Source organism: Saccopteryx bilineata, chromosome 1 (genome assembly GCF_036850765.1).
Source record: "Saccopteryx bilineata isolate mSacBil1 chromosome 1, mSacBil1_pri_phased_curated, whole genome shotgun sequence".
In the NCBI taxonomy this organism is placed as follows: Eukaryota; Metazoa; Chordata; class Mammalia; order Chiroptera; family Emballonuridae; genus Saccopteryx; species Saccopteryx bilineata.
The window spans coordinates 325083923-325149362 of record NC_089490.1 but is presented as its reverse complement, the minus strand read 5'-3'; the positions used below and the strand labels follow the sequence as shown (position 1 = coordinate 325149362).

The 65440-nt window shown below is 40.4% G+C and overlaps 1 long non-coding RNA gene across 2 annotated transcripts; it reads right to left on the bottom strand.

Annotated features, from left to right (window-relative positions):
* Positions 1–17441: 17441 nt before the first annotated feature.
* On the bottom strand, positions 17442–54346 carry LOC136320506 (uncharacterized). 2 transcript variants are annotated; one of them, XR_010728347.1, is made up of 4 exons: positions 54269–54346; positions 31612–31733; positions 18995–19182; positions 17442–18899 (listed from the first exon to the last, which is right to left on the bottom strand). It is a non-coding gene; the product is annotated as an uncharacterized lncRNA (long non-coding RNA). The 2 variants fall into 2 exon arrangements; XR_010728348.1 differs by lacking the exon at positions 31612–31733.
* Positions 54347–65440: the final 11094 nt, after the last annotated feature.

The following is a 65440-nucleotide window of genomic DNA, read 5'->3' as shown; positions in this document are numbered from 1 at the left end:
CAGTTTATGAGCTAATAATGAGACTGAGGTATAATCTCTGCGTTGGTAGAAGATTAATAGAAAATGGAGACTAGAAGGTAAAAAGGATTATTAGCAAAGAGCTCAGAAAGATCTTTTAAACATTTATGCCTTTAACCAGATGCCTCTTTGTAGCAATGATAGAACCGTGATACAAATGTTGCTGTTTCTCAATGCTATTTATAAGTCAACAGGAAGATAGGATTAACCCTTATATAAATATTAGAGAACAATACAGACAGTATATGATGAAGTCATCTCCTAATTCCATGTTCATTACTTAATTCATTCTTGCATTCATGCACTCATTCACTCAGCATGTCTTTCTGGAGTACCTACCAAGTGCCAAGCACGTAGCTAGTCACAGAGATAAAGGGATGGACTGAGAGTCAGGGTCTTACAGAATTTATAACCTAGCACAGAATGGACTTTAAAAAGCAATGCCAATATGTAATGAATATTATGGTAGGGCAAACACAAGAAGGGAATCTAACCTGATCTAGGCTTCTCTAGGGAAGTGAAATGTAAACCTGAGTGGGCTACCCCTAGTTTCTGACAGTGCCTTCCATGTATTCCATTGAGTCGGTCCTTTCCATTTGTGACCCTCAATGTTTCAATTCCCCCTTTAAATAGAGTTCATGACCTAGTTATAAAATTCCTAGGAATTCTGGTTTTTTACACTACACTAGATACACTTTTATGTTGGGAACAATCCCTCCTTTCTTTTTAAGAGGTACTATCCACTAACATTTAAAAAGAATATTAAAGAATATTTCCTGATTAAAAAATATCACATAACATCTTGATTTCATCCTTAACATTCTCACTTAGTTCACCATTCTGCTGAGTTCTACTTGTGCATATGCAGGTTACATGTATGTACCGTTTCTAATATGTACATTTATATTATCTTTTTTAAGACTGTAAAATATTTGAAGATAACCCTCATATCTGTAATTTATATTCTTGAATCCCCACAAAACACATGAGAATATTATAATCATAATAGCTATAGTAATAGAAGCAACTGCTACCATATACCAAGTGCTTGCTTGCTACGTGCCAGTCATTTGGCTATAATCTATGTACATTATCTTGCAGAGTGTTTACAAAACCCTATGAAGTGGTTGTTATCTCCATTTTACCAATGATTTATATGGATTAAAAGTTTGGTCAGAGTTACACAGTTATTACAAAACAGAACTGTGATTTGAACCAGAGTCACAGTTATTAAAAAACAGAACTGTGATTTGAACCAGATTTGCTTAGTGCCAGCTTCTATAGTGTTCTATAATCTTACCTTGGCATTTTATAGTCAGTCATTATTGTAAATATTTTTTGCACTCATTCTCTGTATTAAGTTATCAGACTGTGAGGTCCACTGACCTAGATCCCCTAAACATGTACCAAATATAGTTTGGCACCTCTCTTAATAGGATTCTTATTGAAATAAATGCTATGGGAGTAGGCAAAGAAGTATCCATTGTTTCCTATTCTAATACATTATTGCCCACTGACATGTTACTCTACAACACAACTGAGTAATCTTGGGATGCAAAAAATACTTTTGTTGGTACTCTAAGTTGAAATTCCAGATGTTTTGATATGAAAATCTAAAGCTTCCTAGGCCTTTGATTAGTCATAAAGTGATGGGTGTAATGGAGATAAACTTAGCCGAGTTGAGGAAGAGTGAAGAGGAAAGAAGCCGCTGTTGCTACTCTCCCCCGCTGTCCACGTCTCCTGGGCTTAGCTGAGATGAGCTCCTCTGAGAAAGAAGATGAATAAGCTGGTTTGCACATAATCTGCCAACAAACCAGAGATATTTATCCAATCTGTCCCGTCCATATTTCCATATTGTCCTCTAAGAAACTCTTATTTGTGGCCTCACTCGAAGTAGTCGGACTCGCTACTATTTGTTTGCCCCTTGTTTCAGATGAGTGGATGAAGGGGTGGGCCTCTGACTTCGAAGACAGTCATGCTGAAACCTGGCCAGCCATCTGTATGGACTAAGTTAAAATGATAATCTGGGCCAATCAATGCCTTTCTTGGAAACTTGGCAGCGGGAAAGTAAGACACGAAGCCAGTTGGCAGCACAGTCAGATTGTGAGAGGATGCCATGAACCATATGCAAGCTAAAGCTATGAAGGAACAGAGCCCAGTAAAGGTTGAGGAAGGTGTTGGGGAAAGGAGAAGGGGGCAATGCTCAGGAAAACAAGCAGACACTGCAACCCTGGTGTTTAAAGCTGCCTTCAGTCTTGGTGGGTTTCTGGTTCCTGTCTCTGCTGAGCATTCTGTGGGACCCTCCTCTCCCATCTAATCTTCTCTCACTGCTAATCCTGTGAGGTAACTTGAGTGTGCCTGTTTCTTTCAACCAGAAGAGACAGACTGAAACAATCTTCATTTCCATAGCAAGCACTTACAAATACATCATTCTTAGTTCTCATTAGTAAATGGATGTGAAAGACAGACATTCTAAAGGAAAAAAACTAGAATTCACTGGGCCAGAAACCCCCGTTTTGGTTTTTGCACATAAAAAAATTCTTACAGATGACATTTCATTAAGACACTCTGCTCTAGCCAAAAGCTCAAAGGTTTTAGAGCCTTTTTGTGTTTCTAGTTGGAGAAGGACATTGCTGATCTATTACCCAAACTGCTTTTTCTCTCCCAGGTTTAATGTCAAAGCAATTCTAACGTGTCTACACCAGTAATTGCCTCTGAAGAAAACTCTGAGCAACAAAACTTCCTCCCGTTCTACTTTTTGCCTTCATTCAAATTTAATGCCTGCTGGCCCAGTTTAATGATTTTCTAGAGCTTTTGAGCCAAAATATTTTCTAAAACGTAAAGCCAAACAAATCAAAATTAAATTTTCTTAAAAGTTTCTGAAAACTAAGTACTCAGGAAAAATATAGGGTGAATGAGGTGACTGTGTCAGTTTGTAGTTAAAGATCACTCTGGTGGTCTTTATGGGGCATAAAGGGGGGACCAGGCATATATTAAGAGGTCATTTTGTTTTAGAAATATAAAAGTGTATTAAAAAGTTTTAATTTGATAACTTACCAGATGTGGAATGTGCCTACACAAAGTATCTGTTTCTGTAGAGCCAGTCACTAGCCTTAAAGGAGTTCATCTCGGCGGACCCTAATAGACCTTGACTTTTCTTGATTCCAATTCATTTCTGTGCCTCTCACACCTGTTTCTGCAAGAATCACTGTTCTTTCTTCCCTTTCAAAGTCATGTGTGACTCTCTCTCTCTCTCTCTCTCTCTCTCTCTCTCTCTCTCTCTCTCTCATTTATATTGGGCTTATTCTAAGCTCAGCAATCCATGAACCTGTTCTCTATCTTATAGGTAAAATTGTTCCTAGAATTTGCTATGATCTTGGAACATAAAGGGGGTACTTCACTTCACCAGTAAGGGTCATCTTTGCTAGATCTTTGAAAACTTTGTGGTGGGGAAGAAAAGGAAATGGTGCTTCACTCTGGGCAGTGCTAGAAGGGTTGTGGTTATGTTGGACTTGCTAATGTTGAGATAACTTTACTGTTATTTCTGTATATACAAGACCTGTCACTTTGCATTTTCTTTTTCTCAGAGAAAATACGAATGTCTAGAGATTTGCATGTTTAGGAGGAACTAGAATGCCAGGGACCACAGCAAATGGAAACATTTTATACAAGTTGTTACTTTAACCTTGACCTGAAATTATTACTTAAGAGTTCTGGAAGGATGAACTTGAAAACTCTTTTTTTTATGGTGATACTGTATAATCTAGTCACCGTTTAAAAACTCTTTAAATTTCATTTTTTAATACTTACTCTATATAGGGTTTCTTTAAAGATTAAATGAAAAAGTAGTATGTAAAGTGTAGTAGAACAGTATCCCTCCTAATGAGAACTCAATAAATGTTAGCTATTGTTATTTTATAAGGTTTCACACAATAATAACATATTCTTTCAATAGCAATAGAAATTTACTTGGATTTTAATGTTTTAGGTTCCATTTAGCACTGTTTGTTTGACTTAAAAGGGCCTCACGTACTTGATGACAGGCAAGGTTTATCATCAAGCATCTTTATTGCACTTGTGTTCAAAAGTACATTTTTGTCTTCTATTAGTCCTAGTCAGTCACATTCCAAGATAGAGAACTCTATGTTAAAGATACTGTTGAGTTGAGCAACGAAGAACCTAAGTACTTGGAAAAATTAAATGGCAACAGTGTATCCTTCATTCTAACCTCTCTAGAGATGAAGAAAGATAGTCTTCTCTAGAACTTGAACTTAGACTTGTACAGCACACTCACAGACACACACAAATATGAATATGGACCTTTATGTGTCCGGCTTTCAACAAATTCTTTTTTCTATGCTAGAGATAGCATGTCTAATTATTTTTTAAGCTTTTAACTGAAGAATTGCAGTTTTCCAGGTAATGAAAAGTATATAATATTTCCACTAAAGAGCTAGAATTCTGAGATAGAGAGCCTTGGAATACTTCCAGACCTTTGCCTGCTAGCCAGTCACTGATGATTCCCAGTTTTACTCTGCTAAAGGCGACTACCTTCCATGACATAAACAAAATCGCAAAAGATAATATACCTGATGTGTTCTGTATGGCTCAAGCAAGAACCTAACCATATTATAAATAGGTCTGGTTTTTAAAATATAGGTCTGGGCCAAGAGGGTCCTCTGGGTGGTGTAATGGGCAGGATATATAAAGCACGGACCAAGCCACAGTTTCTGTCATCCTTTTACGATTGACTCTGTTTATAGAAGCCTATTTGTGAGTCTGCCTTGGTCATCAGGCAAAATGCCTTATTTATTTTCTGGTTGTTTACAAAACCAAAGAACCAGGCTACAGGGTATTTATACTGTTGTCTATCAATGCATGCACTGGGAGAGGAGATAAGCAGTTCATCTGCCAAAAGTATTGTGGCTTGCAAAGTATGAATGTGCATGGAAAAGGTCATTGCATTGCCAGGTCATAAGTAAATGATTTTACGATCTTGAGCAAATGACATAACTCATTTACATCGATTTCACCTTTCTCAGATGTCTTGAACATAATGATTTGCTGTTTCCCTATCATTCTTAGCCCACTGTACAGTGATGTCACAGGCAAAAAGGCGCTGAAGCAAAGTCTTGAGTTGGACCCTCTTGAGAACATCAGGAAGAGTTTCTCCTCCTTTTCAAAGAACTAAGGATTATATTTAGCCAAACAAGGATAAGGTTCTAGATGTGGAGGGTAACAAGAAGGGGTAAGATATTTCTAGGTAGAAAAAACAAAGAGGTACCCTCTTGGGTGTGTGAATGCTATAGTTTCTGCAACCATGCTGCTGCCCAAAATAACTTCTGAATGAAGCCCAGCAATCTGCTCCCACGTGTAGGAAAATAGCCTATGGGGAACAAAGGCGCCAGCCCTGTGCTGCTGGCTCCTGAGCCATTTCAGTACCACCTCAAGTCTGTTCTCTTTCCCCATAGCTTTCAAGGCTTCAGCAACATCATTCTAGCCTGACTCCAGCTGGAGATCAGGGAATTCCTCAGAGCTCATGGACTCCAATGACATGTTCGCTCCACTTACCGTGTGAAGTTGCATGTGCTTCTGGGGCTCCAGACTCAATGAGATTACATGGTTTCAAAGCCCTTTACTGTCTCTTGACTTTGGTCCTGTTGCTTATCTGATCTAATTCCAATTTTCCATTTTCCAGTCTTTCATCCTTTTGTTAATCTGCTTCTTTTCCACATCAGCAGCCAGCCCTACTTCCTGCTACCATCTAACTACAGCAAACTTCTGAAACCAAGTGCCTTTGCCCTTTTGTTCATATTTTCCTCAAAAGTCACCCAAAGTATCCTAGAAGCAAAGTAGAAGTGCATATATATATATATATTTTCAAACAGGGAAAACCTAAAGATGACTTGCCTATAATAGCCTATTTGCCACTTGATGTGGTTCTTGCTCCTGCCAGGGTGGGAGGTAGGAGTAGAATTTTGCCCAGACACAGGCTAGTTGTTCTGTGTTTAGTGCTGCTCATCCTGAGTCAGCTATTATTTAAGCAAATGAAAGCAAGTGTCCTTGAGGAATGGTTATGGAGGCATTGGTGGCATTCCTGTGGGGAAAACCTACAGTTTACCTCTGGCCATGCTCATGAACGAAATCTCAATCCCAGTCATATTCTTCCTAAAGGAAAGATCATTTTCATCACTAGACTGTGAGCTTCGTGAGGGCACACATCTCTGACGGGCTGCATCCATTCGCACCCCCCATGCACGGAATGGAGCCTGTCTCATTGTAGGTGCTCCATTAGTAAGTCTTTTCGCTTCAGTTCCTACCTGATGAAGTTATTATTCTAGTACTATACTTTGACAAGGCTCTTCTCCATTAAATAGCACAGTATCAAATGGGTACTGCAGAATAGATCTTGTTATGCTAATTAAAACACAGGAAAAAAAAGGTCATTGTGTCCATCTTGGGGCTTTGAATGAACATAAGCTTCTGAGGGCTGTAAATGTAACTTACTGAATAGGGTTAAGCAAAGTAGAAATATAGTTTTAAAAAATATTTCAAATATGTAGGGTATTGAAGAGAAAATTTATTTTTTAATTATAGAAATGGCAAATTGATACAATTTTCTGTTTACCTAAAATACAAACTGTTTTCTTAGGTCCTTAATATGTTATTCCTAATAAAGGGGGGGGGGTTAGACTAGGTAAAAATAAATCCCTGCCAAATCTAAAAAGTTATAAGACTATGATTCTAAATGATAAAAAGCTATAACAAAATAAATAAAACTAAGGATTTTATTCTCTCTTTGGGGAATGGGTCTAGCCCTAGACCAAAGGATATTAAGCTAAAGCCTATGGCGGTATAGTCTTGAATCTTTGAATTCCCTAAAACTATATGCAAAAATTTTGTATATATACATTTTTTTCTTCCTTGAGGAACAAGGACCCAGAGTTTTCATTAAGTTCTCAAGGTAGTTTGAGACCTCAAAAACTTGATAAGCCACTGGATGATAACATTTCAGATTGTCTTATAACGCTTGACAGAACACTTTCTAGTGTTAGGCATTGTGCTAAACATTTTATACATAGTACATCATTTAACCTCAGCTTCATACTATTGCTGAATTTCTCCAAGTCCTACAGCTGATAAGTAGTGGATACCAACCCAGCCTGAATCAAAATGCTAAGCTTTTGTTCGTTATATAGAACTACTTTCACTTTCAGTAGATAGAACGTGTGCCCAGAGCCAGAGCCTCTTCAGTCTTAGCCATCGTTTCCCCTTTAAATCATCTTTTTGTATTTATATAGTAACTGCTTCCTAAGCATCCTCGAGCCTTACCATACTCAGGCGGCATTCCTCTATGGAACCAGACTTCTAAACCAGACTTCTAAAGCACAGAAGCAACCCTCTTCGGACTATTCTCCTCAGTTTTTTTCCATTGTACTACTAGGCTGCAGTAAGCAGAATTTTGTCTTCACTGTCTATTCTAGACTCAAGTCTGGCCACATGGCACAAATGGACAAGCCATGCATTTGGAGAGACTCCAAGAAATACATCCTAAGCACTGAATGGTCCTGGCCCTGTTCCAAAATTTTACTAATCTTCCACAAATTGTGATTCCAGACACGTTTATACTTTGGCCCCCAGGATAATGGAAACCAAAAAAGAGACAGAAATTAAAATGTCAGTCCAGCTGGGCCCACAATGTGGGCCAGCAATTACAATGGCACTCATTGCCTCTTAGATCACCTGAATGTAGCACAGCTGTGCTTTCGGCAAAAGGGATAACAAAATAACCCAGGGCAGTTTCCTCCAAGCTCCTTAGCTCAGTGTAAATACAGTGTGCTACCTGACAATAGCTTTTAATAGGCAACAGGACATTTTTTTTTTCTTTTTTAATTCTGTTAAATAGCAGAGATCAGAATTCTGGTAAGCTTTGTAATTCAGTTATTACTGCCATCACTCAGGACCAAAATAACCTGGGTATGTGGTGGAGGCTGGGGAGCCAAGTGACATAAAGCATCATTGCTCTCTGCCAGAGCAAGTGCATCACCCCAACCTCCCACCCACTGTAGATTCTGAAGGACGAGCAGTATGCCATGTCCCTGTGGATGAAATAAAGAATGTCCCCAGCAAAGCTGACACCTGAGAACCCTTTGTGGGATCATAATAGGAGTTCAAAATATAAATCTGAGAAAAATAAGTGAAACCGAGGACCAACGTCAGAAGTATGGGTGACATAAGGGATTACTGGTAAATGGTGTGGAACTTGAGACACTGACGATCTCCTGGCTTTCTCCTTTCTCATCTTCCTCAGGCTCAGCCTCTGATAGAAGCCTCTTGGTTCACCCAACATCATTCACTGTTTTCTGTGCTCTGACTGTGCTGCTTTCACCGTCTATGATGTTCTATCTGGGGGGTGTTTGCTAGGCTTGAGACTGATGGATACCTGGTCAACAAGTGGATACCTGTTCTTTTTCTGGTAGGCCAGGGAAGCATGGCAACTACACCAGTGAAAAGATTCGTTCTGCCAGTCCGCATCATCAGGCAGCTGGCCCAGTGGATTAAAAACACCAATACTCATGAAGGAGCTTGATCGAACTTTTACTTTACCTTTTTCTATCCTGACACAACAATATGGAGATAGGTTATTTTCTTACAGAGCTTGTTACCTGCTTTGCCACTGCTGTTTTACGTGGCTACCTTCTCTAAGAGATTATAGACTTCGTGAGGACAGTTTCCCACATCCTTGTATCCTCAATGCAATAAAAACATTTGAAGACATGAAAAGAGAAAGTCAATGCAGAAAAGCCTTCTGGTCTGTGTTATAGGAATAGTGAATTCTTATCCGGTGAATAAAATGTGGGTTGAATTGCTCCAGAGTCTTTAATAACCAGTGGGTTCACCTGAATTTATATTACATGCAAAGGTAATATTGATGTAGTTATACGTTCTGGAATAAGAACAAGCATTCAGGCCTTGGTAGCTACCTGCTGTATTTGTCTTCCAGCTCTCATTTTCCCTTTGGGTATGTCTTAGCCAGTTTTAATCTGGAAGCTTGCCCACCCTCCCTTCAGTCTCAGCCCTGCTTGTCCTCCCCTCCCAGGTGCAGCAGGTGCAATGTTGGCATGTGATTCTCTGTGCCAGCAGAGAATTGCCTTCCTGGGGCCATGGGGCTTTGCTCAGCCACAGGTGCTGCCCATCCTGGAAGAGGAGAGCTGGACACAGAGGATGTCTTTGCTTTGGGATGAAGTGAGCTCAGGCTGTGGGGGTGGGGGGTCTCTATACTGAAGCCAACACAGGGGAAGGTGGGGAGTGGGGAGAAAAAGGGAAATAGAGAAGGTCTTGATGACAACATTAAAGGCAGTGAATCCCTAAAATGTTTTTTTTTTTTTCTGTCAATTGCCACAAAAATAACTAATTGGTCCAGAGACTGTGTTGTGTGACTTAATTTTTGTATTTATAAAAGAAAGATCATTTAGATGGCTCCTAGAGGAAGTGAAGTTTGGTACATCTTGGTTTTATTAATACAATCATTATTTATTTATTTATTTATTTATTTATTTATTTATTTATTTATTTTTTAAAGCTGGAAACAGGGAGAGACAGTCAGACAGACTCCCGCATGCGCCCGACGGGGATCCACCCGGCACGCCCACCAGGGGGCGATGCTCTGCCCCTTCGGGGCGTCGCTCTGCCGCGACCAGAGCCACTCTCTAGCGCCTGGGGCAGAGGCCAAGGAGCCATCCCCAGCGCGCCCAGGCCATCTTTGCTCCAATGGAGCCTTGGCTGCGGGAGGGGAAGAGAGAGACAGAGAGGAAGGGGGGGGGGGTGGAGAAGCAAATGGGTGCTTCTCCTATGTGCCCTGGCCAGGAATCGAACCCAGGTCCCCCACACGCCAGGCCGACGCTCTACCGCTGAGCCAACTGGCCAGGGCCAATACAATCATTATTTTATTGGACCAAGATTTCTGCCCTAGTTATAATGTTGGAGGCTCTGGAGCTATAGGTAATTCAGAATATATGTAATCATTTTTGTACCCAACAGCTTCATATGAAAGAGCTAGTAGAACTCATTTGTTCATTCATTCATTCAATAAATATTTATTGAGCACCTACTATGTACAGGAATATCTTTTCTCTAAGCTTCATTTTTAGACCATTTTTTGAACTGTTTCTCACATCATGGGGATTCCGGACCAACACTGGTGTTTCTTCCTTAGAAGGACTCCACTGTATCAAAGCAACCCTCTTAAATATGACATCTGTGTCAGAGCACAGTGATATCCATACATTAGTGCCGCAAATTCCTTAAGACCCAACCACATGCCAGGCTTGAAGGTTAACAAGGATGAATTGGACACAGTTTTGCATGCTGAGGATTCGCTACCTGGAAGATGAAGGCTTCCCTATAAATAAGTTAGTCTAGCACAGGAAGCTACAGTGGAACCCAAATGAGGGAGTGACCAGTTCTCTTGGGAAAGGGGAGTCCTAAAAATGCTTCCTACATAGGGAGGTGAATCAGGATAGTGGTATAGACTTCTGACAGACCAGTGGAGCTGGGAGAGAGGATTCCAGGGAGAGTCAGTTGCCTGAGCAAAGGTAGGGAGGAACAAAACAGCCAGGTAAGTTCAAGGTACTACCGCAAAGGCTTTGATTGGCAGAAGTGCAGGATGTGAGATGTGGGTTCAGAAGAGGTAGGACCAGAAAAGTAGGCTGAGTGGAGCCTTGAATGCCATACTGAGATGCTTGGATTTTCTTCCTACAAGGTGACAAGGAGTCTCTAAAGGCTTTAAAAAGGGGGGACAACATGGTTAGGTTTTCACTGTAGAAAGACACTTTGACGGTATATGGCCCAAGGACTGGACCTCTAGGAAAGTGAGGCCAGAAGACCAGCTGGAAGACCAGGTCATCTGGGTAAGAGATGTGTAAGATTCCATTAAGACAAGAACTGTGAGGATGGAAAGCAGGGGGTGGTGTTGAGACAGAGAGGACACACAGACATGCTGTGCTATAGGACCTGGCTACTCAAAGTGGGTCAGAGCACCAGTAGCATCAACAGCACTTAGAAGAAATTCAGAGTCTCAGGCCCCAGCCTAGACCACTGGCTCATCATCTGCAGGTTAACAAAACCCCCAGGTCATTCACAGGCACATCACGGAGTAACACCAGCCTGGGTTCTCAGGATTCAGTGGTGATGACACAGGAAAGTTGAGGCCCTTCACGGAGTTCAACTCCAGCAGGGGAGGCAGATTTGCAACAATAATTTCATGATTAACTGTAAATGACTATTGTGACAAGAACTAGAAAGGGGACACATTGGAACCAGGTATATCATGCAGTAGAGGGATTTTTAACTGGGTGGTGGGTTCAGGGGAGGGTTCCCTGGGTGAGTGAAAGCAGCACGCAGAGTGAACCTGGAGAAGCAGGTAGAAAATGTGTACATGAGAGGGTGGGAAGGACTCTTGCTGTGCAGAGAGACCAGGACTTGTTCCAACTGGAAGAACACTGGGGTCACTGGGGATTTTGCAGGAACTCAAAGGGCTGGAGCAAGAAGAGCCCTGTTGGGTGGGGCTAGAGGTCAGGTGGGTCAGAACTACCAAACCATGCAGATGAGTTTGATTTTTATCTTAAGAAGAAAACAAGAAGAGAAAGCCCAGAGCAGTATCAGGCAAGTTGTACATCAGAGGAGAGCCGACAGCCTTCCCGGGTGGATCCCACCACAGCCCTTTCATTAGTGGAGCCCATTGCTCTAGGCCTTTCTTCCTTTTTTAAAATTTCTTTTTAGCTTTGACGCCATTTAAGAAAGTTCTGTTGAGTTCGTACTCTGTTTTAGGACCTATCTAGGCAGAGGAGGGATATTAAAATATCTATGATGTGATCCCTGCCCTTAAGGACATTACAGTTTAATGATGACACTTTGTTTTGTTCAGCTTATAGAAAAACCAAGAACTTCCAGTTAAACCTTCCTTATGTCTTCCCACTTAGACTGCTTCTGAGCCAGTTTTCTCTCTTCCTGCTTTTATATGTTTGATTTTCTCATACAAATATACATTTTTCTTGGTTTCAGTCCATTCTTCCAGTCTGCTAGCTCTTTGCGAGTCTTGCTTCAGTCACCGATTTACTGACCTCTCTCTAGCAACTTTATGCCAATTGCAGATCTGATGAACAGGTCTTCTTTGTGTTAATTTAAGACCCTACTTTAAACTTCAGTGACAGGTCTCAAAGGGCTCTTAAGCCTCCTCTCATGGCAGTAGTAGAAATGCAGCTGTGGGTGATTATTGGTTGATTAATCAATACCTGTCAGGTACTATACAGTACTCTTTTCTGGGAAGTGTCACCCTATCTTGTTAGCTGAAGATAAGTGCACTGTTGATGGGAACCCACAGCACCTGTGAATACCCCTGTCGCAATACCTACAAGTTGTATTTTAATTTTGTTACATATCTACTATGGGTATGGGGCTGCCGTTTTACTCATCACTGTATTCCCAACACCGAGCACAGTGTATTGCATATGGTGGACACGGCATAGACATTTGTTCAATGACTTAGCCTGCATTACTTTTTTATGGACTTGTAGAACTTGTACAAAACAGCCAGGCTATCTGATACATTTCAAGGACAGAAGCATAAAATTTACCCCCTCAGGCATTTCCCAGGTCTGCAGCTAGTTTAGATCTACGTGAGTTGGTAAAGGGCTCTCATTCCTGTCCCAGAGTAGGCGCCACAGTGACATTTCCTGATACTTTGTGAAAGGTTTCAGTCTCCTTAGTTTATCCTAAGGATTCTGTAAGTGGTGCAGTGAAATCAGGAGAAAAGATACATGTAACCCCTATATATCACTGATATCCAAGTTCATCCACAGGGTATGTCTAAAGGGCCGGCTTTTGCTAACAGAGCTCTAGTTAATATATATACCAAATACAATAAATGCCATAGTTTAATCGGGCAAAGCTCATTAATAACAACCACCAGAAGCTTCTTCTTTTTGATGTTGATCAATTGTGTAATTTTCCATACTATCCCTGATGGTTTCACTTTTTTTTCCTTTAAACTATGGGTATCACTCATTTTTGAAATCTGCTTTCATTAATTCCTCACTATCTTGACTTTATTTCTTATTGCATCTGAATTTCTATCAGTTTGGCAAACATACTAGGTAACACTTACTGGAACTTTTCTACATCCCACATCCCAGTTCTGTAATATGGACTTCACAGGCATCATCTTAAATAATCCTCATGTATAAGAAGTACATATAGGACTATCCTTAATTTATTAAAAAATGAAAGAGCCTGACCAGGTGGTGGCACAGTGGATAGAGCGTCAGACTGGGATGCCGAGGACCCAGGTTCATGACTCCGAGGTCGCCAGCTTGAGCGCAGGCTCATCTGGTTTGAGCAAAAGCTCACCAGCTTGGTCCCAGGGTCGCTGGCTGGAGCAGGGGGTTACTCAGTCTGCTGAAGGCCCACAGTCAAGGCACATATGGGAGGGCAATCAGTGAACAACTAAGGTGTCGCAATGCACAACGAAAAACTAATGATTGATGCTTCTCATCTCTCCGTTCCTGTCTGTCTGTCCCTGTCTATCCCTCTCTCTGATTCTCTCTGTCTCTGTAAAAAAAAAAAAAAAAAAAGAAAGAAAAAGAAGAAAGAGATGGCAGAGGTGAAATTATCCACACATTTATATTGGTTTCTCTCCATCTTCCCTGTCTGCTGATGTATTTCAGAGCTGAGGGTTTGAATTTGGACCGATTCCAGAGCCCAATTTCTTAACCTGATACACACAATTTTGCAAAGGGCCCAAGGCCTAGAATGTCATGCTGGAAGTGCCCTCTGAACTTCTCTTGTTCAGAACACGATGCGTGCTTGTGGACCTGATTTGCTCTGTCGCTTTCTGGGCAAAATACATCTCCCAATGAAAAGCAAAAGGCAGGAAGGGAAGATGGAGTGGGAGGAGGGGGTAACTCCCACAGTCCCAGGACAGAGCTCTCACGTCTGGAGCTTTGGAATTGGCTGGATATTGCACATTTTTTAAAACCTACATTAATGTATTTCTTCATCAATAAAATATTTGTTTAATGATTGAGTAAGTTGGGATCTAATTTTAGTTTTAACTGTGACCAACTAGCTATGTGGCCATAGGATTTTTTTTTTTCTTGGACATTTATTGAGTGCTCACTCTGTGCCTTTTTTAGAAAAACATTTCAGGCAAAGGAAAAGCAGAAGCAAAGTTGTGGTGAGTTCACTGAACAGAGGTGGGGGGAGATGTGGGAACTGCCTTGGTTTATGCTGGAAAGTCCATGAGACTAAGATTCTGTTTTTCAATATGAAAAAGTATTTACCTTCAAATAACACAGAAAGACAAAAATCAGTAAGTTCTACTTCCACAGGCAGTAAAAATATGAACACCTGAGGGGTGCAAATTGAAGCCAGGTTCAGAGAGAACATTTTGCTGAAATTGACAGTGACCTGTGTGTGGGTACATAAGTCATACATGGGAAGCATAAGACACACAGCCCCACAATGTCACCAAAAGGAAAAAGAGGCAACTGTTGGGAAAATGACAGAAATGTTAAAAGCACATGAAATTAGCTACATTAATTGTGAAACATAAGTCACAGTGCTATGTGTTTTGGGGCTACAACCACAGATTAAGAAAGAAAAGTTCAGCCCTGGCCGGTTGGCTCAGCGGTAGAGCGTCGGCCTGGCGTGCGGGGGACCCGGGTTCGATTCCCGGCCAGGGCACATAGGAGAAGCGCCCGTTTGCTTCTCCACCCCTGTTCCCCTCCTTCCTCTCTGTCTCTCTCTTCCCCTCCCGCAGCCAAGGCTCCATTGGAGCAAAGATGGCCTGGGCGCGCTGGGGATGGCTCCTTGGCCTCTGCCCCAGGTGCTCAAGTGGCTCTGGTCGCGGCAAAGCGACGCCCCGGAGGGGCAGAGCGTTGCCCCCTGGTGGGCGTGCCAGGTGGATCCCGGTCGGGCGCATGCGGGAGTCTGTCTGACTGTCTCTCCCGGTTTCCAGCTTCGGAGGAATACAAAAAAAAAAAAAAAAAAGAAATAAAGAAAGAAAAGTTCTGGCCAAGTGGTTCAGTGGATAAAATGTCAATCAGGTACATTAGAGGTCGCAGTTTTGACCTCCAATCAGGGCACATTCAAGGGGCAATCAATGAATGCGCAACTAAATGGTACAACTAAGTGAAACAACTAGTTGATGTCCCTCTCTCTTTCTCTTTCTCTCTCTCCCTCTCTCCCTTGTTTCCTCCCCTTACCCCACTCAAATCAATGGAAAAAATTAAAAGAAAAAGTTGCATTTATATGTCTGAGTCATCTGTGCCCAGAGGTGGGATTCAGCTGGTTTGCACCAGTTCGGCAGAACCGATACCTGGTTTTTGGTTGAGTTTGGCAAACTGGTAGTGAATATAGCACTTGCAATCAGAGTTCTTTCTAAGGTGGGAACCTGGGCAGCCACCTAATGTGGAAATCACAAATTTACATTCCTTACTCTTCTTTAACATTCATCTGTGCAACAGTGTATTCTAAGTGCCTATAGTACTGTTCATTCTGTCCCCGAACAGTGAAACCAATAGGAAGCTAGGATAAAAGCAAAGTAAATTGCAGGTAAGGATGCCAATCAAAAGTAATATGGAGCCTGACCAGGCAGTGGTGAAGTGGATAGAGCGAACTGAGACACGGAGGATCCAGGTTTGAAACCCCGAGGTTGCCAGCTTGAGCACAGCTGAGCTCACTAGCTTGAGCAAGGTGTCACTGGCTTGAGCGTGGGATCATAGACATGACCCCATGGTCACTGGCTTGAGCCCAAAGGTTGCTGGCTTGAAGCCCAAGGTTGCTGGCTTGAGCACAAGGTTGCTGGCTTGAGCAAGGGGTCACTTGCTCTGCTGTAGCCCCCAGGTCAAGGGGGCTGCAACGAGAAAGCAATCAATGAACAACTAAGGTGCCGCAACAAAGAATTGATGCTTCTCATCTTTCTCCCTTCCTGTCTGTCTGTCCTCATCTGTCCCTCTCTCTATCTTTCTCTCTGTCTCTGTTACAAACAAACAAAAAAAGTAATATGGAAATATCTTAAATAGTGTTATTGTTTTTTGTCAGGTATTATTTAATATTTTTTCATTAATATCTTAAAATTTTTTCTAATCTAGTTTTGTGTACCTCTTTTATTGTTCTTACTTAAGTATTATATGCATGAAATAATAAACTACCCCTCGGGATGTCTTTTTTTTAATACTTAAAACAGGCATTAGGGCAGAGAACCCGTTGTTAAATTATTTGACTCCTACCACTGTCTGTACCCTTCACTCCCCCATGCCCTCCATCAACATTTCAGTCTCCTAAGCCTTTGTTGAAGGATTTTCTTTCTCATTTAAAAACAAGGATGGCTGAAGGAGTATTGTTTTCACCTGAGCAAACCAGATGTGGTGGGTCCCCTGGAGTAACTCTGGTGTAACTCTGGGGTAACTCTGTGTTTTGTTGTTGTTTTTTTTGCTCTGCTTATGTGAACATAACTTAGGGCAGCTGAAATATTTAAATATGTCTTAAAAGTTGAAGAGAGGAAGCGTTTGGAGCAATGAATAGCTGAAAGGAGAAGCTGTGCCAAGCGGAGGGCATTCATCATTCCAGTTCAGAGATCAACAAGAGAAACCAAGCATCTCCAGAGAGGTCAGAGGGAGCCGGCTTCCCACCACAGAAACATTTCTGACTCTAGGTTACTGAGCTGGGTGCTAAGCCTACAATTTCTGCTCTGTCAAAGTCATCCCATTAAAACTGAAAATAAGCCTGCAACTAGAGAATCTTACCCCTTATAGAAGCCTTATGTAATATATGCAAATATGCATCTGAATTATTAGGCTTCTCTTTTTTCCCCTCAAAGCTGCACTTAATGAGTAAAAGCTCATGAAAGCCTAGAAGTTTCTAAAATAAATGTGTGTCTAAGAACATCTCTAATGGGAACCTGAAGAGTGGTGTTTTGAGAGCCAGCTGGAGGTTTAGCAGAAAAGGCTCTTTATGGAGCCTGGGGATGGCTGGGTCCTAGCACTGGTTTAGCTACTTCCTTTGGACTGGCCCTTGCAAGCCATTTAACCTCTGGGGGCTGAGAGAGATGCTGTGTCCCAGTGGGAAGAGTTCAGAAACAAGGGTCAAAAAAATCTGGGTTTGAGTCCCACTCTTGTCACTTATGAGCTATGTGGCTGGCAAAGAGTTTAATATTTGGGGTCTTGTTTCCATATCTATAAAATGAGGAAAGGGATATACCTAGTTCATAGGGTTGTTGAGGAGGACAAATGAGAACACGTATGTAAAAAGTGCTCTGCAAACTGTCAAGGGCAATAGCCAAGTTGGTCTTTTGCCATTACATTTCCTCCATTTATTTATGCCTCTCAGAATACTGGGAGAATCAACAAGAGCTAGAAAGGAAGGTGTTTATTACAGAAAGGCACAATTCACTGTAGCAAGTAAGGACACACACATTGATTCTGTTGATAAAAGCATGCATAAACTAATCAGAGAGCCAGCCTCACCTGGGAGATGTATAAAACATCTTCGTCTATACTGAAAGGAAAACAGTGTTCTTTCTAAAGGGCACTGGGGGTTGGGTGGCTGGGAAGAGGGAGTGCCACACCGAAGCTTTCTTGCTAGATTATGGGGGGTTGGGGGGGCGTACACTATAATATAAGAGGTGTAAAATGACTGAAACTATCACACAAAAAGGAGATCTCATTCCATTTGAGCTATAATCTGATTTTGCTGCTGAGTACAATGTCCCCTTCACAAGATTCTGAAGTCAGTACCCAGAGCTGTGCAGCAGAAGGTTTCCACCCAGCAACAGGATGATGTCAGTGGCCTGGAGAACTACCAATCGGCAGGCAGAATGAATCAGAGCGTGCTGGGATTTTGCTCAACGGTCTCCTAGCAAAGCAAACTCAGCTCTGAAGTGCAGGGGCTGTTTGCACTTCCTCTGCTCTTACAGCTGAGACTGAATGCCTCCTTACCTGACAGGGTACTAACGGGCGTGCAAGCAGTTAAGATGATTGGCATTCGAATCACCAGTCCTATGGGTAATAAGAATTGTATCTGGTGCTTTTCTGCAACAATTATTTTGCAATAAAAAAATTTAGCATTAATAAGTATTTTAAAGGCTTGATTTTTACGGTTTGCCTTGTAATTGTTTGAAACCTGTTTGTTCCATGCATTAGGTGCAGCTGGGAAGCTGTGGCACATGAGCTATATATAAAGTCCAATACTGTACCTTATAGAATTTACACTTGCTTCTGATATTTCTTCCATCTTCTCTCTAATGACAAGCAGTCTGGAAGCCAACAGCGGTTTCATTTCTGGGTCAAAAAGCTCCAATTCTCTAATTTTACTAAAATGTGTTTCGTACGTGCCTTAAAAATAAGTCTAAATGGGAAGATTTTGATGCGACTTGGAGATATCACCTCATGGTGGGGGAAGGTATAGCTTTGTATCACTTCTGAGAACATGCAGTTATGTCCTGAGGTTTTGTCAGTTGTTGTTTTTTTGACCCAGTAGACAGTGACAGCTGTACTGGCAGGGGGCACTAAGGGTTAACAGTCCATTACACACGCTGGCTAGGGCGTTTTTCTTACCTAGCCAGCCAGCACCATCACAGGGCAGCCTCTGCACTAAGGCCAGAGGCAGGCTCTCCTGTGAGTGGCGGAAACACATCTCTCCCAAAGAAAAAAAACCTCTTTAACAAAGAGGGAGTGATTTTCCATCTTGTGTTTTTTCAGAGTCTTCGGCAGGTTTCAGGAAGCACCAAGGACTATGATTTCTTGATTTTTTATCCCAGACCTGCTGCAACCTCTCTCCTTTGACAGTTTGCTTCTTGGCCAAATGCCTCATTTTCTTCATTTCTGGATGAAAACAGATTTTACAAAAGCTAAGTAGTTTGGGCTAATCAGCCACAGGCCATTCTAAAATACTGAGAAGACTGAATTTGGGAACATACCTTAGAGAAAAGTCGACTTAATATGTGCAAAGATTGATAACAATGTCCTGGAGGAGAGTAAACAGGTTCTGGATTTCAGGCTCACCCAGGTTTGAATTCCAGCTCCAGGATTTACCAGCTCTGCACTTCGGGCCAAACATCATCAGTTCCACAGGTGCAGACTGGGGCCAAGCTTAGGTCCAGGATGGCTGTGGAGATAAGGATAAACAATCGCCCAGCACAGGCAAAACACACTGTAGCTACTACATAATTCATAGACCCTCAACCCCCTTTAAACTGGAAATAAACAAGTTGCTGGCAAATAGAAATCCCGGAGGGACCAGCTTCACAAATACCGATGGGCCTGTAATTAGCATGTAAAAGGACTGCTTCCAAGCCCTGAAAGCAGGTTGTCCTTTCCCGGCTCAGGCAGACATGGGAAGCCTTGTTTACACTCTAGCATTAATATGCTCAGCAAATCCTCACTGCTAGGGCAAAATTACATTTCAGTTCAGGCTGTGTTTGACTGACCCCAAACTCCAGATGAAGGTGACCTTAGTATGATCTGAGTTTCATTTTTCTTTGAGTCTTGAGACGAATACAGTGGGCCTCGGGTTATGACAGTCTTGACATAGGACGTGTGGAGTTTACGATGCTCACTCCCATAAAAACTTAAAAAAATTGAGACGTGAATGTTTCAGCTTATGCCGTTAGCATGGTGCTTATGGACTATGTGGGCGAACTAGTTTGGTTGCGAGTGGTGGAAGAATACACCCTACAGTGTACAGTATATGTATGTCCTTTTCCTTTTTCTGTGGCTTACTTGTGTTTTCATGTTTTAGGTTGATTTTACAACTGTGTTAGGATAGGTAAGTGACTTAGACTAGGGTATGTTTTGATTTACACCAAAATTTGGGTTACATCATTGTCATAGGAACGGAACTGTGTCGTAATCTGACGACCCCCTACTTCTATAAAGCCCTAGCAAGCTTTAAAGACATGAACCATCCTGTTATCACCATCCTCTTCCCTCATTGGAACATCCTAAAAGGGGACCTCCTCCTGGTGCCCAAAGTAGTTTCAAAAAGCTTGCTGGAGACTGGGGCAGAAGTCTGTGGGGATGTAAAAGCCCCAGGGCAGGTTAGAGGTCAGAGCAGCTGTGCCGCCCAGACAGGAGGGTAGGAGGAAGTGGGGGGGTGCACTTCCTGGGCGAGACCCAATCAGCTATTTTAGACTCTAGTTCCTCATTAGTCAGCAGTCAAGAAAAACTGAAGAAATGGTAACGTTTTATTATTTCCTTTTTCCTGAAAAATGCATTTGTTATATCACATAAAAACCTTAGAGTCCCTGGTCACTCAAAGCTCACTTTTTCAGAAAAGGGATTGAAAAGCCACCGCTACCCGTTATTTCCATTACTTAAGTGGAGAAGTTAGAAATGGTAAATTTGCACCTGCAGGTTTAACCAAGAATCAAGATCTGCCTATTTCTGAACGACCACACCTAGGTATATAGGTCCTATGTAAGGAATCACCCATCTAACCTTGAACTCACTGTGACTTGGATTGGGGAACTTTAGTTAAAGCCCTGAGTGAATGTCATTTTTATTTTTCAAAAAAAAATTTTTTTTAATTAAAAAAAAATTTTTTTTTTAAATTTTATTTTTTTAATGGGGCAACATCAATAAATCAGGATACATATATTTAAAGATCACATGTCCAGGTTATCTTGTCATTCAATTATGTTGCATACCCATCACCCAAAGTTAGATTGTCCTCTGTCACCTTCTATCTAGTTTTCTTTGTGCCCCTCCCCCTCCCCCCCCAACCACCACACTCTTATCAATGTCTCTTAGTCTCACTTTTATGTCCCACCTACATATGGAATAATGCAGTTCCTGGCTTTTTCTGATTTACTTATGTGAATGTCATTTTGATGCAAACACCAAGACCTGTGTTAGTGAGTGACCTTTGTGCAAACACAAAGGAATGCATGTGAATGGGCTTTAGAAAATTAGCCTAAAGGTTCTAGATTGCCCCTTCCTTTGTACTTGTTAATTAGCAAAAGAAAAAGAATGTACTGATCCAAATTAGCCCTTTTTTTATGTCAGCAAAACAGCCTTTAGTCATTCTTTCCCCTTATCACCTGCTTTCCCTTCCTTGTAATCCTGTTACCTCTGTTCTGCTTCTGATAATAAAAGCTGAGGGAGAAGGAAATTCAGGAGGTCTTCTTTGCCTCCCTTGGCAGGCCTCCCCCTCTTCCTCTTGACATAAATTTGTATCTTGAGTAGGTTTTTTCCATGTGACACTATAGTTCCCAGTGGGCTGGAGTACGACAGTCCTAACAGATCTAGATGTGTATTTTTTTTTTAAGGAGAAGCCAATTTATTCCAAGAGAAAGCCATTTTGTGTTAGAATTACTTGACATTGTATTATGGGTTGAATTGTGCCCTCCCTCTGCTCCAACACAAATGTTGAAGTTTTAACCCCTAGAACCTCAGAATACAACATTATTTTGGAATAGGTTCATTGCAGATGTAGTTATTTAAGTTAAAAGGAGGTTGTATAGAGCAATGTGGGTCCCTTAACTATAACTGGTGTCCTTACAAATAGATGAAGAGAAGTATGAAGACAGACACATAGAAGGAGGAAGCCATGTGAAGACAGAGGATTGGAATGATGCATCCACTAGCCAAGGACTGCCAAAGATTACCAGCAGACCACCAGAAACTAGGAAGAGGCAAGGGTTCCTTTAGAGCAGGGGTCCCCAAACTTTTAACACAGGGGGTCAGTTCACTGTCCCTCAGACCGTTGGAGGGCCGCCACATACACTGCTCCTCTCACTGACCACCAGAGGTGGTCCTCTGGAAGTGCGGCGGGGGGCCGGATAAATGGCCTCAGGGGGCCATATGCGGCCTGCGGGGCATAGTTTGGGGCCACCTGTTTTAGAGCTTTCAGAAGGAGTATGGTCCTGCCAACACCTTGATTTCAGACTTTAGCCTCCAGAACTGTGTGGCAATACATTTCTGTTGTTTTAAGCCACCGAATTTCTGATACTTTGAAGCCCTAACAAACTAACATATATGGCAATGGTCAAAATTACTAATGTCATTCCAAACTAGGTAAAGCTTGCAGTTGTGTGATCTTGGGGCAATGACATGACCTCTCTAAAAGAACTTTTTCTTATCTATGTAATAAGGCCGAGTAGGTGACTCAAAAAGACTCCAAAATTCTTTGAGAATATTGCCATTATCTCCCAACATTTTATAGCTTTTCTTTCTCTGATCTAGATCTTGAATCCTTCCTCATCTCTTCATCTGCACTTGCCGATAAGGTTCAGGGTCCAGTTCTTTCTTGCCTGGAAAATTGCAAAAATGTTATTCCCTTCAACATACATATAAAACACAAGTTCTTGAAGGATTCCTGTAGACACCGATCTGATAACATCATTCCCCCACATAGCCCTTCTGCAGCCTCATGCTGCCGACAGAATACTGTCAAAACTCTTTAGGTTGGCATGAGACTCTTCATGTCCAGACCAAGCCTCACCCTTCAGACTTGCCTTCCACTAATGCCCTCCAAGTTCTCCTCACCCCCACATTTTATATTTATATATTTTTGCCACACTAAAATACTGTCTCGTAAATAAGTCATAAACTTTCTTTTTCTAAAATCCTACATCATCTACTCCTCAGAGACTTTCCCTCTACTTACTCTTTTATTCCCAAGATCATGAACAATTTGAAGGCAGGAACTGTGACTTAATTGCTGTTTCTTTCTCTGCTAACTGAACTTTCCTTAGCATAGAGTAAGAGAATTGAAGGAAGGAATCTTTTTATTTTGCAAGACCTATTACAAAGATTTTCCCCTCTAAATGAATCCCTGAATTAGGTGTTCAATCACAGCTCCCACTGCACTGTTGTAATTTTTTTTTTGAGAGAGAAAGAGAGAGAGAATAGTAGAGAGAGAGAGAGAGAGAGAGAGAAGTATCAACTTGTAGTTGATTTCACTTTAGTTGTGCATTGATTGCTTTTTGTATGTGCCTTGACCAGGAATTGAATCTCTGGCTCAAGTTGAGCCAGTGACCTTTGGACTCAAGCCAGAAACCTTGGACTTTTCATGCTCAAGCTGGTGGTCTTTGGGGTTGTGCCAACGATCCTCTGCTCAAGCCAGCAACCCGCACTCATGCTGACAATCCCACGCTCCAGGCAGTGACCTTGGGGTTTCAAATCGGATACCTCAGTATTCCAGGTCAATGCTCTACCCATTGCACCACGTCTAGTCAGGCTGCACTGTTACAATTTTATTCCATCAATTCTACCATCTGTGTATCCTCTAGCTCTGTGTATGGTGCTTTGAACATAAGTACTTGTAGGGTATGTAGACAAAAAAATAATGGACATATTATTATAAGTGTGTGCGTTTTTTGTTTGTTTATTTACCTAGTGTAAGACTGAATCATCTAAAGTAAGTGGAAATGTTTAACCTTAATTTGATTGACTTCTGCTTCAGTGGATTGTGGACATAGTAGTTTAGTTCAGTTGGCCAGCAGTGTGCCAAAGGTGAACTTCCTGTCATGTCCTGCCTTGGGGTAAGGCACAGCTAGCTCCCAAATTCCAGATGGTACTGGGCAGCTCTGCAGGGCAGGGCCTCCCCTTTGGTTACTCAGGAGATAGAGGGGAAAAGTCCGAAGAGACAGGCTTACCATGAGAGTCAGAAGCTGGGCCTGAGGACAGTGGTCAGGCATGGAGGAGTACCTGGAAATGAGCTCATGCAATATGAAACTCCTTTGGTCTTCCCCCTTTCGCCTTCTCCATGGCTAAGTTTGGCCAAACAAGGCCTCGTGGGTGAAGAGGAAGTAAGGCCCCCTAGAAAGTGACACAGATGCCTCCCTAGGCTGGTCTTTATGACAATTGGCTTGCAGTGTAATCATATGTATATGACTAAAGTGAATTCTAATTATTCTTCCAGGTAGATATTATTATCCCTATTTTCCAAATACAGATATTGAGGTGATATGCCCAAGCTCACATAGCTAGTTAGTGGCAAAGACAAGAATTTAACTCAGGCCTGTTTGACTGAATAAATTTTGCTCTTGACCATGAAACATTCTGCTTTCCCAGTTCATTGTAGTCTGTCAGGTTAATAAATTAACTAAACAATATTAATTTAAAATCTACTATACGCCAGATACAGTTGAGGGTCTAGGAGTAACGTGGCAAACAAGACAGATGAAGTCGCTGCCCTCATAGAGCTTACATTCTAGAGGAGGGTGATAGACAATAAAAACATAAGCAAATAACTTTAGCTAGTGCTAAGTGCTATAGAAGAAAGAAAATATGGGAAAGGATAGAGAGAGAGTATGATTAGCAGCCTCTGAGATGGCCCATAATAATCTCCACCTTCTGATATTAATGTTCTGTGTGATGTGGCCTGAGCATGAATTAGACCTGGTGACTCACTTCAAACTAAGAGAATATAGCAAATATGCAAAGATGTCATTTCTGAGGAAAAATATGTATTAAGGTCATTCTGAAGTACTTTATGCCTATAGGATTCAATGAGACGCACGTATGACATTAAGTAACAGTATGACATTAATTTACCTAAAGTTACATTAACCAAGAATTAGCCTCAGAAACAAACCTGGGACTTAAAAAATCCCAGCTCTTGCTATAGCATGTATTTAACTTCCTTGAGCTAGGAAACCAACCGATTTTACACTGTCTGTCCAATTTTGTTTAATGTCCCTGCCTAGGTCATGCCAAGCCCTTGATGCATACAGTGGGCTCATTTTGATGTTCTCTAATAATGCAGATTTCTGAAAGCTGGTGTATTAAAAGCCTGACCTTGACTTTCATGGGTACTAAAAGGCAATATTAAGGCTTCCAGGGAGTATTTTAGCATTTTCTCAAACTATAAAGAAATATGAGATGAGAAATTTCTTCAATTAGACTAGGCCTGAGCAGGAGTTTAAAAATTAAACATTTATGAATAGTAAGTATACAAAAAGGTATAACCTCACCAGAAATAAGAAAAAATACAAAGGCAATGATGAAATATAATTTTCCACTTTTCAAATTGGAAAATAGGATTCTTAACCTATATAGAATTTAGTGAAATGCAAAGTCTCAAACGATTCATGTAGAATAAATTAGTAGAACAACCTTTCAAATGAGGCAGCTGGCCATGTGTCATGATTCTTAACCATACTGTTCCCTTCTGACCCAGTCACACTATGTATTCTCAGCCCTACAACTACAGCTGCCACATCACGGGTGTTTAGTAAGCATTTGTAGAATTAATTAATTACATCTGATAATCTGAACAAAGCCTAAGAAAGCAATATTGGTTAGAAAAATGTACAAAAACATTTATTAAAACTTTTTTTTTCTTTTTTTTAATTTTTCTGAAGCTGGAAACGGGGAGAGACAGTCAGACTCCCGCATGCGCCCGACTGGGATCCACCCTGCACGCCCACCAGGGGCGATGCTCTGCCCACCAGGGGGCGATGCTCTGCCCATCCGGGGTGTCACTCTGCCACGACCAGAGCCACTCTAGCACCTGGGGAAGAGGCCAAGGAGCCATCCCCAGCGCCCGGGCCATTCCTGCTCCAATGGAGCCTTGGCTGCGGGAGGGGAAGAGAGAGACAGAGAGGAAGGGGGGGGGGTGGAGAAGCAAATGGGCGCTACTCTTGTGTGCCCTGGCTGGGAATTGAACCCGGGTCCCCTGCACGCCAGGCTGACGCTCTACCGCTGAGCCAACCGGCCAGGGCCTATTAAAACTTTTTAAATAAGAAAAGTGTAAACATTCAGAATGCTTACAATAAAGATTTGATTAAGTAAGTTATAGAGTACTCACTTGGTGGACAATTTTTCTGCCCTTACAATTACACTTCCAAAGAATTTTTAACAAGGTACAACATGGACAATGATCAAGACACTAAATTGGGTGCGTTGTGATTTCTAATATTCATTCTAGAAGGCAAATACAAAGCTGTACCTAGGAAAAAATGATCAAGGAGAAAATAGTTCAAAATATAAATAGTGGTTGTCTCATGAATGACTTGTTTTTTTACTCTATATTTTAAAAATTTCCACAATGACCTTGATTTACTTTTATAGTTACAAAAATAGCAATATAAATATTTCACAATAGTTTTCAAATCTAAGCCTACACAATTTAGACCATTAAGCCATGACTATAGACTATGTTGACTGAAACTACGTAGTCAAACAAGCAAATAACACTTTTGGCTTTCCCCAAACATTAGAGACATGCTAGTTTCCTTTTATTTGTGCTTTTAAACCAAGAGGCCATGTGGAATAGTAGTGATGAGCATATGTTCTAGGACCAGGTTTCATTAGTTTATACCTGGATGCTGACACTTACTAGTGGGGGGCAACCTTCAGCAGCAAATTACTTAACCTCTTGAAGTCTTAGTTTCTTCATCTGTAAAATGGGACTAATCATAGTATCTGTCTCATAGGATGATTACATATGTCAACTGAAAACAAGCCATGCCAGCACATGGTGAGTGGTACTTGTGTTTGCTGTTGTCATAGTATGATTTCTAACCAAGCACAGCCCTGTTTAGTGTCAAAGGTTTGAAATCTCATTCCTCTCCCCGTCCTGCAAGAACTAAGAGGAGAGGCATGACAATCAGCCTTCTGTTTTATTTGTACGTCCATGTGTGCATGACTTACAGAAGAAATGACAAAGATGATGAATTGAAAGATGAACTGAACCTTAAATGTCATGGTCTTTTAAAACAAGCACTTTGAAATGTACTTTATTATGGCACTTGAAGTTCTCTTGCCTTTGAGCTGTCCAAAATAATATCAAGCTCTCAATTCACAGAGGGGTTCTCTCAACACTAATTAATGCTGAAGCAAGAAAAGCTTAGGAGTTTTGGCCCCGGGGAAATAGAATGGGCCACTGAGTGCACATCTGGGTTCTAGATCAGTGGCTTTCTACCTTTTTTATACTTGGAGACCCATGAAAACAGGAGAATTATTTTGGGGACTGCTAAGGCAGAAATAAAAATGATTATTAATATTTTGTGCATTATCTTTTAATTATAATACTATAAAATGAAAATTCTCTAAAATAACTAGACAAAAAGTAAAAAATTTTGTTTCAGTAGAATGCAACTGGAATTTATAGAGCGCACTATTTAATTCAAGTAAAACTAGTGTGAAAGCTGCTGTTGTTTCTTTGCAAAAATACTTGATAACCAAAGCTGCTTCCAAAAGGCAAAGTGCTGCATTGACATCCATTCAGTTTCTCTGTTTGGTTTTTTATTAGTGATAGGGCTAAAAAGTCTTCTCACACAAATATGTAGTAGAAAATATGACTAAAAATTTAATAGCTTTGCAACTAAGAGATGGGTATTCTTCCAGTGATATCCAAAATTGTGACAATGATTGTATTTTATGTTTGGACACCAGAGCGACATCAGAAGAAAAATGATCAGTTTTTCTTTTTCACAATGATTAAGGGAGCAAGAATTGATATCTTCCATGAATAGTTATTGATCCAGAGGTTACCTTTACAGGGATCCTCATTTTCAGGGTAATAATGGTCAAAGTTTTGAACTAATATTCTTAAATGTTGACTTATTATATAGGAGTTTCTGGTTGATGTCTGCAGCAATCCAAAAGTCTTAGAATATTAGCATCCATGAGTATACCCAGCCCCAATCACACAGAATACTGTGGCACCGATCAAATGGTACAGAGATCCATTTCATTTTGCAGCAGCCCAACAGACACTTTGTATGTAAGTTTCCCTTAATAAACGCCATTAATTACCAAGACAAAAACAAAAAAGTCTTAGAGAAGTGGAAACATTTCTACATCTTATTTCTGTATGTGACTTTCCCAAAGAACGAGTTTCTTTTTGAATGTGTCCATCTTATTTCTTAATGTAAAAATATTTGTGTTAAACCCTTGAAGAGAAGTATTTAGTTCATCAAAGAGGCTAAATATATCCACTATGTATACAAGCTTAGTCATCCGTTCTTCAACCAACAAAAGCTCTACTAATGCAGTTTCACTCTTGCAGAAACTGTTTCACATCTTCTCTCATCTTGAAAAGGTGTGAAAGGACCCTTCCTCTTAAAGGTCACCTCTCTTCCATATATGGAAGGAGATGTTGGTGTTGTGAGTCCATGCTTTCATATAGTGTCATAAACAGTCTGGAGTTCAAACCTTGACAACAAATATCATTAATGATCTTCACTGCATCATTCATCACTGTATTCAATTCAGGGGAAAGTTTTCTTGCATCTAAATGCTGCTGGTGAATCATAAAGTGCATAGACAATATTTCTGGGTGTGCAACATCTTGTATTTTTGCAACTACCCTCAATGATGTCCAATCATGCTCACAGCATCATCCTTACACACTCTAATGACTTCCCCAGTTTAAGGACCTCCATTTGAAAGTACTCATTAAGAGAATTAAATAGCCTCACTTGTGGTGGTGCAGTGGATAAAACATTGACCTGGAATGCTGAGATTGCTGATCGAAACCCTGGACTGGCTCAGTCAAGGCACATATGAGAAGCAACTACTATGAGTTGATGCTTCCCACTCCAACCCCTCTTTTCTCTCTGAGATCAATCAATAAAATAATAATTTAAAAAAGAGCATTAAATATCTGTGGACTAGTGGGCCAACCAGGTAGATCAATACAATGGAGTAGTTCTTCCCTAAAGTCTTTATTGTCAGTATACCTCATGAAGCAAAATAGAATAGCACAGTTACTCAAGTCAGTTGATTCATCAAGTTGAATGACAAACAATTTTGATTTCTTTATCCCCTCTATAATTTGCTCTTCAATATTGTTGGTCATATGAACAATTCTTCTTTGAATGGTATTGTCCAAAAGTGGTATAGCCTCAAGTTTTTGTGCAGCTTGAGGACCCAAAATTTCCCAAGTGACATCTAAGATGCAAGGTTTTACTAATTCTTCACCGACAATGCATGATATTTTTGTTTTTGATATTTGAAGGGCAGCTAAATAAGATGCTGGAGGCAGTAATTTGTCACTAGTCATTATTTTCTTCCTTTGAATTTTCTGACTTTTCAAAACAAAATCCAATGGCTTCTCAAAAGATCTTTATGCTTTGAATACAAATGATGAGTAAGTTTAGAAGGTTTCACTGTATCATTTGACAGAATTTCAAACCATACTACACAAAAGGGCTGTGGCAATAATTCCCTACCAGGTCCTACAGTGAAACCAAGTTTTAAATACCCCTTCTCGTTCTGTCTAACACAGTTGCCCTTTTCTTTTTTGTTGTTGTTATTTGTTTTTTGTTGCACCTTCAAAACTATTAACACGTTTCTTTCTCACTGTTTCTTTTTTAAAAAATATTTTATTTATCCATTTTCATTGGAGAGAGAGAGAGAGAGAAGAGATAGAACAGGGGGAGGAGCAGGAAGCATCAACTCCCATATGTGCCTTGACCAGGCAAGCCCAGGGTTTTTGTTTTGTTTTTTTTTTTTGTATTTTTCTGAAGCTGGAAACCGGGAGGCAGTCAGATTCCCGCATGCGCCCTACCGGGATCCATCCGGCATGCCTACCAGGGGGTGATGCTCTGCCCATCTGGGGTGTCGCTCTGTCGCGACCAGAGCCACTCTAGCGCCTGAGGCAGAGGCCAAGGAGCCATCCCCAGGGCCCAGGCCATCTTTGCTCCAATGGAGCCTGGGCTGCGGGAGGGGAAGAGGGAGACAGAGAGGAAGGAGAGGGGGAGGGGTGGAGAAGCAGATGGGCACCTCTCCTGTGTGCCCTGGCCGAGAATCAAACCCGGGACTTCTGCACGCCAGGCCGACGCTCTACCACTGAGCCAACCGGCCAGGGCCAAGCCCAGGGTTTTGAACTGGCAACCTCAGCATTCCAGGTTGATGCTTTATCCACTGCGCCACCACAGGCCAGGCCCTCACTATTTATTTTAAACTTGAAGCACTATTACTTAGTTTATTTTCAGTGTTATCACTACTTTTCTTTTGACTATTTATTGTTTTCACCTTTGAAGAAGGTTAAAATGTTTGGTTATTTTTTATTTCCATTTTGTATGGTTTAAAATTTATAGCACAATGACACTAAGACACACAATAATTCATTTGCAAACTACACGGACGCGTTCTGAACAGGCAGGTACATGCACAACTAGTTGTGCAAGCATGGAAATAATGGAAGGGAGGGGGCTGGGAACAGAAACACTCAACAGATCAAGTTTTATCATATCGTGCATGATAGCACATTACGGTGCAAGCTGGTACTTGGTTTCCAAACACCACATGTACGATGCAACCAACACTACATAAGTTTGTCTGAATGCTATTTGCACAGTATAACAAAAATGATGTACAGAGATAGGAGGTCTGAGTTAGAGCCTGTGGCCTGTGCATAACCTAGCCAGCTGGAAATGGAAACATGCAATGAATAAAGTTTTATTTTACTGCATATAACAAAGGAACTTGGTGCAAGCTGGTGCTTGATTTCTGAACTCTATATTTACCATGCATTGAATATAATGCTTTTTGTCTATTGCAAATGATTTGGAAATGCTCTGCACAGTGTAAAAGCTAATTTGAACAAGCCTACAAGTTCCAAAGATATCTAAGACAACCTCAATAATTTTCATCAGTAATATAGGCTGATAAGTGGCAATCATCCTGAGCTTAAGCAAATTAAGTTAAGATAATTGGGTCTATGATCTTCATACATCAGGATGGTTAAGTCTTTTGCAGATCAGCATGAAATTCCTAGCAGCCCAACACCAAGCTACAGATCCGCGGTTGTAAAACACTGGTCTAGATCATGATCTTCTTCCACCAGGAGGTCTCTTGGCTTACTCAATGAAATCAATTCCTCTCTTCCAAAGTTCCTGAGCCCTTTTCCTAGACCCCTTGGTGACTGTTTCTACTTCTATCGTGTATTATGATTATTGTGTGTATATCAACCAAGATCTTAAATTTCATGTTTTGTTCTTTTTGGTATCACCCAACTACATCTAGCATAGTAGGACCAGCATAGTAGTTGAACCTCAATTTTCTGAATGAAATAAATAATAAATCATGTAGATATTTAGAGCTGAGAGAAGATTTTAAAGATGTTATTTTAGAGTTGAAGATCTGGAGGTATGGAGAGAAGAATCATAATCTGCAGTCAAAGAGATCTCGGGTTTTAATCAGACTTTATCACTCACATGCTGTATGATCTTGGGGAACTTTCTAACCTTTCTAATAATTGTTGTTTTTATTTTTAGTCATGAGGATAGCAATACCTATTTTCCAGAACTGATAAGTGGATGGAAAGTGATAATTAACTTGCAAATGTCTAATGAAAACATGGCACCATGTAGCTTGGTAGCTGCTAAAACCACTTCATTGTACTTATTCTTTTGTTTCTCTCCTTTGATCCACTTTTAAGTTTTGGCCAAATACTGTGGCTGTGATAGAAGGATCTTTTCAAGGAGAAGAGTGAAAAGAGGAAGCAACCTTTGTTGAGAATCTGCTATGTACCTGGCTATTGCATCTACAGCTCTCTCTGTAGCTTTTGAACATACTCTTTTTTTGATGGCAAAGCCTATGGAAGTGGGTGAAAAAAAATAAAATGAGGTGGCCTTACATTCTCATGTTTCAAACACTCTTGAGAGTTTTCTTGAGATCTTGCTCATTTTATTCCCACGATCACTGGAGACAGATCAGATCACCAGACTGACACCTCTGGGAAATGAAAGTAGCATTCACCTATGTGGGATAATTGGAACTCTGGTTACTTGAAACTACCTCCATTATGAAGCTTTCAGAGCTAAATGGCTAAACTGACTTATTCACAGTCTTCCTATGAATCCTGCTGGTATTTCAAGCAGCACAATTACCTGGTCAGTTTGAGATAATGTGCCACAGGTAAACTTCTTGGGAAGTTAAGTAACTCAGTGCTTCATTGGCTCATCAATGATATTTTTAAACTTTGAGCAATCCCTTGTGTCTCCAAATGACAAGAATTTTTTAAGCAAGAATAATGAGTGCACCCTAGACCTAATCTAAGTCTTTTGATTACATTTTATAAAAAGTGTAACCCAACCAAGTGTTTTTGTGTTTGTTTTGTTTGTTTTTTGTTTTTTAGGGGGAGGAAGGGAAAGAAATAGGAAGCATCAACTCATCATAGTTGCTTCTCATATGTGCCTTGACTGAGCAAGCTTGGGGTTTTGAACTGGAGACCTCAGCATTCCAAGTCAATGCTTTATCCACTGTGCCACCACTGGTCAGGATTGTTTTTTAGGAAAGAAAAATTAGTGAGAAACTACTATGTACCAACATTGTGTTGGGTATTCCACCATATTATTCCATTTTTTCCCCTCAACAATTAAATAAAAAATAATAGTATCCCATTTTACAGAAACTGCACTGCAAAGCAGTTTATTTACTTGCAGGATACCACACACCACACAGGTCTTAAGAAGTAGAGCCAGGCTCAGGCCAGATAGCCCAGTTGGTTGGAGCATCGTCAAAAAACACAGAGGTTGAGGGTTTGATCCCTGGTCAGGGCGCATACAGGAACAGATCAATGTTCCTGTTTCTCCCTTTCCCTCTTCCTGTCCTCTCCCCCTCTCTTTCAAATCAATAAAATAAACATAACATATAAAGAAAGCAAAGAATAAAACTCTTTTCACTTTTTAAACCTGCAAGTTCAATGTTCTTTTCACCCCACACCTTAAATTATTTTCAGAGTGATTTAAAAAATAAATAATTTATTCATTTTTATTTATAATTTATTCATATAGAAAATGAGCTCTTTAAGGACCAGGACTTTGCTTATCCAATCACTCAGTATTTCCTACACCTAGAACAGTGGCCTGGCTCATAGTGGGTGGTCAATGAGTATTTTTTGAATGAATAAATTCACTTGATCAATCACTCAACTGTTAGTGTCTACTGTTAAATTCTGTAAATGTTATGAGATACATGGCAATAAATAACAGATTCCTTTTCCTAGTATATTATGCTAAATTAGGGGAGATAAATGTATACATAGAAAATGATACTTCAAGTAATCCTTTGAGTAAGATAAGGACTCTAAGTTGAGAATTAAGAGGAAGAAGAGTGAAATGCAAGGATAAGAGAAAAACTTTAAGAAGCAGTGATACTCAAACTGAGCTTAAATCCTTAGGAAGCAACCTGGAAACAGGTGGAGACCCACAGCTGAGCAAAGGTGCTCACCCCTGCCTGCGGTGCTGAGGCTTGTGACCCGGGCACAGTGCATAACCCCAGCCATGAGGGCAGGGCAAATACCGAGGCCGCCGAGGCTTGTAGACTGGGGCATGTGATCACAGTTCCTCCCATGGAGGAGAGGCGGAAACCGCAGTGACAGCCTCAGCAGGCTGGCACTGGAAATGACCATACCAGAACGCCCTAGGCAGCAGCAGCAGCAGAGGGGGTGGCAGGCCTCAGACAGACCACATCTAGAGATCATAGAGGCCACAGCCATTGGACTCAAGTGGCCACACCCTTCTTATACACAGACAAAATGGAAAGGCAGAGAAATGCAACACAAATGAATCAAGAGAAATCCCCAGAAAAGGACCTGAATGAGTCAGATATAACCAAATTACCAGATGCAGAGTTTAAAATAACGATTGTTAGGATGCTCAAAGATCTTAGAACAACAATAGATGGTCATTATGAACACTTAAATAAAGACATAGCAAATATAAAAAAGACATTGAAATAATAAAAAAGAATGAGTCAGAAATGACAAATACAATATCCAAAATGAAGACCATAATGGAAAGAATTAAAAGCAGGATGGATGAAGTTGAGGATTGAATCAGCGAGTTAGAGGACAAGATAAATGAAGGCATGGAAGCAGAGCAGAAAAAAGAAAAGAGACTCAAAAATTCTGAGGAAACTCTAAGAGAGCTCTGTGACAACATGAAGAGAAATAACATCTGCATCATAGGGGTTCCTGAAGAAGAAGAGAAAGAACAAGGGATAGAGACTTTTTCAAGCATATCATAGCTGAAAACTTCCCTAAATTAATGCAGGAAAACATCTCACAAGTTCAAGAAGCACAGAGAACTCCATTAAAGAGAAACCCAAAGAAATCTACACCAAGACACATCATAATTAAAATATCAAAGTTAAGTGATAAAGAGAAAATATTAAAAGCTGCTAGAGAAAAAAAGGTTATCACCTACAAAGGAGCCCCCATAAGGATGACATCAGACTTTTCAACAGAAACACTTGAGGCCAGAAGGGAATGGCAAAAAATATTCAAAGTAATGCAGAACAAGAGCCTACAACCAAGACTACTTTATCCAGCAAGGCTATTGTTTAAAATTGAAGGAGAAATAAAAAGCTTCTCAGACAAATAAAAACTCAAGGAATTCACTTCAATCAAACCAATGCAGCAAGAAATGCTAAGGGGCCTGCTGCAAACAGATCAAAGGGGAAAAAGAATATAGCAAGAGAGGAATACAGCTTTAAAGAATAAAATGGCAATAAACAACTACATATCAATAATAACCTTAAATGTAAATGGATAAAATGATATAATCAAAAGACATAGGGTAGCTGCATGGATAAGAAAACAGGACCCATACATATGCTGTCTACAAGAGACACACCTCAAAATAAAAGATGCACATAGGCTGAAGGTAAAAGGATGAAAAAAAAAACCATTTCATGCAAATGGAAATGAAAAAAAAGCTAGGGTAGCAATACTTATATCAGACAAAATGGACTTTAAAACAAAGACTATAGTAAGAGATAAAGAAGGTCACTACATAATGATAAAGGGAGCAATCCAACAGGAATATATAACCATTATAAATATCTATGCACCTAATACAAGAGTACCTAAATATATAAAGCAGACTTTGATGGATTTAAAGGGTGAGATCAACAGCAATACTATAATAGTAATAGTAGGGGATTTCAATACCCCACTAGCATCACTAGATAGATCCTCAAGAAAGAAAATTAACAAAGAAACAGCAGACTTAAAGGACACACTAGATCAACTGGATTTAATATATATCTTCAGAACCTTTCACCCTAAAGCAGCAGAATATACATTCTTTTCAAGTGCTCATGGTACATTCTCTACGATAGAACACATGTTAGGGCAAAAAAGCGGTCTCAACAAATTTAAGGAGATTAAAATCATATCAAGCATTTTCTTTGATCACAATGGCATGAAACTAGAAATCAACCACAACAGAAAAACTAAAAAATACTCAAAAACTTGGAAACTAATAGCATGTTACTAAATAATAAATGGGTTAACAATGAGATCAAAGAAGAAATAAAAAAATTGCTAGAAATGAATGATAATGAGCATACATCAACTCAAAATTTATGGGACACAGCAAAAGCAGTCCTGAGAGGGAAGTTCATAGCATTACAGCCATACCTTAAGAAGCTAGAAAAAGCTCAAATAAACAACTTGACCCTGCATCTAAAAGAATAAGAAAAAGAACAGCAAGTAAAGCCCAGAGGTAGTAGAAGGAAGGAAGTAATAAAGATCAGAGCAGGAATAAATGTCATAGAGGCTAAAGAAACAATACAGAGGATCAAAGAAACCAGGAGCTGGTTCTTTGAAAAGGTAAACAAGATTGATGAACCTTTAATCAGACTCACCAAGAAAAAAAGAGAGAGGACTCAAATTAATAAAATTAGAAATGAGAGTGGAGAAATAACAACTGCCACAACAGAAATACAAAATATTGTAAGAAAATACTATGAAGAACTGTATGCCAAAAAATTAGACAACCTAGGTGAAATGGACAAATTTTTTGAAACATATAATCTTCCAAAAATTAATCTGGAAGAATCAGAAAACCTAAAAAGACCGATTATAACATATGAGATCAAAACAGTTATCAAAAAACTCCCAACAAAGAAAAGTCCTGGGCCTTATGGCTTCACAAGTGAATTCTACCAAATATTCAAAGAAGAACTAACTCCTATCCTTCTCAAGCTATTTAAAAAAATTCAAGAGGAAGGAAGACGCCCAGGCTTCTTTTATGAGGCAAGCATAATTCTGATTCCAAAACCAGGCAAAGACAACTCAAAGAAAGAAAATTATAGGCCAATATCCCTGATGAATTTAGATGCTAAAATCCTCAACAAAATATTAGCAAACCGGATCCAGCAATATGTGAAAAAAATTATACATCATGATCAAGTGGGATTTATTCTGGGGAGAAAAGGATAGTACAATATTTGCAAATCAATCAGTGTGATTCATTACATAAACAAAAGGAAGGAGAAAAACCACATGATAATTTCAATATATGCAGAAAAAACATTTGATAAAATCCAGCACCCATTCATGATCAAAACTCTCAGCAAAATGGGAACACAGGGAACATACCTTAACATGATAAATGCCATCTATGACAAACCCACAGCCAACATCATAATCAATGGGCAAAAATTAAAAGCAATTCCCTTAAGATCAGGAACAAGTCAGGGGTGTCCCCTTACACCACTCTTATTCAACATAGTGCTGGAAGTCCTAGCCACAGCAATCAGACAAGAAGAAGAAATAAAGCATCCAAATTGGAAAAGAAGAAGTAAAACTATCATTATTTGCAGATGATATGATATTGTATATAGAAAACTCTAAAGTCTCAGTCAAAAAACTACTGGACCTGATAAATGAATTCAGCAAGGTGGCAGGATATAAAATTAATACTCAGAAATCAGAGGCATTTTTATACATTAACAATGAACTTTCAGAAAGAGAAATTAAGGAAACAATCCCCTATACTTTTGCAACCAAAAGAATAAAGTACCTAGGAGTTAATTTAACCAAGGAGATTAAAGACTTGTACTCGGAAAATTATAAAACATTGATAAAAGAAATCAAGGAAGATATAAACAAGTGGAAGCATACACTGTGCTCATGGTTAGGAAGAATAAACATCATTAAAAAGTCTATATTACCCAAAACAATTTATAAATTCAATGCAATACCAATTAAAATACCAATGACATACTTCAAAGATATAGAAAAAATATTTCAAAAATTTATATGGAACCAAAAAAGAACACGAATAGCCTCAGCAATCTTGAAAAAAAGAATAAAGTGGGAAGTATCACACTTCCTGATATCAAGTTGTACTATAAGGCCATTGTACTCAAAACAGCCTGGTACTGGCATAAGAACAGGCATATAGATCAATGGAAGAGAACAGAGAACCCAGAAATAAACCCACACCTTTATGGACAACTGATATTTGACAAAGGAGGTAAGAGCATACAATGGACTAAAGTCAGCCTCTTTAACAAATGGTGTTGGGAAAATTGGACAGCTACCTGCAAAAAAATGAAACTAGACCACCAACTTACACCATTCACAAAAATAAACTCAAAATGGATAAAAGACTTAAATGTAAGCCGTGAAACCATAAGCATCTTAGAAGAAAACATAGACACTAAGCTCTTTGACATCTATTGCAGCAACTTATTTGCCAATTTATCTCCAAGGGAAGTGAAATAAAAGACAGGATAAACAAATGGGACTATATCAAACTAAAAAGCTTTTGCACAGCTAAAGACAATAAGAACAGAATAAAAAGACAAAGTACACAATGGGAGAACATATTCAACAATATATCTGATAAGGGGTTAATAACCAAAATTTATAAAGAACTTGTAAAACTCAACACCAGGAAGACAAACAATACAATAAAAAAATGGGCTAAAGAAATGAATAGACAGTTCTCCAAAGAGGACACACAGATCGCCAATAGGCATATGAAAAAATGCTCAACATCACTAATCATTAGAGAAATGCAAATTGAAACCACAATGAGATATCACCTCACACCAGTCAGAATGGCGCTTATCAACAAAACAACACAGAATAAGTGCTGGCGAGGATGTGGAGAAAAGGGAACCCTCCTCCTGCACTGCTGGTGGGAATGCAGACTGGCGCAGCCACTGTGGAAAACAGTATGGAGATTCCTCAAAACATTAAAAATGGAACTGCCTTTTGACCCAGCCATCCCACTTTTATGAATATACCCCAAGAACACCATAGCACTGTTTCAAAAGGAGAAATGCACCCCCATGTTTATGGCAGCATTGTTCACAATAGCGATGATCTGGAAACAGCCCAAGTGTCCATCAGTGGACGAGTGGATTAAAAAGCAGTGGTACATATATACTATGGCATACTACTCAGCCATAAAAAATGATGACATAGGATCATTTACAACAACATGGATGGACCCTGATAACATTATACTGAGTAAAATAAGTAAATCAGAAAAAACTAAAAACTATATGAATTCATACATAGGTGGGACATAAAAATGAGACTCTGAGACATGGACAAGAGGGTAGTGGTTACAGAGAGGGGAGGGAGGGGAGGGGGGGAGGGGAGGGGCACAGAGAAAACCAGATAAAGGTGACGAAAGACAATTTGACTTTGGGTGATGGGTATGCAACATAATCAAATGTCAAAATAACCTGGAGATGTTTTCTCTGAACATATGTACCCTGATTTATCAATGTCACCCCATTAAAATTAATAATAAATTTATTTTTATTGAAAAAAAGTTTGGCCTTTCAATTTTAAATTCTTAAGATATCTGGAATTGATTGTGGACAAGGACATTCAATTTTATTATGTTTCATATGGATATTAAATAGTTCTAGCACATTTTTTAGGTTATTGAGGTATAGTGACAAATAAAAGTTATATATATATTCAAAGATACATGTCCAGGTTATCTTGTCAATCAATTATGTTGCATACCTACCCATCACCCAAAGTCAGATTGTCCTCCGTCACCTTCTATCTAGTTTTCTTTGTGTCCCCCCCCCCCCCTAACCACCACACTCTTATCAATGTCTCTTAGTCTAGTTTTTATGTCCCACCTACGTATGGAATAATACAGTTCTTGGTTTCTTCTGATTTACTTATTTCACTTCGTATAATGTTATCAATATCCCACCATTTTGTAGTAAATGATCCGATGTCATCATTTCTTATGGGTGATTAGTATTCCATAGTCTATATGTGCCACATCTTTATCCAGTGTATATATATTTTAAAAAAATCCTTAGGAAGCATATTGACAGTAGAAATCAGGGGGATAGGGAGGAAGAGTATGGAATGAGGATGGTGTCCCTGGAAATGAGACAGCATGACAAAGTTTGGAGGGAGGAAAGAATCAGGTATGATTTGGGGACACTCAGAAGTACAATGCTACTAACAAATAGAAGAGTCCAAGGGAACTTGAGGACAGGGACCATGATTCTGGAATGCTTTGCACAAAACCCAGAAGCCCATCCAAGGTTCAGTAAACAAGCTCTGAGTCACTGCAGTAGAGGCTGTGAAATGAGCATCCAGGAGGCCCCGCGAGAAGATTGCTTCGCCACAGGAAGGGAAGGAGAGAGGATTTGGCTGTGGAATGAGCTACAGACAAAGTATGAAGCATGAAATTGATTATTGTATTGTTTGCAAACCCACCCACAGCAGTGTCTGGGAGGATTGTACCAAATTCTGGAAAATTAGGACTTTGGAACCATGGGTTTACTGGCTTGGGACTAGCCTGTCTCTGCATTTTGACTCCAAATAGAGAATATTGGTGCTTCCATAAAATGAATTTATTTGTTTGAAAGAGCTTAAGTCTCGAAGAACAGCTGAATAACACAGACTGTGTCTAGCAGGTAGCATTCAGCCCTATTCACGCCTCCTAGCTTGGAGATGAATGCTGATAGAAATCCTGTTTAAATTTGTCACCACCAAAACATACACCAAAATGAGCTGTAGTGGACAGACTTTGCATCTTCTTCGATTGTCTGAGACTTCTATGTAAGATCAAACCTCAGATGATTCCCTCCTGCCTGGACTAATGGAGGGCAATACAACAATTAACCTTTATTGAACACATATTATATGCCAGGCATTGTGTTATCTTGTTTAATTTAACCTTCACAACAACTAAATGTGGTGGCTTCTAATATCCCTACTATTGTATAATTGAGAAAATAAGGTGCTCCGAGGTTAGCTTGTTAAAGTAGTAAATACAGAGCTAGGACTCAAAGCCAGTTCTGTTTGTTGAGTTAATTGCATTTCATTGCAACCATAGAAAATTTTCTATTTAAAGAAAATTTACTTCATAAGTACCAGGAACTGAAGGAAAATGCAAATTTCCTAGAATTTGGTGGAATAAGAGGAAATGTCTCAGAATGCATAAAGGGCAAAGCCAAAGGTTAGCAAATGAAGTGCAGATAATTATAAAAGTAACAGTGCTGGCTTTTTCTCCTAGGGTGACCATAGCTTCTTTCCCCTAGTCAGGTGGAGGTGGCGGCCTCACACTGGTTTCATGGTCTGCCTGGCAAGGGAAAGATAGTCTGAAGAAAATCCCCATAGTACATCAATCCCACGTCCATGGTCACAGAGACAAGGTTGCCAGGCTTCCCTGTGGTGCAGCTGTGCCTCAATCCTGGGCATTCACCCTAAGCAGGACTCTGTTCTCATTCTAATTACTCATTAAGCCTGGGGATTTTCAATTACCAGACATAAACCCAGTGCACGACAAAGGGGCTTCATTTCCCTTGCCACACCCAGCCTTGTGGGCTTCCTGAATTCTGCTCTGCACACCAGCCCATATCCACAGTCACCTCTGAAGCTGAGGGAAGGGGAGGTAACTGCCAGTGGGGACTCTGTGGCTCCCAGGCAACAGGAAGCCCAGAAGGAAATTGAGAAAGCAAAATGGAGTTGCCAGCTCCAATATTTCCCCTTTGGAATTAAGAGAGCATTGTGGTGTGGAGCGGAGACCAAACTTTCCATGTATCCACACTGTTTCATGTTGTGATACTGAAACTTAAGCAATCCTCTAAAACTCTTCTTGAGGGCTTAGTGGTGCCTGCTTTGCAAACCCCAGGCTCGAAGTAAGGTAGAGTTTCCCCAGACTCCTGCTGACATTTGTCCTGAACGCTGAAGTGGGAAGAAGCAGAAGCAGCCCTGGACAGCTAAAGTGAGGTGTGAGGTTGGAAGGGAAGCAGCTCAAAATGCAGCCTCTGCTCACCATGCTTGCATTTGGGGCAAGAGTAAAGCAAAGCAAAATGGACACCAGATTTTTTAAGTGATCTGCCAGCTGAGAGATGCTTCTCTGGGATAAACAACTGGGTAAGTAGTCAGACCTTGGGGTCCTTCGGGAATGGCACTCGGTTCATCACTCTCTTGTCTAAAATGGCTTTCCTTTGCTCTTGGGAGAGAGAATATCTTTAATGTACCCACAAGGCCTACAATCTGGGCCCTGTCTTCATCACCAAGCTGTAGGCACATTGACTTTATCGCAGTTTCTGGGACACTCCAGAATCATGTTCCATGTCATACCTAGCCTTGAACTATTCTCTCTTCCTGTGCAATTATTGTCTGCCCCACCCCCATCCCACTTCACCAAAACAACGCAACACAAAACAAAACAAAACAAAAAAGAAAACTGATTTCTCTTAGTTCTCAAAAGAGAATATTAGCTTTCTGAGTGCAGGGGCTATGCCATTCTCATTAACATTCTGTGCCCAGCCTAGAATAGTGCCTGGAGTGTAGTCAGTGTTCAATAAATATTTATATTTGTGGAAGGAGTGAATGAATGGAGCCAGATTGTTTCAAGTAGTCACAGTTTTATCCCATAGGGTTGTTCTGTTGGACAAACGATAAACACAAAGGCTGGTTATATAGCATATTTCCACAATATATTGCAAACTAGATGCCCATCAATAAACAACTCACACATACAGGGTGCAAGGGCCATGTTTAGTGCTGTCACCTTGATAGTTGGAGGATTCTCTGGCTGTGAAAGCATCCAAGGGAAGACTTAATGGGGGTGGTGGTAGGGAACAGAATCTAAGGTGAGTGCCCCGTGTCTTTTTGGCAGAAGAGAGAAATTAAAATGTTGGTGTGACATTTTAGACTCAGGCAGTCAGTTAGCTTAGCTAGATAAAGTATCTTTGATTCAGCATTCACTTAGTAATTACTGAGAATTTACTAGGCTCTATGGTGAAAGTGTAGAAAATTAGCATGACAAAGCTGGTGGGACTGAGTCAGATCTGTAGGACCATCTATGCTGGGGGTGCAATAAAGCTTGGCTTCTGGCTTCGATGGGCCCCCAGGGCTGCTGGACAGCCTCTTCCCGCTCTTTGCTGAGCACCTTCTCTCATTCTCCTCTGTGACTTCTCCAAATCTCCTCCACTTGCCTCATACCCTCGCCCCTGATTCTGTTCTACTCATCTTCAACAGGTGATTTCAGCTCCTACTTGAAGACATGTGAAGCAATTAGGAATCCCTCAGTTTCCTCTGTATCACTATGTATTTATCCTCCTCTACCCAACTTTATTTTCTTCTACTTTTGGATAATTTAGAGATTGAAGTTTTAGAGATAGAATGGTCTCCCATTTTAACATTTTGGGTTTTTTTTTTGTTTTGTTTTTTAATTTTAGGCTTGGATTAGTTAGTAAGGCATGGGATCAATGTAGTGAATTGTGACCAACATTTTTAATGAAGTAAAATAGACTAGAATAGAAAAAGGAAACAAGAAATGTCAGGGTATATAATATATAATAAAGACACATATTATCTCATAAACTCTGTTTTACATATGTGATTATGTATATATTTTTGTGTGTGTACTGGGCCTTGAGTGAGATGTATATTGTGTGTGTGTGTGTGTGTGACAGAGACAGAGAGAGAGACAGAGAGAGAGACAGACAGACAGGAAGGGAGAGAGATGAGAATCATCAATTCTGTGGCACCTTAGTTGTCCATTGAATGCTTTCTCATATGTGCCTTGACAGGGGCTACAGCAGACTGAGTAACCTCTTGCTCAAGCTAGCAACTTTGGGTTCAAGCTGGTGAGCTGTGCTCAAACCAGATGAGCTTGTGCTCAAGCCGGTGATCTTGGGATTTTAAACCTGGGTCCTCCGCGTCCCAGTCCAACGCTCTATCCATTGTGCCACCACCTGGTCAGGCTGAGCTGTATAACACTCTGTCCACTGTGCCACCACCTGGTCAGGCTGAGATGTATTTCCTATAGTGGGTATTGGCCAAAAATGTTAAAAACATCAGTATATTCAAGACCATGCCCTATTCCTTCATATTTCCACAGCATTCCTCCTCTTCCCATTATCTTCAATTTGTTCATTTCTAGTGATTCTTTCCCTTAGCTTATAATGCCCTCTAACTTCTCCTACTTAAAACTAACCTCCCTTGATCTAGATTCCCTTCAACTTGTTCCTCTTCTTAGTGAAGATGCACAAGCTAAATTCTTGCTCTTTCCTTACTTTACCAACCCCCATGCTATTGAAACGACTTTTTAAGCAAAGACTCTTCATATTGCTAATGAAATGCATAACATTTTAGGCTGATATTAATTGAATATTTGTCATTATTGGCCATCTGCTCGAAACTTTCAACATTCTAAATTTCCTCCCTGGTTCTTTTTCTGCCATTGTGATCATTTTCTGCTTCCCCTGCAAGAATTCTTCCTATTATTCCTGTCCCTTAAGCCTGTGTTCCCCAGTGTCCCCACCTTCTCATTTTTTCCTTTCATATATATTTTTTGGCTTCCTCTCTTCCCCATCAGTTGATGACTTCTAAATCTGTACACCCAGCTTGTAACTCTCCTATGAGCTTTGTTTTTTTTTTTTTACATCAGGATGCCTCCTAAGCTCATTTCATTCTCCCACAATACATCCATAGCTGAGCTCATCATTGCCTCCAAATCTGCAACTCCTCCATTTTCTTTCGATCAGGTTGTTCCCTGTGCAAAATGCCCTTCCCTGCTTTATTCCCCTGGCTAACTCACACATGTCATTAAAATTCAATGTCATTTCTTTGAGAAAGCCATGGTGTACTGAAAGTTCTGCATCACCTGTAAATCTTTTTAAACATTTACCACATTGTATCAATATGGTTTGTGTTTCTGTCTTTCGCATTAGACCTTAAGCACCTTAACTGCAGGGAAGTTTAAATCACTTTTGCACTCCTAGTGCCTAATTCAAAAGTGTCTGGTCCATTACAAGTGCTCAATAAATAGTTCTTAAAACTGTTGTCAGAGTGGAGGACCAGAAACAATTATGTGACTTTATACCACAAACAGGTCTTTGGGTGATTTTGAATGAAACAGCCCACTCAAGGTGACACCCTTAGTTAGCTTTCCCAGATTTACTATATAATCATTCTGCTTTTTAATTGCTTTGTGCTGTGTAGACCTCAACATAGATACAAAGATGCAAAGAGAAAGGAAGGAAAGTCCACCAAGAAGAATCTCTGAATGACCTTTCGATTTAATGCAAGCACACAATAACATTTAGTCCCAACATGAGACGGACAGACATGCTGTCGCTTGGTCGCAATGCTACCTTAGAAGGCGGGGTCAGCTACTCCTGGCACAGTTTAGGAATGCCTTTAAATCCAATAAAAGCTGTGTACAGTTTTAAAGAGTTTCTCTAACTAGAGTCTAAACAAATTTGACCACATTTTGACTTCTTTCTCTTTGAGATTTTCAACCACTTAGATAAGATGTCTATTCTCTAAGTCAGTGATTTTCAACCAATGAGTTGCAAAAAATTTTAAACCATGCAATACCTGACTACTTAACAAGGACCCTGACCTCTTTTCCCTTGAATTGTCAAATTTTAAAAAATAACAGCCAACACAATAGCCATCAAGTGTGAATAAATCAGAATTACACTTATTTTTTTGGTCAGATTGACAAAAAATATATTTTTGGGTGTGCCACAAAATCTTAGTACTTTCTGTGTCTTGAAATGAAAAAGGTTGAAAATCACTGCACTAAGTCATTAGTTTTCCTTAACAATTAATTTTATCCTAGTTTTTTTTTTTTTTTTTTTTCTGAAGCTGGAAACGGGGAGGCAGTCAGACTCCCGCATGCGCCCGACAGGAATCCACCCGGCATGCCCACCAGGGGGCGATGCTCTGCCCATCTGGGGCATTGCTCTGTTGCGACCAGAGCCACTCTAGCGCCTGAGGCAGAGGCCATAGAGCCATCCCCAGCGCCCGGGCCATCTTTGCTCCAATGGAGCCTTGGCTGTGGGAGGGGAAGAGAGAGAGAGGAAGGAGAGGGGGAGGGATGGAGAGGCAAATAGGCACTTCTCCTGTGTGCCCTGGCCAGGAATTGAACCCAGGACTCCTGCACGCCAGGCCAACGCTCTACCACTGAGCCAACCTAGTTTTTTATATCAATTTTTTCCCTTCTATAGCCCATCAGGATTATGTGTGGGCTCAAAAATAAGGCAAAAAAGAAACCCCTGTGCTTCACTCTTTAAAAATATTAATTATCTTGTACATTATACTAGCACTGTATTGTTTACAAAGGGTTTTATATACATGACTTCATTTAATTTTTAAAACAACCCTCATGATTACTCAGGATTTATAAATGACAAAGTTAGAAACTCAGAGAGGTTCGAGTGACTTGTCCAAAGTCACACAATTGGTGTCAGAGCCACAATCATGTTTAAAAGTAAGATTTTTCAATAAAGAGATTTTGAAATTCTCCTTTAAATCTAGTCCAACCAAATCTCATTTAAAGGTAAAATATTTTGAACATCTAAATTTACCAAAAGCTATTACCCAAGAATAGTTAGTTCTTTCTTTCTGCTTTCTGGTTATTATTAAATATTTATTGAGGTAGATTTTTCCTAATGTTTCAGTTATTCCCTCACTGTCTCTGTAGTTGGTGATGATGTAAAAATGTCCTCAGTTTTACTTTTGGAAGAGGTTAAAATGAATTTGGTTTTTGTTGACTTCATCTCAAACCAATGATTAAAAAGTTCTAACCTGGCCCTGGCCGGTTGGCTCAGTGGTAGAGCGTCGGCCTGGCGTGCAGGAGTCCGGGGTTCGATTCCCGGCCAGGGCACACAGGAGAAGCGCTCATCTGCTTCTCCACCCCTCCCCCTCTCCTTCCTCTCTGTCTCTCTCTTCCCCTCCCGCAGCCGAGGCTCCGTTGGAGCAAAGATGGCCCGGGCGCTAGGGATGGCTCTGTGGCCTCTGCCTCAGGCGCTAGAATGGCTCTGGATGCAACAGAGCGTTGCCCCAGAGGGGCAGAGCATCGCCCCCTGGTGGGCAGAACATCGCCCCCTGGTGGGCATGCCGGGTGGATCCCGGTCGGGCGCATGCGGGAGTCTGTCTGACTGCCTCCCCATTTCCAGCTTCGAAAAAATGAAAGAAAAAAAAAAGTTCTAACCATCTGTCTGTAAGCCCCTACAATCCCAGATATGGCAAGTCATGTCATTCATTGCTCCTTCCCACTCTAGGACTTTCCTATAGCATGGTGTTAACAAGAATTGCGAGGCTGTGCTGAGCTCAGAGGGAAGAAGAATTGTAATTGCTGAGCAGTGCCAGCTATGGGCTTCTAGTAGTGTTGTGGTCATCCTTGATTCTTATTTCCTGTGCCATTTCTCTCCAATCTGTCAGAAAGTCCTATCAGTCGCACCTGTAAACCATATCCTAAATCTGATTACTTTTCACCATTTTTCTCTTTTTTTTAAGTTGATTTTAGAGAGAGGAGAGAAAGAGAGAGAGAAAGGGGTGGGGGTGGGAAGCTTCCTGCTGGAAGCATCAATTCATAGTAGTTGCTTCTTATATGTGCCTTGACCCGGCAAGCTCGTGGTTTCGAACCAATGACCTCAGCATTCCAGGTTGACACTTTATCCACAGTGCTGCCACAGGTCAGGCACCACCATTTTTTGTTGGTATTTTAATTGGTTAGGATATACTAGGCTATTTTATGGCAACAAATACCATCCCCCCAATTTCTGTGGTTTAAACAATGTCTATTTCTTGCTCGGGCCACATGCTTGCTGCAGATCAGCCCCACCTTTCTCACCTGTGGCCCTCATGAAAGGCTCCTCGATCTGGAAAGTTACCAGCTGTACTTGCAGAGGATGAGAGCCTAAGACAGTGGTCCCCAACCTTTTTTGGGCCACGGACCGGTTTAATGTCAGAAAATATTTTCACAGACCAGCCTTCTGGGTGGGACAGATAAATGTATCATGTGACCGAGACAAGTGTCAAGAGTGAGTCTTAGACGAATGTAACAGAGAGAATCTGGTCATTTTTTAAAAACAAAACATCATTCAGACTTAAATATAAATAAAACAGAAATAATGTAAGTTATTTATTCTTTCTCTGTGGAATGGTACCAAATGGCCCATGGACCGGTACCGGTCCCGTGGCCCAGGGGTTGGGGACCACTGGCCTAAGAGGTCTCATCCAGCAATCCAGTGCTCCTGTCTGGGAGCGATGCACACCACCTCTGCCCCCAATTCATGGGCCAGAACTAGTCACAAGGCATCACCAAACTGCAAAGGGGACAAGTAGGACATGTGTGGAAGGTGAGGAAATCAGATACAGGTGAACATTCGAATTTTAAGCTAAGTTTTAAAATGTAGCCTAATTTCTCTCCTTCCATCCTCACCCCCTGCAGTACACTCATTATAATGCAGCTATAATGGTTATTTAAAATATAAATCTGAATATCCCTCTCCAACTAGTCATTTGGTACACAAGAAGAATTCTCTCTTAGACAAGTAGCTTCTGTGTCCACAGCACTTTCTGCATTACCATGTATTTATGTAACAACTGTTCTCTTAAACCCTTTTTTTCTTTTTGGAATGAGGAATGAGTCAGAACATTTTCCCACAGAGCCAGATAAAGATGGATGAGACAGAGAGAGTCCTTACATAGAGTGGCTTTCCCCATTTTTCTGTTGAGAGACTAAGAGTGGTTGGTGTGGAAGAGCTGAGGGCTAGGCTATTGTGTGGAGTCCCCTCCAAGGGTGGGGGTTGTGGTCCTGCCTTGGTTACCAGGATCGTGTTCCCTGGTGCGAGTTCTACAGGTTCAGCTTGGTATGAGAATAAAAGGGAAGTGGGGAGTGGCTTGTTTTCTTTCCATGCAGGGCCAGAACCAAATACTTGTCTCAGAAAGACATACTGCTTTCTCCTTTCCTATCTCATCAACTCTCCTGCCTCCAGTATCTCAAAACTATCTGAACCTTCTGATGTTCCTTGATGCAAAGTAATTCTCCAAATATTTTTGTCAGTATCTTACTTGAGGCAGTACATTACTTAATCAGTATTACTTTTCACATTACTCTGACTACGATGAGCACCCTTTGGGCACAACTGTGTGTGCGCGCGTGTAAAGAGTAAGTAAGCTATACCCTAAAGTGAGACCTCTCCCTGATATTTTCTATTTTTCAATAATATTCATATCCATTCTCGGATTCCAGACGCTGACTGTTCTGACCTACAGCACTTTCTTGACCTCTTCTGAGTTTCTTGACTTGTTTTGATTTGACTTTTGAGTTACCTGGATTTATGTAGCCTGTTTAACCTTTTTAGTCTTGAGTATTTCTCCAGTCACTGCTCAGATCTTTGCTCTCATATAATTTCCTTTCACCATGCTCATTATATTTTCCTTGTTCTTGTATTTGGCCTCAACATGCTTTCAATAACAATACTGATATATTTCATCTGAGCAGGTCTCAACGTGACATATGTTTCTGGGGAAGAAAGCTATGTTTTCTCATATCACTGTAGCCAAGGAAGAAATGATCCGAGAAATATGATTCACTTAATTCGGGAAAAGTATTATAGAGGTTCTGAGATCTTTCTTCAACATACTTAAATTAATTTCATACCTTTATGTGAATTCACATAAAGATAGAGCTGGAAAAAAACCCCTAAGGATTGTCTAGTTCAATCCTCTCAGTATGTAACTGAGGAAATGGGAACCAGGAAAGAATCAGTAAAATGGCCAAGCTCACAAAATTAATTTGTGTTGGGTTGGAATCCCAGACTCGAATGCCCAGGGCATGGGCCTTTCACAGTACCTTTGAGGACACTACCTTTGAGTTTCATGTTGAAATCATTATTTGAGATGTTGATATCCAAGTGTTCATTATTGCAATGAAGATATGTTTTTGAGAATTTTTGTTTAGAGAGATTCAGCTTCAGAGAATGAAGTCATTTTAAAAAGGGAAATCGCCATACCCAATGGAGAATGCTACAAATTTTGTTTGTTGTATACTGGGGATTACATTGCAAGTCTCCTGTTGTACACTGGAGACATGTTTGAAATCGCCTTTTTGGTTTTTGTTGTTGTTGTTTTTTGGGTTTTTTTTTGAAATCGCCTTTTTGTATTTTCTTCTTTGATACCAAAGTTTGTTGTTGCCCAATGTAAATCAAATCTAGATGGGGTATGAAAATCTAGAGCATTATTTTCATAGAAATCAAAATAACTAGTGATAAACAGAATACAGAAATCCATAACCTAACTCATATTTATTTTTATTAATTTCATTGAAAGAACCAGAAGTATCTATCAGCCACAATTTCAATATAATTTCCCATTCTATGGGTATTATGTTTTATCATTCTAACCCACAGTAGGCCTGTAATACATTTACCTGCTATATTTCCCTTCTTTCTTAGATCAGCCCAAAAAATAAATATTTTAAAAAGTATTTAGAAGCTCAAAATCTTCTTTCTAAAAATACAATAAAAGAGCGATGGGTTCTGGAAGCAAAAGCAGTTCCATTATTTTAAGTAGAAAAGAAATGTCCAAAATTTTCATTTCTTTTCATTGTAAATACTTTGAACATTTTAACTTTACATATTATCCACCCCAAATTCCATTCAGATCTGGCCTTTGAGACTGTGAACTCTTCCCTGGAACAATGACCGCCCTTTACTTATACACATTTTTGCTCAATTCTTTACTAGTAGAATCAGACAAAAGTCAAACAGGTTTCTATCAGAAACCCACCTCTCAGTGATGGTGAGAGCAGAAATGGTGGATTCATGTGAGATAAAAGTGTAAATGTCTGAGACATGGGTAAGGAATTTGAAATACTTGGTCCTGATGAGGACGAGTTATACTGCCTTGCACGTATCACTCAACATCTGGATATCTGTGTCAATCAACAGAATAGGTCAACAGATATCTGCTTTCTCGTGGTGCTGAGAATTTACTTAAAGGTTTGATGCACTGAAAAATACTGAAAGACTCCCTTAATATGTCAACTCCTAAGTCAGGCTCTCATCAGAATGTGATGGGAAAACCAGTGTGAGAAAAGAGGGATGACTTGATTTCCCTGAATTTTAGAGATTGGGCAGGTATGATTAATTCCATATTCTGGCTAACTGAGGATCAGCCACAAAGTCTCTTTCTTGTCATTAAAAATGCTTCTGAAATATATGAATGAGCTCCTGTAGTGATGTAGTTTAATATGAGGCATAGAGAATCTGGAGGTAGGTAGGTCAGGGTTTATATCCTACCTTGACCATATCAAATGTATTAAACATTTATATATCAAGTTGAGTAATTTACAGATGATAATAGCTGTCCTGAAAAAAATGGTTGCAAAGGTAATTTTAAATTAAATTTCAAAATGGGCATAATGTCTGAAAAAGAGTGCATGGCACAAAATGAATAATCTCATGAATTCACAAGGTGCAGAGCCCGAGACAAGGATTTTGGCGGCAGTGACGTACTGAGGGAGTGCTCTCAGGTAGAGCCCGAAAGGGAGGAAGTGAGAGAAGCGGAATGAGGAAGAGCCACATAAGATGTGCCTGCAGCTGAAGGGTAGCTTTAGCTCGATCTCAGGGGGAATTCTGGATGAGGGATGACACCACAGCACCTTTCCATAGTGAGGCGAGGGGTGGGGGGTACTTTTTGGATTCCTCTATCAGTCAGTCATTGGCTACAGGCCACCGCTAGAGTCAGGGTGTGACCTTCCAGGCCTTTCTGGGAGAGATGTTCCCATCCACTAAGGCCAACTCTCTGAAGAAGGGGCAGCTGCCAGGAGTTTGCAGCCATTTACAGTAGCTGGGGGTTGGGGCACTGGTTGGTAAAGAGAGTCTGTAGTGTCTTCTGCACTACAGATATCTGGAGGCTGCATCACATTTGTTCTTACAGTTCCTAACTCTTCATCATTCAATCATCCTTTCAGCAATTATTTATTGTGTGCCTCCTCTATGCCAAGCACTTATTAGAGGTGTATGGGCCACATCAGTGAGTAAAAATGAATGGTGCTCATAGCCCAGAGGGAGAGAGAGAATAAAAAAACAGATATAAGAAATAATTATATACCATACTATATGGTGGTAAGTACTCTAGAAATGGATAATAGGGTTGCCTTTATGGTTTTTTTTTTGCTAAGAAAAATTTAATTCTTTGTTGGGTTCCAATATTTCTTAACAAGATGTCTTTTAGTCACTGAAAATGCACAGCATCTCACGGCTTGATCCCTGACCTCATGTCTCCTTGTAGATACTGCGGATAGATACGGCATTGAATCCCACAGGCATGGGTTTTGTTTAGTGGGAGAAACCTTAGAGGTTAAGGCCAAGATTTGATTGAAATTGTACTGATGTCTGATATACTGGAGTTCATATTTTGTCTATATGTTTGATATGATCTAAGTTCTCTATTTGTCTTTTTGTTCCCCTCCTCTCACATGGAAGTATTGCCACTTTTCAGTTAATGATGCTTTCTGGTAATTTGAATGAACTCATTGATTTACTAAATCTATAAATAGCATTTGAGTGTCTTCTGTGTACTGAACTCTGATGAAGTTTGCCTCCAGGAGCTTACAGTCCACGAGAAAAGATAAACCGGGTAATACTAATAGCTCTATCATGAGGAGGAAAGCAGCAGAGCCAGCAGACCTAGGTACAAGACCCTGCGAAGGAGTGAGAGATTACTTGTAACCAATAAAGCCCCAAGAAGCCAAACAGAGAAAGTTTTCAGCTGGAACTCAAGACTGGCTGGGGTGTGGACAGTTGGACATATAGGTGATGGGTGTTCCTAGTGGAAAGAATCCATCAACCAAAATATAAAGGCAGAAAAAGGCTAAATGCATTTCTGGGATAATGAATAGTTTGGTTGGATCTGATTCCTGAGGTGAAATAATGGATTAAAAAGATAAGTTTATGGTCTCAATTAGAGAAAGATTTGAAGGTATCCTTGTCAAGGATCTTTTGGTAGGAAGAAAGAGAAACCCACTCCAGCTAAAACACATAAAATAGTTTATTGAAATAAAAGAGGGAAACTGCACAGAATTCAAGAAGAAAGCACAGCTGGCCCCCCCTGAAGCGTGGCCCTGCTGAAGCTTGTGGTAGGAAATTAGGAAGTTTCAAGGACTGTCTTCACATCTCGCGGGGGCAGGGAGGTCTCACCTTTACCTTTCGTTATTTGTCTGCTTCACTCTTCTCTTTCTCTTACTGGTTTCCTCTATTTCCTTATTGCACCATGGCCCAGCCTGGTATAGCCACTTGACTCTCAAATCTGGGGATGAGCAGACAGTCATCTCCAAGACTCACAGTACAAAGTTTTGAGATAGAGATGCTTACTGGATGACTATAAGCAGTGGATCCACCCTAGTCAAGTCACCTGGGACTGGGAGGAAGGTGTCACAAGGCTGCTGCCAACTTAAAAAAAAACGGTGGGCTGGATTTCCTTGGAAGGAATGCTAATGGAGCAGGCACGGCTGGGGACCCCAGAAAGATGGCCTGGTGGAGTGGCTCCATTCTTCAGCAGGTAGGGAGGAGCCAGTGAAACTTTCTGAGTAGGAAGTTACAGTTCACTTATTTTTGGCTTTAGTCACTTTGTTTCTCAGTTTCATGAACTGGTAACAACTCAGTTACTCTTTAAAATTATAACTGCAAACCCAAACATCTGAAAACAATGAGTGTAAGGTCCCAGGGCCTGTCAGAGCCTTGATTACATGAAATGTCCCACCTCTGGAAGTATGTTTATAGCTTTTCACTACACTCCCTCTATTCCATTGAATGGATTTGTCTAAGAGTCTCTCTCTCTCTCTCTCTCTCTGTGATACTGTTGAGTTCCTTCAAACGTTAGCATTTCTAGAGCCCATCCTTGTACCTGGTATAGTAGAAATTTGTTTCTTATTTTCTAAAACATTTATTTATCCAGATTTACTCATCCTGTGTGTTGAATGCATGAATCTGTGTGTGTGTGTGTATGTGTGTGTGTATGTGTATATATATTAGCAATGAGTTATGGGCACTCACACACTAAAAAATTGGAAAATCATTAAACAACTATATTCTTCTTGGGCTTTTTTCCTAGGAAAACAACAAGAAAAGAAAGGAACAGGCTCTGAGGAGTGTTAGAACTTTGGAATCAGCCGGTCTGGGTTTGAATTCCAAGATATGATTTACTGGTTGTATGACCTGGGGCAAGCTACTGACTTAAAAATTTGTCCCTTCTGTTCTCTCATTGGTGAAGTGAATAATGTATATTATTATTTACATACATGTGAGTTTGTGTGAACATTAAATGAAATACTAATGAAAAGCTCCAGATCTTCTCTGATACATGAAGTATCAATAATTATAGTATTATCGCTATTACGGCTCTCAGGGTTTATCATGAAAAAAACAATGGTACAATTATGTTCTTACAGAATCCTGAGAAAATGAGTTGGGAGTGTGCTATCCACAGGCGTTATAACCTCATGATTAGGCATAGCGTTTGTGTCAGAAAAACCTGGCTGGGATTTGGTATCACATCCTGAGCAAGTCAGTCCTCAATTTTCTCATCTGTAAAATGGAGATAGTAATAACCACTGCATCTGTAAGGTTTAAAGATGATTAAATGAAGGAATGTCTATAAAATACTGAGCAGTGTACTTCATGCATAAAAATTTCTCAGTACATGACCACTACTATTATAGTGATTATTATTAACTTTTCTCTCACACACAAAGTGTGAACACACATGCACATGTGCGTGCACACACACACACACCACTACCACAACCACCATCAAATCCAAATCTATCAAATATTTTGCCTTTGCTCCAGCTGATTCTTATTTCATGTGGACCGATATATTTCCACAACCACAAAAGTTAGTGATATTGCACAAAAAGTATATGTGTGTGACTGTTTTCACATGCGTGTAGTGAAGAAACACTTAGTTTATCTCAAGATTCGAAATGACGGTTCCAGAGACCCTGGGTAGAGGCAGTGGAAGGAAAGCGGCTAACCCCTGAACCCCGGGCCTGGCGCTCACCTCCCCAGCAGAACCACACTCTGGAAGAGACTCAGCAGAACAAAGGCAGAGACCTGAAAGGCAACTCTGAGAAAGATCAGAAGAAATTGTAAAGCACTTGTCTCTTCTAGTCCCAGAGGTCCTGAAACTCCCGAAAAGCTGGTGAAAACGAACCATTTGTGTCCCAGACAGAAAACCATATGCTGCTCACCTTCCCTGGAGAAAGAAGAGCCAGCAATTGCTTCCCAGTCCCCAGCCGGCACAGAGCTCAGCCTGTGCTCACTTGGGCCCTCAAATGAAATGCAATTCAACCAGCCAGGCTCCAGCACGCTTAACCTTTGGACCATGGGTGCCAACACTTCTTTGGAGAAAGCCTCGTAGTGCTTGTCTTAGTGACTGTGATGCAACCCCTGAAGGGGATAAAGGCTGTACCCGCTATGATTTTGCAATGGCTCCAACAAAGGGCTTAAGGGATTTCAGATGCATTTAGAAATTAAACTCTGCTGGCCCTCCTGAGCCAGCATCTCTTCTGAATACCACAGGGACTGACAATGACAAAACCCAGGCCCAACTGCTGATGCAGGCTTCATGGTATTTGGGCTGTCTAGTCATGACAAGGCATAAACAAATCTCTGCCACTGTTCGCCTGTGAAAAAAAATGACATCTCATCTGGCTGCGTTCTACCCAGCTCCATTGGCAGGTTGCCCTAACACCCTCACCCCCACTCTGCAAGAAGGTCTTTGGGAAACTGACCTTGAACACAGAACATGGAATTTTTTAAAGTGATAAATGTTCTCATTCTGTTTCTGCTTAGAGATATATCTGGCCAAAGGTGAACTGACAGTAGGCATTCAGGACAGCTCGACAAGAGGTCAGTTCCTGCTGACATCAATGGAAGGGGTGGATCTCGGAGGTGGTATCTGACTTAGAAGGAAATGAAAAATGAGAGCTTGCCACAAAGACAGGAAAAATTTTTGAAAGTTATGATTTTAACATAACAATTTCTTTGGGTATGTGCTCTGTAGATTACAAAAAAGGAACTGGATTTCTGTAACCTGGACAAGAGAGAGCAGGGTGGGATGGTGGCAGGGGTGAGGGGGCTGGGATGAAAGACTTCTGTTGCCATTTGCAAAAGCATGGAGACTTGCACACAGAGGACGCTGGCTTCAACTTTCATTTGTCTTCATGTTTTGGGTTATGAGTTGTAAGGAAACAGGTTCTCCACATAAACAAAACTGCCTGGAATTTCACTCCGATGAGTCTAATTAGGCATTGAAGGGATGTATTGCTCAATAAATACTTGTTGAAAGATCATATTTCTATACACACATTTTTGTCGCTGTGACTTTATAATGTGAAATAGAGTCTCATTGCAACATGACTTAATAACTGACACCCCAATCCATACTTCCCCAGGGGCAAGGTCTCTGATGACCCAGGGAGTGTGAGAACGGTGGAGGAGTAACGAGGGAAGGAGCAGGAGCCAAATCAAGGTTGTGTTACTGAGTTGGCCACTGTCAGGGCTGGATCCTGTGGGATCTTTTGAGGACCCTTATGAAATGCAGCTCAGAACAGGGCATGCAAGAAGCTCCATCCACCATCATTCAAGCAGGATCTCATGGGTATCAACACTCTTATAATTCTGTTGTGCTGCGTGGAAGACTGCTGGTGGGTTCTTGGGGTATTTCATGCAGCAATATCAGAAGGACTCTGGTTGAGAAGCATGGAGTTCATGGCCTGTGGTTGGGGTAATATACTGTGTTTGCACTTACCTGCCCAGAACTACTTGAAGTCTGTGCAGCAATGGTGACCACAGCAGAGGTCGGAGTCAAGGGGAGGGAAGGAGAGATATGAAGTAGTGCACAAGAGCCTCAGGTCAGTGCATCTCTTGCTTGGATAATTACAGTAGCTTCCTAACTGAGCTCCCTGTCTACAAATCTTCAAATTCACTATCCAAATGCTGCCAGAATCATTCTTCCAAGACCCAGATCTGATTATATCACTCCCTTCCTTAAAACCTTCTCTTCCTTCAATCCTTTCTTCTTTGTGCATTTCATTTCCTTGAATATTTCTTGGCTGTCCCCTGAATTTTTGGTGTGGCTCAGGCAGTGGGGTTCCAAGTCTGTCTCTCTGGCTTGTTTCCTCACTTCCTCCGAGGAAGCACCTTCATGCTGGCCCTGATGTTTCCAACTTGTGTGCTCAGGGCTCCTATGGAATTACTTCAAACGATCAGAAAAGCCATATGTACACCAAGCAATCTGTAGTTTGAATAAGTAACGTGACTCAAACATATGTTGTAAGTTCACAAAACTCAACTCACACTTCTCCTTGGATTTTCAGGAAAAAAAAAAGGAATTTCTTAATATCATCTAGATCAGGGGTAGTCAACCTTTTTATAACTACCGCCCACTTTTGTATCTCTATTAGTAGTAAAATTTTCTAACCGCCCACCAGTTCCACAGTAATGGTGATTTATAAAGTAGGGAAGTAACTTTACTTTATAAAATTTATAAAGCAGAGTTACAGCAACTTAAAGCATATAATAATAATTACTTACCAAGTACTTTATGTCAGGTTTTTGTTAAGTTTGGCAGAATAAATCTTTATAAAACAACTTACTATAGTTAAATCTATCTTTTTATTTATACTTTGGTTGCTCCGCTACCGCCCTCCATGAAAGCTGGAATGCCCACTAGTGGGCGGTAAGAACCAGGTTGACTACCACTGGTCTAGATCTAATCTAGTTTCTTTTAGGATCATTTCCTCTTCTTTTTTCCCCATCTATTGGTAGCAGGCATAACTATTAACTTATATAGAAGGTAGTCTTCCTTACATGGTCATGTTGGGGACAATCTCTTTTTAGGGTGAAGTTGGGGGGGATTCAGAGGTATCACCTGAATTTACCTAATAGTAAACACACATCATCATTGTGAAATGCTTAATATTTTTTTCTGATGAAGATACTATGGTCCATTCTCCTACCCAAAAAACACACTCCTCTGTTCCAATAACATTAAGCCTATTAATTGTAAAGTAATAATCCTGACACTATGGTGCTGAAGGAAGAACGTAAGCTCTGTGAGGGTCAGAGTTTTGTTGCTAATGAACTGCTCTATCTGGAACCCTGGAACTGTCCCTTGCACACAGCACGCCTTCAAATCATATTTGTTAAATGACTGAAAAAATAAATGAAAAATAATTTTCTTTCAGGGGTTCCTTTTTGTTACAGAGAATAAATTTGGAGCAGGTGGGCATGTTGTCTCAATTCTGCCAGTGAATCATACATTTTAAGGATAAATTCATGAAAAATATTAGAAGAGATATATCCCAATGTAGGAAATTTCTGCTTTCAATGAAAACAGGAGTCCATAAAAGAAACTTGCTCATCTCAGGGACAATTTTTTCAACCCATTTTTACTTTCTAGGGGTAGTCACTGTTAACAGGTTGTATTTTTTTGTTCTACAGGTAACATATGACCTTAAGTAAGAGATTTGTACCTCTGTTTCTTTTTTTTTTTTCTTTTGCATTTTTCTGAAGCTGGAAACAGGGAGAGACAGTCAGACAGACTCCCGCATGCGCCCGACCGGGATCCACCGGGCACTCCCACCATGGGGCGACGCTCTGCCCACCAGGGGGCGATGCTCTGCCCATCCTGGGCGTCGCCATGTTGCGACCAGAGCCACTCTAGTGCCTGGGGCAGAGGCCACAGAGCCATCCCCAGCGCCCAGGCCATCTTTGCTCCAATGGAGCCTTGGCTGCAGGAGGGGAAGAAAGAGACAGAGAGGAAGGCGCAGCGGAGGGGTGGAGAAGCAAATGGGTGCTTCTCCTATGTGCCCTGGCCGGGAATCGAACCCGGGTCCTCCGCACGCCAGGCCGACGCTCTACTGCTGAGCCAACCGGCCAGGGCTGTACCTCTGTTTCTTGTTATTACCAGCTGAAGAGAATTATTGACCCTTTGTTATGAAAGATCAGACTGGAAAGCCCCATTAATTAATTCAAAATTAATTAATACAAAAATTAATTCAAATGGATCAAATACCTATACATAAGACCTAAAACAATAAATTACATAGAAAAAATATATAGGTACTAAACTTATGGACTTTGGCTATAGAGAATATTTTATGAATTCCATCCCAAAGGCAAGGGAAGTGAAGGCAAAAATAAATAAATGGGACCATATTGAACCAAAAAGCTTCTGCAGAGGAAAGGAAACCAACAACAAAACAAAAAGGCAGCCAACCAAATGGGAGATGATATTTACAAATGACTGCTCTGATAAGAGGTTAATATCCAAAATATATAAAGAACTCACAAAGCTCAGCTACAAACAAGCAAACAATTCAATTAAAAAATGGGAAGAGGACCTGAACAGACACTTCTCCCATGAAGACATACAAACAACAAATAGATATAGGAAAAGTGCTCATCTTCACTAGCTGTTGGAGAAATGCAAATCAAAACTACAATGAGATACCACCTCACACCTGTTAGATTAGCTATTATCAACAAGACAGGTAATAACAAGTGTTGGAGAGGCTGTGGAGAAAAAGGAACTCTCATTCACTGCTGGTGGGAATGTAAACTGGTACAGCCACTATGAAAGAAAGTATGGTGGTTTCTCAAAAAATTGAGAATAAAACTACCATATGACCCTGCAATCCCTCCACTGGGTATCTACCCGAAAAACTTGAAAACAGTATAAAAAGACACATGCACCCCCATATTCATTGCAGCATTGTTTACAGTGGTCAAGACATAAAAACAACCTAAATGTCCCTTGATAGAAGATTGGCCAAAGAAGATGCGGTACACATATACAATGGAATACTACTCGCCACAAGAAATGATGACATATTGCCATTTATGACAACATGGATGAACCTTGAGAACATTATACTAAGTGAAATACGTAAATAAGAAAAAGCTAAGAAGTATATGATTTTACACATAGATGGTATATATAAATGAGTCTCATGAACATAGATCAAAGGGAAGTGGTTACCAGGGGGAGAAGGTTGGGAAGAGGGGAGAAAAGAGGGACAAATATATGGTGATGGAAAATGACTTGACTTTCGGTGATGGGCACACAACAACCAACAGTTCAAATGTTTTGGAAATGTTTACCTGAGACCTATGTACTCTTATTGATTAATGTCACCCCATTAAATTTAATTTTCTAAATAAAATTAAAAATATAAATTTTATTTTCAATTAAAAAAAAACCCAAACAAATATCAGGAAATGAACGCTATACCACTGTCCATTCATAATCCCCTTTCTCCTTGTCTCTTATGTTTTCTCTCTAATATTTTGCATATATTTTATTTTTTGATATAAATTTTGAGAGCTTTCTTTGATTTTGTTCTGTAAGTATCTAATTTGGTCATCTGTTGTATTCAATGTATTATTCAGTCCACTTATTGAATTTCTCGTCATTTTTAATTGCTAAGAACTATTTCCTGTTTAGAGATGATTATCTCTTTTTCTATAGCATCCTGTTCTTGTTTAATTGATGCAAAACCTTGACTCTCCAAGGATTCTAATTTAAAGAGATATTTTCTGTTCCCTTGATTATATCTGTTTCCTCTGGGGTCAGTTGGTTTTCTTTAGCTGTCTGTTGATAATTCCATTTATATTTGCAAGTGAGGCGTAGGCTGTTGGATATATATTGTTTTCTGCCACTGTAGAAATCTCTGGATTAAAGGGCTGCCTGTAGCCTCTTTGTAAGTAGTCTTTTCCCCCAGAAGGCAGCTTGGGGACCCCTAGACTTGCAAATGAGGATGGCTTTACTTTGGTGTTAGAAAACTTAGACAGTATTTCACGCTTGTGCAGAGGTGCCATTTCTTCTCAACTGGCCTTTCTTCTCTTCTTCATATTTCCCCAGACATACCATTGCATGTCCCTGTGGGGTTCAAAAACTATATAATGTCCTAGTTTTCTTCTCTCTCAAACTCTGATATTCTCACTGGGGGGCATTTACTAGGAAAATCACATTTTTCTTAGACCAGAATCTTCCATCTTAGTTTCAATGGGACATTTAAAGGAAAGGAAGGTAAATGTGACTTTCAAGTTTGATATCATGTGCTCAAATTTTTACCCTGTATATAGATATTGCTGAAATTAATAAAACACACATTGATCAAGAGCTTTACTAAATACATAGTAGCTTTCTGGTGTGCTATGCTTTGTCAATCCATGGATGCTAAAGTTTCAACTATTTTCATGTAGGGGTGAATGAAGCTCCTTGGTGTTAAAATTGTTGGAACCCTCTGTCTTAGTCAAGCTGTCTTGGTCATCTAGAATGTGATGCATGCTGGATGCCTTAACACTGCTCTTTGTACTTGGAATGCTCCCCTCACTTTTTCTATCTGCAAAATTCTACCATCTTGAAGGACTAGCTCAATGATCAATTTCTCTGTGAAATTTTTCTCTATGCTTGAGACAGAATTAATTGCTCCATCTTCATTATTTTTTGAACACTCTGTTCCTTCCCCTAGCAATTACCACATTGCATGATAGTTGTTTACATGATCTCTTACTCCACTTTAGTCTTATTCATCTTTTTATCTTTTATCTCAAATACCCAACACAGAATAAATACTTGTTGACTTACATTGAATTGCATTTGTTCTTCATGATTGTCATTGACTATGTAATGAGAAGAAGGCCATAAACTAAAAGGATTGTCTTTAACCTTACTTTTATGAAGCTTTATGGAGTAGACCAGTTATCTCAATCACCATTCTTGTTTTCTAAAGCTATCAGAAGAGTGTTCCTGCTTATGTGTTTCTGCTAGAATTATTCTTTTTTTTATAAGGTCTACTTAAGAAAAAACACTCTGTTTCAAGAGATCTCTCAGAAAAAATAAAGATAATATAATGTCCAAAGAGAAGAGTTGGGGAGGAGAGATGAGAATGACAGTATAAGTCTCTTTCTAGTTTCTAAAAGTTCCCTAAGGGTAGAATGTGGGTTCACTATTGATTTTGTGTCACCCTTCATTCATCCATCTACTCCATAAGTATTTACCTAGTGCCCATTGTGTGTCAAACATCGTGTAAGGACTTGGGAAAATGTTGAACATGGTAGACAATGTCTTTTTCCTTAGACAGTTGACAATCTCCTGAACATTTCTCCATGTTGCTAAGTGACTCATGTGGAAGTGGCTCCAAGGGCATGTCAATAGGTAATTAATTAATGGTATTTGTTGGGTATTTCTTATGTATTCACCTTAGTGCTAGGTAGTTTAAGAGATAGACTTTGTCCATAAGAAATTTAGAATTAGAAAATATTAGAGTCCTGTATAAAATAGCATAGAGAGTCAGCAAATTAGATATTTCATAATAGAAGACTATTAGAAGCTGAGAGTCTCAGGGATTGGTTTGTTTGAAAGTACTATAAATAATGAACTTGAGAACTGAAGAATAAAGGATATATGGATTAGTGATGGGGTAGAAAAAAGTACCAGGTAGAATGCAAGCCTACGTCAAAGTCTAGAGGAGACAAGGAGCATGACATTCAAGGCACTAATTCAGCTAGTATGGCCAGAACATAGCCAACACAGTGGGGTGGTGAAAATGGTGTGAGATAAAGAAGAAAGATAGGAGCTAAATCATGCAAGATTTTGTTAAACTTCTTACCATGAAACTGTTATATAAGGAGTGGGCCAAAGGTCATTTACCTGAAATAGTACCCAGTCATGGTGTGACTCTCTGACTGCAATGTGCTATAAACTCTTTTTGATTTTAGGTTTTGTTAACATTCACATTTACATACACCTACACAAATACATGCCCAGTTATATAAAAGAGAACTTGACATGATTATTTCTGTGTAGATTATGAACTCTTCCAATCACACAAAAAAGTTGACAATCCAGGGGTGGCTGCTTTTTTTTTGTTTTAACTTCGCAATGTTGACAATGGGTAAAGCAACCAGTCTCAAGACAAAATGAATCTGCTAAAGAAGAGGGCGGATGCTTATTAAACATGAAGACAAAGCTGAAGAAAAACTACTAAGGGAAGTAAGAACCAGTACTCAGTAGGAAAAATACCCTTGGTGTGGGACTGTTCCAGTGTACAGTGAGTCACTGTAAGGCCAGGGGCCACTGCCATTGTGGCCATTCACTTGCAGGTTCTTATTAAATTTGGGCAGACGGTAAAGTAACAGTGGAGCCCCAAACTGGTGGGCCATTCCTTTATTCAAGACTCATACCAGCTGATGAGCAAACACATAGGGAAAACACTTCCCTTTCACTCAGGGCTCACAAAACTACTGACACATTCTCTGGTTCCACAACCAGGAGAATCTTCTCCAGTTTTTCCTAGAATCAAAGGCCCCCACCAGTCTCAGTGGAGCTCGCAAAAGCCCCTTGCCCCTTACCTCTGGTTCCCCATCTGCCAACATGGCTTCTTACTCTGAAAAACTGGCTTCTCACTCTTTCCCTGCCATCTTGGCTTCTCTCTTAGCACTCTGAATTTTCTCTACTCTCACTCTGCCATCTTGACTTCTCTCTCTTTCTCCTTCTCCTTCTCTCCTTTTAAACTTTTCTGAGACCTGACCTGTGGTGGTGCAGTGGATAAAGCATTGACCTGGAACGCTGAGGTCGCTGGTTCAAAACCATGCACTTGTCTGGTCAAGGCACGTATGGGAGTTGATGCTTCCTGCTCCTATCCTCTCTCTCTCTCTCTCTCCTCTCTAAAATGAATAAATAAATTTTAAAAATTTAATTAAAAAAAACTTTTCTGGCACCAAAACCTCTCCTCCAGGAAACATTAGCATAACAATGGTCCTTCACAAGCAGAAAGGTAATTAGCAATTTCACAGATCACATACTGGCACTGCCCAGCACCATTTTTAACAATAAAAGTGAGCGAACTCAAATAATACAAATTTTACAAACTCATTTGCCCAACAGTCACCTTCTTGCATCTGCCACAGGAGGAATCTAGAAAGACCCTCAACCTCTTCCTGTACTAACTTTGCAAAAGGGAAGTGAGCTATCCTATTTTTTGTTCTTGCAAAGCAACAGAGCTTGCCTGGGAGAGTGTAATAGCAGGTCAATTACAGCTGCACACTTAAACATACAGACAGTGTTCAATTCCTAGAATGGAGAGCAGTGAGGATGTAAAAAAAAAACAAACCTAACCACAGATAATCCCAAAGTCATCGAATCTTGGCTTTTGAATGAATTCTGTTGTTTTCTTGCAGCAGATTTGCATTTCTCATTATGCCTTACTTAAACTAATATTAAAATGAGTTTGTATTCCCAGAGAAAGCATACACCAGCCGCGCAAAGGACAGAGAAAACACAAATCATGCTGAGTGATGGGGGTAGGCGCAGCTGTAAAGGCAGAGGCTCAGGACCCAACATTTTCTACAATAATGAAGAATATCCCCCTCCTAGCCTCCATAAATACTCTATAGTGACAGGACATGCATGTGAACATTTATAAGCACTAGATCAAATAGCCAAAGAAAAGCAGGTATCGCTTTATATACAATACCTAACATGATTTCTTGTTCAGGATCATTCTGTATTTCAAAAGCCAAATTACCTTTATTGCAATATGAGGTGGGAGAGGGAGAGGACCTATTTAAAAGTTGCTTGACCCCAGTGGAATTTAAACTTTAATTATCACTTAACCTATGAAAGCACTGCCAGTATTACAACAGTAAGCCCCTTCAGAACTGTAATTAAATTTCTGCCTGTGGCTTATGTGGGTAAATCCTGTAAGAGGGGCGAATCAATTATACGAACATTTAAGTGAGCTATAAAACCCAGGAAGACAAGAGTTCCTAAGTGTTATTGGAGAATTCTAAGATTATGTCAAAGGAATAATTTTATGACCTTTCTCTAGAAATAAGCAAGATTGTTTATTGTGCATGATTAGGAAGGACTCTGATAAAGTACATTAATAGTCACGAAATTTATACTATGACCCTGGATGGTTGGCTCAGCAGTAGAGCATCGGGCCAGCTTGTGGAAGTCCTAGGTTCGGTTCCCGGCCAGGGCACACAGGAGAAGTGCCCTTCTCCTTCTCCTTTCTCTCTTTCTCTTCCCCTCCCACAGCCAAAGCTCCATTGGAGCAAAGTTGGCCTGGGTGCTGAGGATGGCTCCATGACCTCTGCCTCAGGCACTAAAGAACTTGGTTGCTGAGCAATGAAGCCTGCCCCAGATGGGCAGAGCATCGCCCCCTGGTGGGCATGCTGGGTGGATTCGGTCGGGCACATGCGGGAGTCTGTCTCTCTGCCTCCTTGCTTCTCACTTCAGAAAAATATAAAACAAACAAACAAAAAAACATGCTAGGGTCATAAAATAGTAGAGCTCAAAGAAGCTGATGAAGCCCACAGCTAAGACTAACTAAGCATTTACCATGGGTTCTGCATGGCTTCAAGTGTTTTTTTACCTGGTTACTCATTGAGCACACAATCTAACCTTCCCTGTTAGAGGTGAGGAAGCTGAGGCCTATGGGGTTAAAAGACGGCCAAGCTGCATGACTAGCAATGGGGAGAGGCAGAACCAGAACCCAAGACTTCTGACTCCTAATCCAGGGTTTCCATCTACATCGGACTTCCCTTCTGTCAGCTTGAAGAACTAATTATTTCATCATACTTACAGACTTAAAAAAAAATAGGCTGGAGGTGGTGGGAAATCATGGACTTTAGAATTGAACCTGCACTTGGGACTCTTGCTTGTTACTTACTTCTAAAAGTGTGACCTCCTGCAGAACTGTCATGCCTCTCCTCGGTGTGCAACCCTTTGTGGTATCCTGGAATAGAGTCCAACATCCTTGCTTGGTCTGGGAGGCTGGCCTTATGGCTCTAGGTTGTACTAATCTCACCAGCTGCCCCTTGTGTTGGTCTCCACCTCTCACTCTCTGCTCTAGTCACACCTGTGTGTGGGCACTTTTTTTGAAGAAGCTTGCTTCTTTCCACTGTGGGGCTCCGTGGTGCTGGGAATGCTTGCGTACCCTTCTCCGAGGCAACTCTCAGGTCTCAGCATCAGTTTTGCCTCCGCACAAAAGTCTTCTTGGATCCTCAGTCTGAGTCAGCCTCCTGCATTCTCATGGCATCCTCACTTGCCCTTCATGGGTCCTATCCCTACCATAATTGATTAATTACTTATAGTTGTTTAACTGACGATCCCTTATCAGAATAGAAACTCCGTGAGGGCAGGGACAGGTATTCCCAGCACTGAGGTCAATAGAAGGCACCCAATAAATATCAGATGAGTAAACAAACTCCATCTCAAGCCTCAGTTTTTTTCTTCTGCAAAGTGGAGATAACAAACATTGGACCACTGTCAGTATTAAATAGTGTATTGATTTAAGACATCCAGCTCACTGTTAGTTAGCAACATAGAACTCAGTACATGTGGA